Source organism: Oncorhynchus nerka, linkage group LG9b (genome assembly GCF_034236695.1).
Source record: "Oncorhynchus nerka isolate Pitt River linkage group LG9b, Oner_Uvic_2.0, whole genome shotgun sequence".
Lineage (NCBI taxonomy): Eukaryota > Metazoa > Chordata > Actinopteri > Salmoniformes > Salmonidae > Oncorhynchus > Oncorhynchus nerka.
This window is the reverse complement of record NC_088424.1, coordinates 34,550,238-34,622,326: the sequence shown is the minus strand read 5'-3', so window position 1 is coordinate 34,622,326 and position 72,089 is coordinate 34,550,238. Positions and strand designations below refer to the sequence as shown.

Below are 72,089 nucleotides of genomic sequence, written 5' to 3'. Positions count from 1 at the left end.
TGTAGCGAAATGCTAATGCTTCTAGATCCGACTGTGCACCAGTATCTAACAGGTAATATCTAACAATTCCAGAACAAAATCTAATATCTAACAAATTCCACAACAAAACCTAATACATACGATCTAATAAAAGGATAAAAGGAGGGATAAAAAGGGATGAAAATACATAAATATAAAATATATGGATGAGCAGTGACAGAGCGACTAAGATGCAATAGATACACCTTAGCCAAATACATTTAAACTCAGTTTTTCACAATTCCTGACATTTAATCCAAGTAAAAATGCCCTGTCTTATGTCAGTTAGGATCACCCCATTATTTTAAGAAAGTGAAATGTCAGAATAATAGTAGAGATAATTATTTCTTTCAGCTTTTATTTCTTTCATCACATTCCCAGAGGGTCAGAAGTTTACATACACTCAATTAGTATTTGGTAGCATTGCCTTTAAGTTGTTTTACATTTAAGTCATTTAGCAGACGCTCTTATCCAGAGCGACTTACAAATTGGTGCATTCACCTTATTTGTAACTTGGGTCAAATGTTTCGGGTAGCCTTCCACAAGCTTCCCACAATAAGTTTTGGCCCATTCATCCTGACAGAGCTGGTGTAACTGAGTCAGGTCTGTAGGCCACCTTGCTTGCACTCACTTTTTCAGTCCTGCCCACAAATTTTCTATAGAAACTATTACACTCAACTGAACGACTTGATTAGTGTAGTGTTAGCTAGCTACATAGTTGTCTTTGCTGTCTTCGTATCCAAGATAATTGTGTAGTTTAGAGTGTGTAGTTTTAGAGTGATTATCTTAATTTACCGAGGTTAGCTAGCCAGCTATTTGTCGTCCTTAACGTAGGAGACACTGCTAGCTAGCCAACAGCTAGCCAACGTCTACCGAATAGAACTTCCGCACTCAACAACCCGGTCGCATTCCGCTTCGCTCCACAGGTAGTATCACATTTTCATTTCATTTCATTACAGTACAACGGTTTGATTTGTTTGATCGTAGCTAGCTACATAGCTAGCTACATAGCCGTCTTTGTATCAAAGATAATTGTGTAGTCTAGAGCGATTTTCTAGGTTAGCTAGCCAGCTATTGTCGTTCTTTTAACGCAACGTAACGTAATCAACACTGCTAGCTAGCCAGCTAGCCCCCGAATAGCAGCACTGTAGAAACTATTACACTCAACGGAACGACTTGATTAGTGTAGTGTCAACAACGCAGCCACTGCCAGCTAGCCTACAAAGTCAACAACGCAGCCACTGCCAGCTAGCCTACTTCAGCAGTACTGTATCATTTTAATCATTCTAGTCAATAAGATTCTTGCTACGTAAGCTTAACTTTCTGAACATTCGAGACGTGTAGTCCACTTGTCATTCCAATCTCCTTTGCATTAGCGTAGCCTCTTCTATAGCCTGTCAACTATGTGTCTGTCTATCCCTGTTCTCTCCTCTCTGCACAGACCATACAAACGCTCCACACCGCGTGGCCGCGGCCACCCTAATCTGGTGGTCCCAGCGCGCACGACCCACGTGGAGTTCCAGGTCTCCGGTAGCCTCTGGAACTGCCGATCTGCGGCCAACAAGGCAGAGTTCATCTCAACCTATGCCTCCCTCCAGTCCCTCGACTTCTTGGCACTGACGGAAACATGGATCACCACAGATAACACTGCTACTCCTACTGCTCTCTCTTCGTCCGCCCACGTGTTCTCGCACACCCCGAGAGCTTCTGGTCAGCGGGGTGGTGGCACCGGGATCCTCATCTCTCCCAAGTGGTCATTCTCTCTTTCTCCCCTTACCCATCTGTCTATCGCCTCCTTTGAATTCCATGCTGTCACAGTTACCAGCCCTTTCAAGCTTAACATCCTTATCATTTATCGCCCTCCAGGTTCCCTCGGAGAGTTCATCAATGAGCTTGATGCCTTGATAAGCTCCTTTCCTGAGGACGGCTCACCTCTCACAGTTCTGGGCGACTTTAACCTCCCCATGTCTACCTTTGACTCATTCCTCTCTGCCTCCTTCTTTCCACTCCTCTCCTCTTTTGACCTCACCCTCTCACCTTCCCCCTACTCACAAGGCAGGAAATACGCTCGACCTCATCTTTACTAGATGCTGTTCTTCCACTAACCTCATTGCAACTCCCCTCCAAGTCTCCGACCACTACCTTGTATCCTTTTCCCTCTCGCTCTCATCCAACACTTCCCACACTGCCCCTAATCGGATGGTATCGCGCCGTCCCAACCTTCGCTCTCTCTCCCCCGCTACTCTCTCCTCTTCCATCCTATCATCTCTTCCCTCTGCTCAAACCTTCTCCAACCTATCTCCTGATTCTGCCTCCTCAACCCTCCTCTCCTCCCTTTCTGCATCCTTTGACTCTCTATGTCCCTTATCCTCCAGGCCGGCTCGGTCCTCCCCTCCCGCTCCGTGGCTCGACGACTCATTGCGAGCTCACAGAACAGGGCTCCGGGCAGCCGAGCGGAAATGGAGGAAAACTCGCCTCCCTGCGGACCTGGCATCCTTTCACTCCCTCCTCTCTACATTTTCCTCTTCTGTCTCTGCTGCTAAAGCCACTTTCTACCACTCTAAATTCCAAGCATCTGCCTCTAACCCTAGGAAGCTCTTTGCCACCTTCTCCTCCCTCCTGAATCCTCCTCCCCCCCTCCTCCCTCTCTGCAGATGACTTCGTCAACCATTTTGAAAAGAAGGTCGACGACATCCGATCCTCGTTTGCTAAGTCAAACGACACCACTGGTTCTGCTCACACTGCCCTTCCCTGTGCTCTGACCTCTTTCTCCCCTCTCTCTCCAGATGAAATCTCGCGTCTTGTGACGGCCGGCCGCCCAACAACCTGCCCGCTTGACCCTATCCCCTCCTCTCTTCTCGGAGACCTTCTCCCTTACCTCACCTCGCTCATCAACTCATCCCTGACCGCTGGCTACGTCCCTTCCGTCTTCAAGAGAGCGAGAGTTGCACCCCTTCTGAAAAAACCTACACTCGATCCCTCCGATGTCAACAACTACAGACCAGTATCCCTTCTTTCTTTTCTCTCCAAAACTCTTGAACGTGCCGTCCTTGGCCAGCTCTCCCGCTATCTCTCTCAGAATGACCTTCTTGATCCAAATCAGCCAGGTTTCAAGACTAGTCATTCAACTGAGCCTGCTCTTCTCTGTATCACGGAGGCGCTCCGCACTGCTAAAGCTAACTCTCTCTCCTCTGCTCTCATCCTTCTAGACCTATCGGCTGCCTTCGATACTGTGAACCATCAGATCCTCCTCTCCACCCTCTCCGAGTTGGGCATCTCCGGCGCGGCCCACGCTTGGATTGCGTCCTACCTGACAGGTCGCTCCTACCAGGTGGCGTGGCGAGAATCTGTCTCCTCACCACGTGCTCTCACCACTGGTGTCCCCCAGGGCTCTGTTCTAGGCCCTCTCCTATTCTCGCTATACACCAAGTCACTTGGCTCTGTCATAACCTCACATGGTCTCTCCTATCATTGCTATGCAGACGACACACAATTAATCTTCTCCTTTCCCCCTTCTGATGACCAGGTGGCGAATCGCATCTCTGCATGTCTGGCAGACATATCAGTGTGGATGACGGATCACCACCTCAAGCTGAACCTCGGCAAGACGGAGCTGCTCTTCCTCCCGGGGAAGGACTGCCCGTTCCATGATCTCGCCATCACGGTTGACAACTCCATTGTGTCCTCCTCCCAGAGCGCTAAGAACCTTGGCGTGATCCTGGACAACACCCTGTCGTTCTCAACTAACATCAAGGCGGTGGCCCGTTCCTGTAGGTTCATGCTCTACAACATCCGCAGAGTACGACCCTGCCTCACACAGGAAGCGGCGCAGGTCCTAATCCAGGCACTTGTCATCTCCCGTCTGGATTACTGCAACTCGCTGTTGGCTGGGCTCCCTGCCTGTGCCATTAAACCCCTACAACTCATCCAGAACGCCGCAGCCCGTCTGGTGTTCAACCTTCCCAAGTTCTCTCACGTCACCCCGCTCCTCCGCTCTCTCCACTGGCTTCCAGTTGAAGCTCGCATCCGCTACAAGACCATGGTGCTTGCCTACGGAGCTGTGAGGGGAACGGCACCTCAGTACCTCCAGGCTCTGATCAGGCCCTACACCCAAACAAGGGCACTGCGTTCATCCACCTCTGGCCTGCTCGCCTCCCTACCACTGAGGAAGTACAGTTCCCGCTCAGCCCAGTCAAAACTGTTCGCTGCTCTGGCCCCCCAATGGTGGAACAAACTCCCTCACGACGCCAGAACAGCGGAGTCAATCACCACCTTCCGGAGACACCTGAAACCCCACCTCTTTAAGGAATACCTAGGATAGGATAAAGTAATCCTTCTCACCCCCCTTAAAAGATTTAGATGCACTATTGTAAAGTGGCTGTTCCACTGGATGTCATAAGGTGAATGCACCAATTTGTAAGTCGCTCTGGATAAGAGCGTCTGCTAAATGACCTAAATGTAAATGTTAAATGGTTGAAGTCAGGGCTTTGTGATGGCCACTCCAATACCTTGACTTTGTTGTCCTTAATGACCTTTCTGGCGCAGACGTTCCGCTAGCGACCCACCTCGCCAACATTCGGTGAAACTGCAGAGCATGAAATTCAAATTACAGAAATAGAAATATTTAACATTCATGAAAATACAAGTGTCTTACATCAAAATAAAGCTTAACTTCTTGTTAATGAAAAACCTTTTTCAACCAGGCAGGTGCGCCACGAAAGTCAGAAATAGCGATATAATTAATGCCTTACCTTTGAAGATCTTCTTTTGTTGACACAAAAGGTCCCAGCGACATCACAAATGGTCCTTTTGTTCGATAAAGTCCTTCCTTATATCCCCAAAAAGAGCAATTTGCAACCAAGCTTTAATAGGGATGATGTGTGCTACATTCAGACATTTGAATTGGAGTTAAATTAAGCACTAAGGACGGTTATTGTGAATTTGGACTGGATCATTTATAAATGTTTTAGTTATGAGTTGGATAAAGCAAGAGAGAGATGCTTTTGAACAGGTGAGGGTTAGGGGCACTATTTAAATGTATTAGGCCTAGGGAAGCTCTGGAAACGTTATCTCTAAATTGTTAGAACTTACTGGATGATAGCTTGGGTTAACAAAAGGTTTTTGTTTCTTTTGTTTTATTATGTCATTATAATTTTAACGTTACATTATATTGATAAATAGAGATGTCTGGGTGATAGAATACAAGTAATTACATGTAAGGTTTATAGTCTGTGTTTTGTAATAACACCCAATGATGGAGATGAAGGAGACGGCATGAAGACCTGCATAACATGGGCATAGAACGTTATGGATGAACGTTTCTTCCCCCAGTTTTAGTTGCATTAAGAGTAGTGGGAAGTTATTAAACAAATATTTGTTTATTTTTCTGTTTTCTTGTTAAGTCAATGTGTTTTAAGGTTTTGTAGAACATGAGAGTGATCATTGTTCCAGAGGAGGGATTGATGTATATTGACGTAATGATTTTAGTATGTTTATAACTGTAGAAGTGCATTAGAGTTGTGACTAGTGTGTTATGGATTAGATGGAATGATATGTAGGTTGAATATTCTTCCAATTCAATAATCTCTTTCCCAATTTCTAACAGCCGGTGAACACTTGATATATTACAGGCAGTAGTTATTCTCACGGCAGTTGCCGAAGGGATCACAATTGAAAGAGATTATAGGCATGGGCCATGTTATTAGTAGCAGGGGTCACTTTAGTAGCATTGTTGGGATATCAGTTTATGAAGACTCATGCCACATACATTGATAACTGGTAACTGGGAGACTGATGGGAGGACACGGGATGCGGTTATTCAAATGTCACAAATGATGTTGTCAGGAAATAACCCATGTGTTGCTGTGCGTATATCCTCAGGTGAAAACAGAGATAACCAAGGGCATGGGCTGAATTCCGGAGATTGAGTGAACATCCAGATACACCAGGAGGGGGTGTTGGGATAGATTTGGTCTGGTCCACACATACGGTACTCCTTACAGCACCTGCAGTGATAAAGATCGTCATGTCTCTCTTTGGTGGGTGTATAATTCTCACAAGAAGTAAGGTCCAGCTGCATAATGGGTGAGCTTGAAAACACCATGTAATGGGTGAGCTTGAAAACACCATGACAGAGGAAGCAGAGCTAAAGAGAGAGACTAGAATCCACTGTAGACATACATGCAGATGGTTTAAGTCTAGGAGCTACTTGTTCTATTGGTTAATTGATGCATCACATGAGGAGGATAGATGTTGGGGTAATTGTGCTCTAAACAACATGTTGAAGGCATTCATGTGAAAGCATATAGAGTGCTGAGTTACCTCAAGAGGATGTAACGTTTGATTAGGGATACGCAGTTGCCTATCAGGGGATGTGCCCATTAAGTGGCAATAAAATCACATGGCTTGGGAACACCTCTCATAACCTGGGGCCGAATGGGGAAGACTGGGCGAAAGCACGAGGAAGCTTCTTTAGGGATTTTGTTTTTGTGGAGTCCAGCAGAAACGTATCCTGGAGGCATAGAGTCAGGTGAAGAGAGAGTGGGAATTGTCATGGTCTCATATTTTGGTTTTCATGAATATATTTATGCATAACTTACCACATTGTTAACAACCTTTTTTGGGATAGGGGGCAGCATTTTCACTTTTGGATGAATAGCGTGCCCAGAGTGAACTGCCTCCTACTCTGTCCCAGATGCTAATATATGCATAGTATTATTAGTATTGGATACAAAACACTCTGAAGTTTCTAAAACTGTTTGAATGATGTCTGTGAGTATAACAGAACTCATATGGCAGGCAAAAACCTGAGAAAAATCCAACCAGGAAGTGGGACATCTGAGGTTTGTTGTTTTTCAAAGCTTTGCCTACCGGAGTACATATTGAGAAATGGATGAGGTTGCACTTCCTAGGGCATCCACTAGATGTCAACTGTCTTTTGAAACTCAAATGAGGTTTCTACTATAAAGGAGGGGCTCATGAGACCTGTTTGAGTCAGTGGTTGTCACGAACCTCACCGAAGATGCTGCCTCTTCCTGTTTGGGTGGTGCTCGTCGGTCGTCGTCGCCCTCCTATTAGCTGCCATCGATTCCCTTTCCGTTTGTTTTGGGTTATTGGTTAATTGGGTACACCTGTTTTGTATTAGGGTTTGTTTGTAGGGTATTTAAGGCCACTAGGCCCGCTGGGTATTTGTGCGGGCTTGTTTTTGTTACTCTGTGTTTGATGGTGTGAGTTATTCGTGTATTTATTCTCCGGACTATTTTGTCCTGTTGTTTGGACTGGCAACTTATATACGCCCTGTGTGTTGGCGTGACTGTTTTGTTGCGCTGGGGAATAAATTTGAAAAAAAGACTGAACCCTGCTCTCTGCGCCTGATTCCACCCACCACTCCTAGTTGATCGTAACAGTGGTCTGGCATAGTGCCTCGGTCTCATGACGCGCACTCCCGACAGAGTTACCTCGCGTTCCAGTGCTTTTTCTGAAGACAAAGGAATTCTCCGGTTGGAACATTATTGATGTTTTATGTTAAAAACATCCTAACGATTGATTCCATATATCGTTTGACATGATTCTAAAGGACTGCAATGGAACTTTGAGTTTTTGTCTGGATGAAATGCTCGCGCCTCATGAAGATGGATTACTGGGCTGAACACGCTAACAACAAGAAGCTATTTGGACATAAATGATGGAATTTTATGGAACAAATAACTATTTTATTGTCGAACTGCAATTCCTGGGAGTGTCTTCTGATGAAGATCATCAAAGGTAAGTGAATATTTATGTTGTTGTTTCTAACTTTGTTGATTCCAAAATGGCGGCTATTCCTCTTGCTGTTTTGGGTTCTGAGCGCCGTTCTCAGATTATGCTTTTTCCGTAAAGTTTTTTTGAAATCTGACACAGCAGTTGCATTAAGGAGAAGTCTATCTTTAATTCTATGAATAACAGTAGTATATTTTATCAATGTTTATTATGAGTATTTCTGCTAAAATCACTGGATGTTTTGGAATCAAAACATTACTGCACGTAAGGCGCCAATGTAAACTAGGATTTTTGGATATAAATATGCACATTATCGAACAAAACATACATGTATTGTGTAACATGATGTCCTATGAGTGTCATCTGATGAAGATCATCAAAGGTTTGTGATTAATTTTATCTATATTTCTGCTTTTTGTGACTCCTATCTTTGGCTGGAAAAATGGCTGTGTGTTTTTTCGACTTGGCGGTGATCTGACATAATCATCTTTAGCTGTAAAGCATTTTTGAAATTGGACATGATGGGTAGAGATGTTTATCTTTCTTTTGCTGCATTGGACTTGTTAATGTGTGAAAGTTACATATTTGTAAAAAGTATTTTTGAATTTCGCTCGCTACCTTTTCAGAGGAATGTTGTCGAGGTGTTCCCCTGTGCTAGAAAGGTTAAATAAAAATGTTACTTATTCAAATAACTAGTCAGCTTAGATTACAACTCTTTATAATTTCCTAACAAAATCATAGAATTTCAAAGTAGTGATACGATTTGAATAGAGATTGGTATTTTTCATTTATTTTATAATTTAATCCCACCTGTTTCGATCATTTCTAATGAGATTGATCAGGTCTCATAGGAAAGAAATCGACACCATTAAAATATTTCCTCTCTCTCTTTTCTTTCCCTGACCTTCCGAAACCATTTAAATACCTTTCAAAAACATTTCCATCCTTCTGCATAACCAATTTAAAACTGAATTGAAAAGACCCCATCCATAATAAATCGCTCAGTGTCAACAACACTATATTCATAACCAGTAAATGGTGTGTGCGTGCTGGTGTATGTGTGTGTTAAACCATATGTAAAAAAATAAAGAGAAATGGCCCAGCCTTCCCATGCTTTATTCAGCATGCACTACCCTTAGTCACTATACACCCATATGATATTATATGATTGGTCTCTCACTGTCATAATCATGTACAAATATTCTGGTATTGTTAATAGACCAATTTCCAATCAACACATTTAATATATGTTTCACCTTCGATTGTTCCTGTTAACCATGCTAAATGTAATACTTTTTAATTTGCAAATGTAGTCAATGTCTCAGCTGAAGAAATCAGTGATATTTGATCCCAGGCATCAAATAAAAAATTGTTTTAGACATGGTCACCTATGTGTCCCTTAATTAACATACACACTGTATTGAACCTGCATTTTTCCTGGAAGCAAGAATTCTTATTCAAGACCCATCAGATAATATAGTGTTCCATTAAGTGGAATTGACCCCATTTTAAAATAAACAATCCCAGAGCCCCTTTCCAGTAATCCTATCAATTTAACCTGTTGCATAAATTTAGTAAAATACAAAACTGTTGTTTAACAAATGTAGAACCTTCAAAAACTTGGTGATGTCTTATCAGCTTGGCAGTCAAGACGTATTTCATTCTACTTGCATTACTGGATACTGCTCCACATAATGGAGACAGATTATCATTTTTTTATACATTATCTTCCTGCTCAAATTCACTGGAGTTGCCTAACTATAAAAACAAGCAACAATAATCAAAAACGGTCAAGTAACGTTTCTCATACCTCTACTTCAAATGTCCCACTACCTGCTTGCTTTCAACCGCAGCTAATATTTTTTACAATCTCATGGTTCAATCCCTCTACTCATCCTTTAACCTTGTATTGAAACCTCAGCCTATCAAATGACTAAAATATTGTTAGAGTGCTATAAAAAGATACTAATAACATATTACCATTCACATACTGGCAACACTCATCACATCTACATCAATCCTCCTTATCAATGACTATTTCTATCACTAACCACTGCTTTACACTCATTAAACATCTATTATTTTAAGATGAACCTGTAATGTGCCTAATGTAGAAAATATATCAGCCAATTCTTAATCAATTCAAATTCCAAATTCTTATTTTCCAAATGACTGTCTTTTGTTACCTTCACTAGTCTACATCTCTTCACTTAAATTAATCAGAGTTTGTTCTGACACTAGAATAGGGAGTAATGCTGATCTGCCATCAGCTGTTAAACGAACTGGGCTGTCACTGGAATTAGCTGCGTTTGTCCCGAGCATCCTATAGTTTTGGTATATTTGTCAGACATGGGGAGATGAGAGGCATAATTTGGATTTACAGATGTGTGGATGGCTCCAGAATCTATCATTGTGGGTGTGCCTCTGTTCTCTATTTGAACTTGCAGCATAAATTCTTGATCAGCTGTCGTGGATATTGAAAACTGACCCTCGTCTGTAGGATTCTCTGGGCATCCCTAGTATCCCTGATTAGGCCCCGCCCATGTGTTCACAGGGCCCTGTGGTTGTCTCTGATTGTTTTGCCAACCATCACAATGTTCATAAACTAACTAAAACATTTTAGAGTTCATTTTAGGCTTAGTAACCTCTTTGCTAATTATTTTACCCCTCCCTTCTATAATCCACTTCCCAGACAATAATTAATTAGTCACGGCACTTAATTAATCCCTTGTATTAGAACCTATACTATAATGTCTGCAAATGTATTACTGAATAATACAGATTACTTAATGTCTTATTCCGGTATAGCGCCTCAAATATCACTATTATAGATAACCCATGTTACCAAAACCATTCACACTTGTCTTCCTATTTCCACATCATCTTTCATAACAGTTCAACTTTTCTGGGTTCCTTCCTGCACCTTGCTCAGTCCCCTGTCCTTTCCAGGTCCTTTTCTTTTACCTAAGAGGGCACAGAGAGAGTCTCCTTATCATCTTTCACCTCTATTTCTCTCTGTATTTCCACAACTCCAAACACCAGGGGGTATTCACCTATTTAAAACCAATCCTCCTCTGTTGCTTTAATATTTATCCCTGTCATTCCTGGATTATATCTTCCTAGTTGTCACGTCCTGACCTTAGTTCCTTTTTTATGTCTCTATTTTAGTTTGGTCAGGGCGTGAGTTGGGCTGGGCATTCTATGTGTTGTCCTATGTTTTTGTATTTCTGTGTTTGGCCTGGTATGGTTCCCAATCAGAGGCAGCTGTTTATCGTTGTCTCTGATTGAGAACCATACTTAGGCAGCCTGTTTTCCCACTATGGGTTGTGGGTAGTTGTTTTCGGTTTTGTGTTGCTGCACCTTACAGGACTGTTTCGTTTTCATTTCGCTCTCATTGTTATTTTGTTTAGTGTTTCTGTTCCAATTAAATAACATAAACACTTACCACACTGCGCATTGGTCCGATCCTTCATACTCCTCGTCAGAAGAGGGGGAAAATTGTTACACTAGTGGTCTGTTAAGTCATGGTTTGCTCGTCCACACTCTGTTTCCTCCTACTGTTTATCCACATTACTAAATGCCTCTTGGAGGTGCTACTATAAACCATACTACCGTACTGTCCTTTATGTGTCTATTACCGTTATTTATTCCAATAACATACATTTATTTCAACCGTATAATATAGCTATATTTCTCTGTAATTTATACTCCTCTACCCCAGTATATACTTTATACTCCTTGTTTAACACTTGTTTAATAATTCCTCTGTATGCAAGGATAGTTATTCAACGTACTATTTTGTCAATCTCCTATATTTACACAGTTCCATTAAAAACTTCTTAGGGATAGGAGGCAGTATTCGGAAGTTTGGATGAATGAGGTGCCCAAAGTAAACTGCCTGTTACTCAGGCCCAGAAGCTAGGATATGCATATAATTGGTAGTATTGGGTAGAAAACACTCAAAAGTTTCCAAAACTGATAAAATAATGCCTGTGCAGAACTGATAAAGCAGGTGAAAACCCGAGGAGAATCCATCCAGAAAAAAACATTTTTTGGAGGTGACACCACTTAAAATGCATGTCTATGGGAATATCAATGGAATACCTCCCAGATTGCAGTTCCTAGGGCTTCCAGTAGATGTCAACAGTCTTTAGAAAGAGTTTCAGGCTTGTTTTTTAAACTTTTTTTCACTTCATTATTTATCTCCGGTAATGAACATACATTTCTCTGTCTTAAATTTGATCATTTATTTACATATTAGGGTACCTGAGGATTGATTAGAAATGTTGTTTGAATTGTTTGAACAAAGTTTATTGGTAACTTTCGGGATTCATTTGTAAGCATTTTAAACGAGGGAAAACGGTGGATTACTGAGTCAAGCGCGCCAACTAAACTGACTTTTTTGGGATATAAAGAGGGACTTTATCGAACAAAATGACCATGTGTTATGTAGCTGGGACCCTTGTGATTGCAAACAGAGGAAGATCTTCAAAGGTAAGTGATTTATTTCATCGCTATTGCTGACTTTCGTGATGCCTCTGCTTGTTTGGAAAATGTTTGTAATGCTTTTGTATGAGGGGCGTTGTCCTCAGATAATCGCATGGTATGCTTTCGCTGTAAAGCCTTTTTGAAATCTGACAAGGAGGCTGGATTAAGAAGAAGTTAAGCTTTTAACTGATGTATAACACTTGTATTTTCATGAATGATTATTATTACTATTTATGTCATTTGAATTTGGCGCTCTGCAATTTCAGGGTTGATTAGTGATTCACGTAAAAAGGAGGAGAGTCTGAAGGAAATGATAACAGTACCTCACTAATGCTGTTTTCGTAACCAAGTGAGGAAAACCAACTTGAATGGCCCTGCAACTAGCGGGAATGTCATCATCCCTGAGATCCAAATTCTACCACTTGCTGACCTCTGATGTCACCTACGAAGGAAATTACTTCTATAACAGCATTTTCGGCAGCTAAATTATTTTTTATGTATTTATTTAACCTTTATTTAACTAGGCAGGTCAGTTAAGAACAAATTCTTATTTACAATGACGGCCTACCAAAAGGCTAAAGGCCTCCTGCGGGGACGGGTGCTGGTATTAAAAATATAAATATATTAAATAAAAATATAGGACAAAACACACATCACAACACAACAGCACAAAGGGCAAGACGGTAGAGACAACAATACATTGCACAAAGCAGACACAACTGTCAGTAAGAGTGTACATTTTTTTACCAGGCAAGTCAGATAAGAACAAATTCTTATTTTCAATGACGGCCTAGGAACAGTGGGCTAACTGCCTTGTTCAGGGGCAGGACGACAGATTTGCACCTTGTCAGCTCAAAGATTTGATCTCGCAACCTTCCTGTTACTAGCCCAACGATCTAACCACTAGGCTACCTGTCGCCCCATGATAATTAGCAACACAACACAACAACAATATTGATATTGTCCATGATTATCGTCCATGATTGAGTCTTTGAATGAAGAGATTGAGATAAAAACTGTCCAGTTTGAGTGTTTGTTGCAGCTCGTTCCAGTCGCTATCTGCAGCGAACTGAAAAGGAGAGCGACCCAGGGATGTGAGAGCTTTGGGGACCTGGCAGAATGGGTGTTGTATGTGGAGGATAGATATCTCAGATAGGGGTGAGTGCGGCCTACGAGGGTTTTTATAAATAAGCATCAACCAGTGAGGGTTGCCGACTGGTATACAGAAAGACCAGTTTACAGAAGGGTATAGAGTGTTGTGATGTGTCCTATAAGGAGCATTGGTAGCAAATCTGATGGCCGAATGGTAAAGAACATCTAGTCACTCTAGAGCACCCTTACCTACCGATCTATAAAGTATGTCTCCGTAATCTAGCATGGGTAGGATGGTCATCTGAATCAGGGTTAGTTTGGCAGCTGGGGTGAACGAGGAATGATTACGATAGAGGAAACCAAGTCTAGTTTTAACTTTAGCCTGCAGATTTGATATGTACTGAGAGAAGGACAGTGTACCGTCAAGCCATACCCCCAAGTACTTGTATGAGGTGACTACCTCAAGCTCTAAACCCTCAGAGGTAGTAATCAAACCTGTGGGGAGAGGGGTATGGCTGCCTTTCAAGCAATGGGAACTTCCCCAGAGAGGAGAGACAGGTTTCAAAGGTCAGAGATAGGCTTGCCGATTATAGGGGCAGCAACCTTAAGAAAAAAGGGTCTAAACCATCTGACCCAGATGTTTTTTAGGGTCAAGTGTAAGGAGCTCCTTTAGCACCTCGGACTCAGTGACCTCCTGCAGGGAGAGACTTTGTAGCGGGGCAGGGGGAAAAGGGAGGAGTATCGGGGCTGGTCACATTAGAAGGGGAAGGAGATGACAAATTGTTGGACGGGCACGGAAGCATGGCTGAGTCAAATAGTAGACCTGACTTAATGAAGTGGTGAATAAAAAGCTCAGCCATGTGCTTCTTGTCAGTAACAACCACATCATCAACTTTAAGTGACATGGGCAGCTGTGTGTGAGAGTTTATTCTTCAGGTCTTTAACCATTTTCCAGAACTTCTTGGGGTTAGACCCACAGAGAGTGAACTGCTCTTTAAAGTAACTAACTTTCAATTGATCAATTGTAGGTAATAAGCAGACAAACAGTCTGTCCCACCTTTGGGTAAACAAGAAAGTTCATATTCAACAAAGCATGAAGGAGTCATGTAAAATATAACAACAAAAAGCAATCTATTAATGTTTCTTTTTTTACTCTATAATTTGTTTACAAACATGATAGCTGGACATTTAAATGTTGGTTGACGCAGATGGTTGGCCATTAGCCAATCGGGATTTTTCAACGAGTTCAAAGGACATGAATTCATCTAAATGGTATTTACTACTTCACAACTGGTAAATTCCCACCTCCCACCTGGTTACAAATTCAGCATGACTAAATATACAGAATTCATTGAGGCAATAGTGTACATGTGGAAAAGTAATGTAGGCACACTGAGACGTGCATTCAGGTCTACCACCTAAGTCTACCACCGCCCTCAGTCTTCTATACTGCTGTTGACATACAATGACCTTTCACGACAACTGGTAAAACTGCATTGACTAAAGGAATGGCCGTTTGTCAATGTTCATCAATTGTCTTGTCATTCTAAGGCAGACACCATGTCAACATCCCTTTAATCCTCAGTAACTGTTTTGACCCCAGCCCAAAACACACAATTCCGCCTATTGTAATTTGATAAATAGGAATCGTTTTTTTATCAAGGTTTGTCTGTAGACATACTTTAATTACAAGTTATTCATACCACCAGAGGGCGGAGGGGGACCTGTATCAATTATTTTGACCAGTAAAACAGATCATCTGCCTAGATATAGCTATCCACGTACTCACCTAAGATTATACTTTTCTATACCACGTATCATAAGACTGTGTACAAAACCAAAATGACCTTATTTTGTGCATATAAAAGTCTTCCAATGCATATAAAAATCTTCCAATAACGTCATCCAAAAAGTTGGCTCTCAGGATCACCTTTTGAAGTGAACTGATGTACTGTCTCTTTAAATGGAAGTGGCTTTAACTACATAAATATGACAGCATTAATATTTACTTCAAAGTTCAGAAAACTAAATGATACTTTAATCAAATTATGGTCAATAAGCTTCTTAGTATTGTGGGTTGAATTTTGGAAAAGAAATGCACATTACATATTTTTTCATTATACGGTACATTAAAATGTACTGTAATTTTGTTGAAATAAGTCTGTTTCGGTCATTTTTATTTTTCAGATTAATTACATGTCTAATGATGTTTGGATAATAAATAAGTTGATATTTTGCTATAATTGTTGCTTTAACAAATAGTTTCTCCTTGGATCAAAGTGAACCCTATTGGTAATCGATGTATGTATGGTAGTGCACTTCAGGTGAGGCGTTACTAGCCGTCACTAAACCCTCAGCAGCATCCAGGCCAGGGCCATTAGGCCCAGAGAGGAGTGCATTGTGGAGGCTCCCGACGCTGGATGGTCCTGGGTCGTCACCACCCAGTCGTTGACAGGCTGGATGTTCCTGAAGACGTTGGTCATCAAGTCAGATGTGGAGTTGTGGTCAATGTGCACTGTTGTGCTGAAGAGATCAATCTGAGTAGAGAAGGTTAATGAATTACTGGGATCATAGACATAAGTGTGACATCAGGCTGGCCCAATGGCTTTATCCACTGGGCACAAACGTCAGCTCAACATCTACTTTCAGTTGAGCTGCCAAGTAACGTGAAATCAACTAAACTTTGAGATAACTGCTCTCCAAGTAAATATATAAATATATCACAAAAACAACTTTGAGGCATGTCACTGCATTCTGGTTAAAAGTTGAATAAAAATGACAAATTACTGAAATATATGTACAGATTGTGATATCTTAATTTGATCATCCTGTTGTTGCTTCTACTGTATTCAAGGTTTAAAAAGCTTTTCTAAAGTTTGTGATTTTCATTTCAGACTTGACATTCCCTAATGAAAAATGTAGCAACCCCTGTAAAAAAATGTCCAAAAACTATAATCCACATAATTCATATTTCCTGTTGCTGCAGGATTATTAACCTGCTGTTTGAAACTGGCTCAAAATTAAGACACAGGATATGTACAGTTGAAGTGGGAAGTTTACATACACTTAGGTTGGAGTCATTAAAACTTGTTTACAAACACTTAGGTTGGAGTCATTAAAACTAGTTTACCTACACTTAGGTTGGAGTCATTAAAACTAGTTTACATACACTTAGGTTGGAGTCATTAAAACTAGTTTACATACACTTAGGTTGGAGTCATTAAAACTAGTTTACATACACTTAGGTTGGAGTCATTAAAACTAGTTTACCTACACTTAGGTTGGAGTCATTAAAACTACTTTACATACACTTAGGTTGGAGTCATTAAAACTACTTTACATACACTTAGGTTGCAGTCATTAAAACTAGTTTACATACACTTAGGTTGGAGTCATTAAAACTAGTTTACATACACTTAGATTGGAGTCATTAAAACTAGTTTACATACACTTAGGTTGGAGTCATTAAAACTAGTTTACATACACTTAGGTTGGAGTCATTAAAACTAGTTTACATACACTTAGGTTGGAGTCATTAAAACTAGTTTACCTACACTTAGGTTGGAGTCATGAAAACTAGTTTACATACACTTAGGTTGGAGTCATTAAAACTAGTTTACATACACTTAGGTTGCAGTCATTAAAACTAGTTTACATACATTTAGGTTGGAGTCATTAAAACAAGTTTACATACACTTAGTTTGGAGTCATTAAAACTAGTTTACCTACACTTAGGTTGGAGTCATTAAAACTAGTTTACATACACTTAGGTTGGAGTCATTAAAACTAGTTTACATACACTTAGGTTGGAGTCATTAAAACTAGTTTACATACACTTAGGTTGGAGTCATTAAAACTAGTTTACATACACTTAGGTTGGAGTCATTAAAACTAGTTTACATACACTTAGGTTGGAGTCATTAAAACTAGTTTACATACACTTAGGTTGGAGTCATTAAAACTAGTTTACATACACTTAGGTTGGAGTCATTAAAACTAGTTTACATACACTTAGGTTGGAGTCATTAAAACTAGTTTACATACACTTAGGTTGGAGTCATTAAAACTAGTTTACATACACTTAGGTTGGAGTCATTAAAACTAGTTTACATACACTTAGGTTAGAGTCATTAAAACTAGTTTACATACACTTAGGTTGGAGTCATTAAAACTAGTTTACATACACTTAGGTTGGAGTCATTAAAACTAGTTTACATACACTTAGCTTGGAGTCATTAAAACTAGTTTACATACACTTAGGTTGGAGTCATTAAAACTAGTTTACCTACACTTAGGTTGGAGTCATTAAAACTAGTTTACATACACTTAGGTTGGAGTCATTAAAACTAGTTTACATACACTTAGGTTGGAGTCATTAAAACTAGTTTACATACACTTAGGTTGGAGTCATTAAAACTAGTTTACATACACTTAGGTTGGAGTCATTAAAACTAGTTTACCTACACTTAGGTTGGAGTCATTAAAACTAGTTTACATACACTTAGGTTGGAGTCATTAAAACTAGTTTACATACACTTAGGTTGCAGTCATTAAAACTAGTTTACATACATTTAGGTTGGAGTCATTAAAACAAGTTTACATACACTTAGTTTGGAGTCATTAAAACTAGTTTACCTACACTTAGGTTGGAGTCATTAAAACTAGTTTACATACACTTAGGTTGGAGTCATTAAAACTAGTTTACATACACTTAGGTTGGAGTCATTAAAACTAGTTTACATACACTTAGGTTGGAGTCATTAAAACTAGTTTACATACACTTAGGTTGGAGTCATTAAAACTAGTTTACATACACTTAGGTTGGAGTCATTAAAACTAGTTTACATACACTTAGGTTGGAGTCATTAAAACTAGTTTACATACACTTAGGTTGGAGTCATTAAAACTAGTTTACATACACTTAGGTTGGAGTCATTAAAACTAGTTTACATACACTTAGGTTGGAGTCATTAAAACTAGTTTACATACACTTAGGTTGGAGTCATTAAAACAAGTTTACATACACTTAGGTTGGAGTCATTAAAACAAGTTTACATACACTTAGGTTGGAGTCATTAAAACTAGTTTACATACACTTAGGTTGGAGTCATTAAAACTAGTTTACATACACTTAGGTTGGAGTCATTAAAACTAGTTTACATACACTTAGGTTGGAGTCATTAAAACTAGTTTACATACACTTAGGTTGGAGTCATTAAAACTAGTTTACATACACTTAGGTTGGAGTCATTAAAACTAGTTTACATACACTTAGGTTGGAGTCATTAAAACTAGTTTACATACACTTAGGTTGGAGTCATTAAAACTAGTTTACATACACTTAGGTTGGAGTCATTAAAACTAGTTTACCTACACTTAGGTTGGAGTCATTAAAACTAGTTTATACACTTAGGTTGGAGTCATTAAAACTAGTTTACATACACTTAGGTTGCAGTCATTAAAACTAGTTTACATACATTTAGGTTGGAGTCATTAAAACAAGTTTACATACACTTAGGTTGGAGTCATTAAAACTAGTTTACATACACTTAGGTTGGAGTCATTAAAACTAGTTTACATACACTTAGGTTGGAGTCATTAAAACTAGTTTACATACACTTAGGTTGGAGTCATTAAAACTAGTTTACATACACTTAGGTTGGAGTCATTAAAACTAGTTTACATACACTTAGGTTGGAGTCATTAAAACTAGTTTACATACACTTAGGTTGGAGTCATTAAAACTAGTTTACATACACTTAGGTTGGAGTCATTAAAACTAGTTTACATACACTTAGGTTGGAGTCATTAAAACTAGTTTACATACACTTAGGTTGGAGTCATTAAAACTAGTTTACATACACTTAGGTTGGAGTCATTAAAACTAGTTTACATACACTTAGGTTGGAGTCATTAAAACTAGTTTACCTACACTTAGGTTGGAGTCATTAAAACTAGTTTACATACACTTAGATTGGAGTCATTAAAACTAGTTTACATACACTTAGATTGGAGTCATTAAAACTAGTTTACATACACTTAGGTTGGAGTCATTAAAACTAGTTTACATACACTTAGGTTGGAGTCATTAAAACTAGTTTACATACACTTAGATTGGAGTCATTAAAACTAGTTTACATACACTTAGGTTGGAGTCATTAAAACTAGTTTACCTACACTTAGGTTGGAGTCATTAAAACTAGTTTACATACACTTAGGTTGGAGTCATTAAAACTAGTTTACATACACTTAGGTTGGAGTCATTAAAACTAGTTTACATACACTTAGGTTGGAGTCATTAAAACTACTTTACATACACTTAGGTTGGAGTCATTAAAACTACTTTACATACACTTAGGTTGGAGTCATTAAAACTAGTTTACATACACTTAGGTTGGAGTCATTAAAACTAGTTTACATACACTTAGGTTGGAGTCATTAAAACTAGTTTACATACACTTAGGTTGGAGTCATTAAAACTAGTTTACATACACTTAGGTTGGAGTCATTAAAACTAGTTTACATACACTTAGGTTGGAGTCATTAAAACTAGTTTACATACACTTAGGTTGGAGTCATTAAAACTAGTTTACCTACACTTAGGTTGGAGTCATTAAAACTAGTTTACATACACTTAGATTGGAGTCATTAAAACTAGTTTACATACACTTAGGTTGGAGTCATTAAAACTAGTTTACATACACTTAGGTTGGAGTCATTAAAACTAGTTTACATACACTTAGATTGGAGTCATTAAAACTAGTTTACATACACTTAGGTTGGAGTCATTAAAACTAGTTTACATACACTTAGGTTGGAGTCATTAAAACTACTTTACATACACTTAGGTTGGAGTCATTAAAACTAGTTTACATACACTTAGGTTGGAGTCATTAAAACTAGTTTACATACACTTAGGTTGGAGTCATTAAAACTAGTTTACCTACACTTAGGTTGGAGTCATTAAAACTAGTTTACATACACTTAGGTTGGAGTCATTAAAACTAGTTTACATACACTTAGGTTGGAGTCATTAAAACTAGTTTACATACACTTAGGTTGGAGTCATTAAAACTAGTTTACATACACTTAGGTTGCAGTCATTAAAACTAGTTTACATACACTTAGGTTGGAGTCATTAAAACTAGTTTACATACACTTAGGTTGGAGTCATTAAAACTAGTTTACATACACTTAGGTTGGAGTCATTAAAACTAGTTTACATACACTTAGGTTGGAGTCATTAAAACTAGTTTACATACACTTAGGTTGGAGTCATTAAAACTAGTTTACATACACTTAGGTTGGAGTCATTAAAACTAGTTTACATACACTTAGGTTGGAGTCATTAAAACTAGTTTACATACACTTAGGTTGGAGTCATTAAAACTAGTTTACATACACTTAGGTTGGAGTCATTAAAACTAGTTTACATACATTTAGGTTGGAGTCATTAAAACAAGTTTACATACACTTAGTTTGGAGTCATTAAAACTAGTTTACCTACACTTAGGTTGGAGTCATTAAAACTAGTTTACATACACTTAGGTTGAGTCATTAAAACTAGTTTACATACACTTAGGTTGGAGTCATTAAAACTAGTTTACATACACTTAGGTTGGAGTCATTAAAACTAGTTTACATACACTTAGGTTGGAGTCATTAAAACTAGTTTACATACACTTAGGTTGGAGTCATTAAAACTAGTTTACATACACTTAGGTTGGAGTCATTAAAACTAGTTTACATACACTTAGGTTGAGTCATTAAAACTAGTTTACATACACTTAGGTTGGAGTCATTAAAACTAGTTTACATACACTTAGGTTGGAGTCATTAAAACTAGTTTACATACACTTAGGTTGGAGTCATTAAAACTAGTTTACATACACTTAGGTTGGAGTCATTAAAACTAGTTTACATACACTTAGGTTGGAGTCATTAAAACTAGTTTACATACACTTAGGTTGGAGTCATTAAAACTAGTTTACATACACTTAGGTTGAGTCATTAAAACTAGTTTACATACACTTAGGTTGGAGTCATTAAAACTAGTTTACATACACTTAGGTTGGAGTCATTCAAACTAGTTTACATACACTTAGGTTGGAGTCATTCAAACTAGTTTACATACACTTAGGTTGGAGTCATTAAAACTAGTTTACATACACTTAGGTTGGAGTCATTAAAACTAGTTTACCTACACTTAGGTTGGAGTCATTAAAACTAGTTTACATACACTTAGGTTGGAGTCATTAAAACTAGTTTACATACACTTAGGTTGGAGTCATTAAAACTAGTTTACATACACTTAGGTTGGAGTCATTAAAACTAGTTTACATACACTTAGGTTGGAGTCATTAAAACTAGTTTACATACACTTAGGTTGGAGTCATTAAAACTAGTTTACATACACTTAGGTTGGAGTCATTAAAACTAGTTTACATACACTTAGGTTGGAGTCATTAAAACTAGTTTACATACACTTAGGTTGGAGTCATTAAAACTAGTTTACATACACTTAGGTTGGAGTCATTAAAACAAGTTTACATACACTTAGGTTGGAGTCATTAAAACTAGTTTACATACACTTAGGTTGGAGTCATTAAAACTAGTTTACATACACTTAGGTTGAGTCATTAAAACTAGTTTACATACACTTAGGTTGGAGTCATTAAAACTAGTTTACATACACTTAGGTTGGAGTCATTAAAACTAGTTTACATACACTTAGGTTGGAGTCATTAAAACTAGTTTACATACACTTAGGTTGGAGTCATTAAAACTAGTTTACATACACTTAGGTTGGAGTCATTAAAACTAGTTTACATACACTTAGGTTGGAGTCATTAAAACTAGTTTACATACACTTAGGTTGGAGTCATTAAAACTAGTTTACATACACTTAGGTTGGAGTCATTAAAACTAGTTTACCTACACTTAGGTTGGAGTCATTAAAACTAGTTTATACACTTAGGTTGGAGTCATTAAAACTAGTTTACATACACTTAGGTTGCAGTCATTAAAACTAGTTTACATACATTTAGGTTGGAGTCATTAAAACAAGTTTACATACACTTAGGTTGGAGTCATTAAAACTAGTTTACATACACTTAGGTTGGAGTCATTAAAACTAGTTTACATACACTTAGGTTGGAGTCATTAAAACTAGTTTACATACACTTAGGTTGGAGTCATTAAAACTAGTTTACATACACTTAGGTTGGAGTCATTAAAACTAGTTTACATACACTTAGGTTGGAGTCATTAAAACTAGTTTACATACACTTAGGTTGGAGTCATTAAAACTAGTTTACATACACTTAGGTTGGAGTCATTAAAACTAGTTTACATACACTTAGGTTGGAGTCATTAAAACTAGTTTACATACACTTAGGTTGGAGTCATTAAAACTAGTTTACATACACTTAGGTTGGAGTCATTAAAACTAGTTTACCTACACTTAGGTTGGAGTCATTAAAACTAGTTTACATACACTTAGATTGGAGTCATTAAAACTAGTTTACCTACACTTAGGTTGGAGTCATTAAAACTAGTTTACATACACTTAGGTTGGAGTCATTAAAACTAGTTTACATACACTTAGATTGGAGTCATTAAAACTAGTTTACATACACTTAGGTTGAGTCATTAAAACTAGTTTACCTACACTTAGGTTGGAGTCATTAAAACTAGTTTACATACACTTAGGTTGGAGTCATTAAAACTAGTTTACATACACTTAGGTTGGAGTCATTAAAACTAGTTTACATACACTTAGGTTGGAGTCATTAAAACTACTTTACATACACTTAGGTTGGAGTCATTAAAACTACTTTACATACACTTAGGTTGGAGTCATTAAAACTACTTTACATACACTTAGGTTGGAGTCATTAAAACTAGTTTACATACACTTAGGTTGGAGTCATTAAAACTAGTTTACATACACTTAGGTTGGAGTCATTAAAACTAGTTTACATACACTTAGGTTGGAGTCATTAAAACTAGTTTACATACACTTAGGTTGGAGTCATTAAAACTAGTTTACATACACTTAGGTTGGAGTCATTAAAACTAGTTTACATACACTTAGGTTGGAGTCATTAAAACTAGTTTACCTACACTTAGGTTGGAGTCATTAAAACTAGTTTACATACACTTAGATTGGAGTCATTAAAACTAGTTTACATACACTTAGGTTGGAGTCATTAAAACTAGTTTACATACACTTAGGTTGGAGTCATTAAAACTAGTTTACATACACTTAGATTGGAGTCATTAAAACTAGTTTACATACACTTAGGTTGGAGTCATTAAAACTAGTTTACATACACTTAGGTTGGAGTCATTAAAACTACTTTACATACACTTAGGTTGGAGTCATTAAAACTAGTTTACATACACTTAGGTTGGAGTCATTAAAACTAGTTTACATACACTTAGGTTGGAGTCATTAAAACTAGTTTACCTACACTTAGGTTGGAGTCATTAAAACTAGTTTACATACACTTAGGTTGGAGTCATTAAAACTAGTTTACATACACTTAGGTTGGAGTCATTAAAACTAGTTTACATACACTTAGGTTGGAGTCATTAAAACTAGTTTACATACACTTAGGTTGCAGTCATTAAAACTAGTTTACATACACTTAGGTTGGAGTCATTAAAACTAGTTTACATACACTTAGGTTGGAGTCATTAAAACTAGTTTACATACACTTAGGTTGGAGTCATTAAAACTAGTTTACATACACTTAGGTTGGAGTCATTAAAACTAGTTTACATACACTTAGGTTGGAGTCATTAAAACTAGTTTACATACACTTAGGTTGGAGTCATTAAAACTAGTTTACATACACTTAGGTTGGAGTCATTAAAACTAGTTTACATACACTTAGGTTGGAGTCATTAAAACTAGTTTACATACACTTAGGTTGGAGTCATTAAAACTAGTTTACATACACTTAGGTTGGAGTCATTAAAACTAGTTTACATACATTTAGGTTGGAGTCGTTAAAACAAGTTTACATACACTTAGTTTGGAGTCATTAAAACTAGTTTACCTACACTTAGGTTGGAGTCATTAAAACTAGTTTACATACACTTAGGTTGGAGTCATTAAAACTAGTTTACATACACTTAGGTTGGAGTCATTAAAACTAGTTTACATACACTTAGGTTGGAGTCATTAAAACTAGTTTACATACACTTAGGTTGGAGTCATTAAAACTAGTTTACATACACTTAGGTTGGAGTCATTAAAACTAGTTTACATACACTTAGGTTGGAGTCATTAAAACTAGTTTACATACACTTAGGTTGGAGTCATTAAAACTAGTTTACATACACTTAGGTTGGAGTCATTAAAACTAGTTTACATACACTTAGGTTGGAGTCATTAAAACTAGTTTACATACACTTAGGTTGGAGTCATTAAAACTAGTTTACATACACTTAGGTTGGAGTCATTAAAACTAGTTTACATACACTTAGGTTGGAGTCATTAAAACTAGTTTACATACACTTAGGTTGGAGTCATTAAAACTAGTTTACATACACTTAGGTTGGAGTCATTAAAACTAGTTTACATACACTTAGGTTGGAGTCATTAAAACTAGTTTACATACACTTAGGTTGGAGTCATTAAAACTAGTTTACATACACTTAGGTTGGAGTCATTAAAACTAGTTTACATACACTTAGGTTGGAGTCATTCAAACTAGTTTACATACACTTAGGTTGGAGTCATTAAAACTAGTTTACATACACTTAGGTTGGAGTCATTAAAACTAGTTTACCTACACTTAGGTTGGAGTCATTAAAACTAGTTTACATACACTTAGGTTGGAATCATTAAAACTAGTTTACATACACTTAGGTTGGAGTCATTAAAACTAGTTTACATACACTTAGGTTGGAGTCATTAAAACTAGTTTACCTACACTTAGGTTGGAGTCATTAAAACTAGTTTACATACACTTAGATTGGAGTCATTAAAACTAGTTTACATACACTTAGGTTGGAGTCATTAAAACTAGTTTACATACACTTAGGTTGGAGTCATTAAAACTAGTTTACATACACTTAGGTTGGAGTCATTAAAACTAGTTTACATACACTTAGGTTGAGTCATTAAAACTAGTTTACATACACTTAGGTTGGAGTCATTAAAACTAGTTTACATACACTTAGGTTGGAGTCATTAAAACTAGTTTACATACACTTAGGTTGGAGTCATTAAAACTAGTTTACATACACTTAGGTTGGAGTCATTAAAACTAGTTTACATACACTTAGGTTGGAGTCATTAAAACTAGTTTACATACACTTAGGTTGGAGTCATTAAAACTAGTTTACATACACTTAGGTTGGAGTCATTAAAACTAGTTTACATACACTTAGGTTGGAGTCATTAAAACTAGTTTACATACACTTAGGTTGGAGTCATTAAAACTAGTTTACATACACTTAGGTTGGAGTCATTAAAACTAGTTTACATACACTTAGGTTGGAGTCATTAAAACTAGTTTACATACACTTAGGTTGGAGTCATTAAAACTAGTTTACATACACTTAGGTTGGAGTCATTAAAACTAGTTTACATACACTTAGGTTGGAGTCATTAAAACTAGTTTACATACACTTAGGTTGGAGTCATTAAAACTAGTTTACATACACTTAGGTTGGAGTCATTAAAACTAGTTTACATACACTTAGGTTGGAGTCATTAAAACTAGTTTACATACACTTAGGTTGGAGTCATTCAAACTAGTTTACATACACTTAGGTTGGAGTCATTAAAACTAGTTTACATACACTTAGGTTGGAGTCATTAAAACTAGTTTACATACACTTAGGTTGGAGTCATTAAAACTAGTTTACATACACTTAGGTTGGAGTCATTCAAACTAGTTTACATACACTTAGGTTGGAGTCATTAAAACTAGTTTACATACACTTAGGTTGGAGTCATTAAAACTAGTTTACATACACTTAGGTTGGAGTCATTAAAACTAGTTTACATACACTTAGGTTGGAGTCATTAAAACTAGTTTACATACACTTAGGTTGGAGTCATTAAAACTAGTTTACATACACTTAGGTTGGAGTCATTAAAACTAGTTTACATACACTTAGGTTGGAGTCATTAAAACTAGTTTACATACACTTAGGTTGGAGTCATTAAAACTAGTTTACATACACTTAGGTTGGAGTCATTAAAACTAGTTTACATACACTTAGGTTGGAGTCATTAAAACTAGTTTACATACACTTAGGTTGGAGTCATTAAAACTAGTTTACATACACTTAGGTTGGAGTCATTAAAACTAGTTTACATACATTTAGGTTGGAGTCATTAAAACAAGTTTACATACACTTAGTTTGGAGTCATTAAAACTAGTTTACCTACACTTAGGTTGGAGTCATTAAAACTAGTTTACATACACTTAGGTTGGAGTCATTAAAACTAGTTTACATACACTTAGGTTGGAGTCATTAAAACTAGTTTACATACACTTAGGTTGGAGTCATTAAAACTAGTTTACATACACTTAGGTTGGAGTCATTAAAACTAGTTTACATACACTTAGGTTGGAGTCATTAAAACTAGTTTACATACACTTAGGTTGGAGTCATTAAAACTAGTTTACATACACTTAGGTTGGAGTCATTAAAACTAGTTTACATACACTTAGCTTGGAGTCATTAAAACTAGTTTACATACACTTAGGTTGGAGTCATTAAAACTAGTTTACATACACTTAGGTTGGAGTCATTAAAACTAGTTTACATACACTTAGTTTGGAGTCATTCAAACTAGTTTACATACACTTAGGTTGGAGTCATTCAAACTAGTTTACATACACTTAGGTTGGAGTCATTAAAACTAGTTTACATACACTTAGGTTGGAGTCATTAAAACTAGTTTACATACACTTAGGTTGGAGTCATTAAAACTAGTTTACATACACTTAGATTGGAGTCATTAAAACTAGTTTACATACACTTAGGTTGGAGTCATTAAAACTAGTTTACATACACTTAGGTTGGAGTCATTAAAACTAGTTTAAATACACTTAGGTTGGAGTCATTAAAACTAGTTTACCTACACTTAGGTTGGAGTCATTAAAACTAGTTTACATACACTTAGGTTGGAGTCATTAAAACTAGTTTACATACACTTAGGTTGGAGTCATTAAAACTAGTTTACATACACTTAGGTTGAGTCATTAAAACTACTTTACATACACTTAGGTTGGAGTCATTAAAACTAGTTTACATACACTTAGGTTGGAGTCATTAAAACTACTTTACATACACTTAGGTTGGAGTCATTAAAACTAGTTTACATACACTTAGGTTGGAGTCATTAAAACTAGTTTACCTACACTTAGGTTGGAGTCATTAAAACTAGTTTACATACACTTAGGTTGGAGTCATTAAAACTAGTTTACCTACACTTAGGTTGGAGTCATTAAAACTAGTTTACATACACTTAGGTTGGAGTCATTAAAACTACTTTACATACACTTAGGTTGGAGTCATTAAAACTAGTTTACATACACTTAGGTTGGAGTCATTAAAACTAGTTTACATACACTTAGGTTGGAGTCATTAAAACTAGTTTACATACACTTAGGTTGAGTCATTAAAACTAGTTTACATACACTTAGGTTGGAGTCATTAAAACTAGTTTACATACACTTAGGTTGGAGTCATTAAAACTAGTTTACATACACTTAGGTTGGAGTCATTAAAACTAGTTTACATACACTTAGGTTGGAGTCATTAAAACTAGTTTACATACACTTAGGTTGGAGTCATTAAAACTAGTTTACATACACTTAGGTTGAGTCATTAAAACTAGTTTACATACACTTAGGTTGGAGTCATTAAAACTAGTTTACATACACTTAGGTTGGAGTCATTAAAACTAGTTTACATACATTTAGGTTGGAGTCATTAAAACAAGTTTACATACACTTAGTTTGGAGTCATTAAAACTAGTTTACCTACACTTAGGTTGGAGTCATTAAAACTAGTTTACATACACTTAGGTTGGAGTCATTAAAACTAGTTTACATACACTTAGGTTGAGTCATTAAAACTAGTTTACATACACTTAGGTTGGAGTCATTAAAACTACTTTACATACACTTAGGTTGGAGTCATTAAAACTAGTTTACATACACTTAGGTTGGAGTCATTAAAACTAGTTTACATACACTTAGGTTGGAGTCATTAAAACTAGTTTACATACACTTAGGTTGGAGTCATTAAAACTAGTTTACATACACTTAGGTTGGAGTCATTAAAACTAGTTTACATACACTTAGGTTGGAGTCATTAAAACTAGTTTACATACACTTAGGTTGGAGTCATTAAAACTAGTTTACATACACTTAGGTTGAGTCATTAAAACTAGTTTACATACATTTAGGTTGGAGTCATTAAAACAAGTTTACATACACTTAGTTTGGAGTCATTAAAACTAGTTTACCTACACTTAGGTTGAGTCATTAAAACTAGTTTACATACACTTAGGTTGGAGTCATTAAAACTAGTTTACATACACTTAGGTTGGAGTCATTAAAACTAGTTTACATACACTTAGGTTGGAGTCATTAAAACTAGTTTACATACACTTAGGTTGGAGTCATTAAAACTAGTTTACATACACTTAGGTTGGAGTCATTAAAACTAGTTTACATACACTTAGGTTGGAGTCATTAAAACTAGTTTACATACACTTAGGTTGGAGTCATTAAAACTAGTTTACATACACTTAGCTTGGAGTCATTAAAACTAGTTTACATACACTTAGGTTGGAGTCATTAAAACTAGTTTACATACACTTAGGTTGGAGTCATTAAAACTAGTTTACATACACTTAGTTTGGAGTCATTCAAACTAGTTTACATACACTTAGGTTGGAGTCATTCAAACTAGTTTACATACACTTAGGTTGGAGTCATTAAAACTAGTTTACATACACTTAGGTTGGAGTCATTAAAACTAGTTTACATACACTTAGGTTGGAGTCATTAAAACTAGTTTACATACACTTAGATTGGAGTCATTAAAACTAGTTTACATACACTTAGGTTGGAGTCATTAAAACTAGTTTACATACACTTAGGTTGGAGTCATTAAAACTAGTTTAAATACACTTAGGTTGGAGTCATTAAAACTAGTTTACCTACACTTAGGTTGGAGTCATTAAAACTAGTTTACATACACTTAGGTTGGAGTCATTAAAACTAGTTTACATACACTTAGGTTGGAGTCATTAAAACTAGTTTACATACACTTAGGTTGGAGTCATTAAAACTACTTTACATACACTTAGGTTGGAGTCATTAAAACTAGTTTACATACACTTAGGTTGAGTCATTAAAACTAGTTTACATACACTTAGGTTGGAGTCATTAAAACTAGTTTACATACACTTAGGTTGGAGTCATTAAAACTAGTTTACCTACACTTAGGTTGGAGTCATTAAAACTAGTTTACATACACTTAGGTTGGAGTCATTAAAACTAGTTTACATACACTTAGGTTGGAGTCATTAAAACTAGTTTACCTACACTTAGGTTGGAGTCATTAAAACTAGTTTACATACACTTAGGTTGGAGTCATTAAAACTACTTTACATACACTTAGGTTGGAGTCATTAAAACTAGTTTACATACACTTAGGTTGGAGTCATTAAAACTACTTTACATACACTTAGGTTGGAGTCATTAAAACTAGTTTACATACACTTAGGTTGGAGTCATTAAAACTAGTTTACATACACTTAGGTTGGAGTCATTAAAACTAGTTTACATACACTTAGGTTGGAGTCATTAAAACTAGTTTACCTACACTTAGGTTGGAGTCATTAAAACTAGTTTACATACACTTAGGTTGGAGTCATTAAAACTAGTTTACATACACTTAGGTTGGAGTCATTAAAACTAGTTTACCTACACTTAGGTTGGAGTCATTAAAACTAGTTTACATACACTTAGGTTGGAGTCATTAAAACTACTTTACATACACTTAGGTTGGAGTCATTAAAACTAGTTTACATACACTTAGGTTGGAGTCATTAAAACTAGTTTACATACACTTAGGTTGGAGTAATTAAAACTAGTTTACATACACTTAGGTTGGAGTCATTAAAACTAGTTTACATACACTTAGGTTGGAGTCATTAAAACTAGTTTACATACACTTAGGTTGGAGTCATTAAAACTAGTTTACATACACTTAGGTTGGAGTCATTAAAACTAGTTTACATACACTTAGGTTGGAGTCATTAAAACTAGTTTACATACACTTAGGTTGGAGTCATTAAAACTAGTTTACATACACTTAGGTTGGAGTCATTAAAACTAGTTTACATACACTTAGGTTGGAGTCATTAAAACTAGTTTACATACACTTAGGTTGGAGTCATTAAAACTAGTTTACATACACTTAGGTTGGAGTCATTAAAACTAGTTTACATACATTTAGGTTGGAGTCATTAAAACAAGTTTACATACACTTAGTTTGGAGTCATTAAAACTAGTTTACCTACACTTAGGTTGGAGTCATTAAAACTAGTTTACATACACTTAGGTTGGAGTCATTAAAACTAGTTTACATACACTTAGGTTGGAGTCATTAAAACTAGTTTACATACACTTAGGTTGGAGTCATTAAAACTACTTTACATACACTTAGGTTGGAGTCATTAAAACTAGTTTACATACACTTAGGTTGGAGTCATTAAAACAAGTTTACATACACTTAGTTTGGAGTCATTAAAACTAGTTTACCTACACTTAGGTTGGAGTCATTAAAACTAGTTTACATACACTTAGGTTGGAGTCATTAAAACTAGTTTACATACACTTAGGTTGGAGTCATTAAAACTAGTTTACATACACTTAGGTTGGAGTCATTAAGACTAGTTTACATACACTTAGGTTGGAGTCATTAAGACTAGTTTACATACACTTAGGTTGGAGTCATTAAAACTAGTTTACATACACTTAGGTTGGAGTCATTAAAACTAGTTTACATACACTTAGGTTGGAGTCATTAAAACTAGTTTACATACACTTAGGTTGGAGTCATTAAAACTAGTTTACATACACTTAGGTTGGAGTCATTAAAACTAGTTTACATACACTTAGGTTGGAGTCATTAAAACTAGTTTACCTACACTTAGGTTGGAGTCATTAAAACTAGTTTACATACACTTAGGTTGAGTCATTAAAACTAGTTTACATACACTTAGGTTGGAGTCATTAAAACTAGTTTACATACACTTAGGTTGGAGTCATTAAAACTAGTTTACATACACTTAGGTTGGAGTCATTAAAACAAGTTTACATACACTTAGGTTGGAGTCATTAAAACTAGTTTACATACACTTAGGTTGGAGTCATTAAAACTAGTTTACATACACTTAGGTTGGAGTCATTAAAACTAGTTTACATACACTTAGGTTGGAGTCATTAAAACTAGTTTACCTACACTTAGGTTGGAGTCATTAAAACTAGTTTACATACACTTAGGTTGGAGTCATTAAAACTAGTTTACCTACACTTAGGTTGGAGTCATTAAAACTAGTTTACCTACACTTAGGTTGGAGTCATTAAAACTAGTTTACATACACTTAGGTTGGAGTCATTAAAACTAGTTTACATACACTTAGGTTGGAGTCATTAAAACTAGTTTACATACACTTAGGTTGGAGTCATTAAAACAAGTTTACATACACTTAGTTTGGAGTCATTAAAACTAGTTTACCTACACTTAGGTTGGAGTCATTAAAACTAGTTTACATACACTTAGGTTGGAGTCATTAAAACTAGTTTACATACACTTAGGTTGGAGTCATTAAAACTAGTTTACATACACTTAGGTTGGAGTCATTAAAACTAGTTTACATACACTTAGGTTGGAGTCATTAAAACTCGTTGTTCAACCACTCCACACATTTCTTGTTAACAAACAATAGTTTTAGCAAGTCGGTGAGGACGTCTACTTTGTGCATGGCACAAGTCATTTTCCCAACAATTATTTACAGACAGATTATTTAATTTATAATTCAAAGCATCACAATTCCAGTGGGACAGAAATTTACAAAGACTAAGTTGATTGTGCCTTTGGGGCTGCAGGGGAGCCTAGTGGTTAGCGCATTGGACTAGTAACTGAAAGGTTGCAAGTTTGAATCCCGAGCTGACCAAATACAAATCTGTCATTCTGCTCCTGAACAATGTAGTTAACCCACTGTTCCCAGGCTGTCTTTGAACATAAGAAGTTGTTCTTTACTTACTTGCCTAGTAAAATAAAAATGAAACAGCTTGGAAAATTCCAGAAGATTATGTCATGGCTTTAGAAGCTTCTGATAGGCTAATTGACATAATTTGAGTCAATTGGAGGCGTACCTATGGATGTATTTCAAGACCTACCTTCAAACTCAGTGTCTCTGCTTAACATCATGGTAGAAAACACCCAATACCTAAAAAAGTGTAGACCTCCACAATTCTGGTTCATCCTTGGAGCAACGCCTGATGGTGCCATGTTCATCTGTACAAACAATAGTACGCAAGTGTAAACACCATGGGACCACGCAGCCGTCACACCGCTCAGGAAGGAGACGCCTTCTGTCTCCTAAAGATGAACGTACTTTGGAGCAAAAAGTGCAAATCAATCCCAGAACAACAGCAGAGAAGCTTGTGAAGATGCCGGAGGAAACCGGGACAAAAGTATCTATATCCACAGTAAAACGAGTCCTATATCGATATAAACTGAAAGGCCGCTCAGCAAGGAAGAAGCCACTGCTCCAAAACCGCCATAAAAAAGCCAGACTACGGTTTGCAACTGCACATGAGGACAAAGATCGTACTTTTTGGAGAAATGTCCTCTGGTCTGATGGAACAAAAATAGAACTGTTTGGCCATGATGACCATCGTTATGTTTGGAGGAAAAAGGGGGATGCTTGCAAGCTAAAGAACACCATCCCAGCCATGAAGCACGGGGGTGGCAGCAGCATGTTGTGGGGGTGCTTTGCTGCAGGAGGGACTGATGCACTTCACAAAATAAATGGCATCATGGGGAAGGGAAATTATGCTGATATATATTGAAGCCACATCTCAAGACCTCAGTCAGGAAGTTAAAGCTTGGTCGCAAATGGGTCTTCCAAATGGACAATGACCCCAAGCATACTTCCAAAGTTGTGGCGAAATGGCTTAAGGACAACAAAGTCAAGGTATTGGAGAGGCCATCACAAAGCCCTGACCTCAATACCATAGAACGTTTTGGGGCAGAACTGAAAAAGTGTGTGCGAGCAAGGAGGCCCACAAACCTGAATCAGTTACACCAGCTCTGCCGGGAGGAATGGGCCAAAATTCACACAACATATTGTGGAAAGCTTGTGGAAGGCTACCTGAAACATTTGACCCTGTCACTACTTCGGCCGAAGTTGGTCCCTCCCCTTGTTCGGGCGGCGTTTGGCGGTCGACGTCACTGGTTTTCTAGTCACCACCGATCCACGTTTCATTTTCCATTTGTTTTGTCTTCATTGTACACACCTGGTTTCCATTCCATAATCATTGTTCCACTCTTTAACCCTCTGGTTTCCCCCTTGATTTTGTGCCTGTTTGTTATTGTCAAGTTGTCTCGTTTTGTGAACTGGATTATTTTGTCTCCTTCATGGAATATTGTTTTTAAGTAAAGTTCCGGTATTACTCATCTCTGTGTCCTGAGCCTGACTCCGCCTTACCAGCATCACCTAGACATTTGACAGAAACACGCACCCGACCTAATGGAGTCAGCAGGTGCACACAGCCCTCCTATACCTGTGGAGGACAGCGTCCAGCAGCACGTCACTATGTTGCGAAGTCTCGGCACAGCCATGGATCACGTGCTGCAAACCATGGAGCGATGGGAGAGAGGGGGTTTTCCAGCAACCCCATCATCATCACCCCAGCTCCCACAACAAGCCACACCGCTGTCCACCCCTCCTTCACCTAAACCCAGTGGGATTCGGCTCGAGCTCCCGAGGGAATATGATGGGATGGCTGCTGGGTGCCAGAGGTTCCTAGTCCAGCTGGAGCTATACCTGGCAACCGTACACCCGGCTCCTTCGGGACGCGAGGGTGTGAACGCCCTCATCTCCTGTGTATCTGGGAAAGCGCTTGAATTGGGCCAACGCCGTCTGGGGAAAGGAAGGAGCGACGTTGGACAACTATGAGGATTTCACCCGCCGCTTCCGGGCGGTTTTCGATCTGAAGGAAGAGCGGCGGGGGAACGCTTGTTTCATCTTAGACAGAGGATGAGGAGCACACAAGACTTTGCCCTGATCGACCACTACAGGTGTAGTCTACGCAAGGACGTTCATTGGGAGCTAGCCTGCAGAGACACCACCCTTACATTTGACCAGCTGGTGGACCTATCCATCCGGCTGGATAACCTGTTGGCCTCCCGTGGACGTCCGGATCGGGGTCCGTCAGTTCCATCCCCCAGCACCTCCGATCCGATACCTATGGAGCTAGGAGGTGCTGCTCTGAGGGGGACCGGAGGGGGGGCATTCCCTGCACCACCTGTGGCCGCAGAGTACACACTGCTGGTCATTGCTGGGGAGGTTCTGCAGGGAGTCGAGGTAGCAGCCAGGGCACTGTTGGATCATCCCAGGTGAGTAGGCACCCAACTCATCCAGAGCTCCCTGTTACTCACATGCTTGTGTTCATATAATTTCCTGAGTTTTCCCTGCATTCCCAGTATAAGGCGCTAGTAGATTCAGGCGCAGCTGGGAACTTTATTGATCGTTCATTTGCACATAGTTTAGGGATCCCTACTGTTCCTGTTGATATGCCCTTCCCTGTGCACGCCTTACATAGTCGGACATTAGGGTCAGGGCTGATTAGGGAGACCACCGCTCCCTTATGCATGATAACGCAGGAGGGTCATAAGGAGAGAATTAGTCTCTTCCTTATTGATTCTCCTGCAGTTCCCGTGGTGCTGGGCCTACCCTCGTTGGCCTATCATGGCCCCACTACTTCGTGGCAACAGAGGGCTCTCAAGGGATGGTCACGTAAGTGCTCGGGGAGGTGTGTAGGTGTTTCCATAGGTGCAACTACGGTGGAAAGTCCAAACCAGGTCTCCACCCTGCACATCCCCTCTGAATATGCCGATTTGGCTCTCGCCTTCTGTAAGACAAAGGCGACTCAACTACCAGCCCATCAACGGGGGGATTGTGCGATACATCTCCTGGTAGACGCAGCACTTCCCAGGAGTCACTTGTATCCTCTGTTACAGGAGGAGACGGCGGCTATGGAAACATATGTCTCCGAATTTCTGGGGCAGGGATACATTCGGCCTTCTACTTCACCTGTCTCCTCGAGTTTCTTTTTTGTGAAGAAGAAGGATGGAGGCTTACGCCGGTGTATTGACTATCGAGGTCAATTGACTATGACTATGTCATGCCGTACGGGTTGATGAATGCTCCCGCAGTCTTCATTGACATTCTGATATACTCCGCTACACGCGCCGAGCATCTGTCCCTGGTCTGCAGGGTGCTTGGTCGACTGTTGGAGTATGACTTGTACGTCAAGGCTGAGAAATTTCTGTTCTTCCAACAGACCGTCTCTTTCCTAGGGTACCGCCTTTCCGCATCAGGGGTGGAGATGGAAAATGACCGCAACTCAGTCGTGCGTAATTGGCCGACTCCAACCATGGTAAAGGAGGTGCATAGGTTGTTAGGGTTTGAACCCTCGCCAGGCAGGGTGGGCTATGTTTTTCACCCTTTTTGTTTTCACCCTATCCTCTACATACCAGGTTCCCAGAACGCTAAGGCAGACGCACTTTGCCGGATGTATGACACAGAGGAGCAGTCCACGGATCCCACTACCATACTTCCGGCTTCTTGCCTGGTGGCACCGGTGGTGTGGGAGGTGGATGCGGACATCGAGCGGGCATTACGTACAGAGCCCGTCCAGTTGGATGTCTGTACGTTCCATCTGCTGTCCGCGACCGTTTGATCTATTGGGCCCACACGTCACCCTCCTCTGGTCATCCTGCCATTGGTCGGACAGTGCGCTGTGTTGGTGGGAAGTACTGGTGGTCTACCCTGGCTAAGGACGTGAGGGTTTATGTTTCCTCCTGCTCTGTGTGCGCCCAGTGCAAGGCACCTAGATACCTGCCCCGAGGGAAATTACAACCCCTACCTGTTCCACAACGGCCATGGTCACACCTATCAGTGAATATCTTGACGGATCTTCCTCCGTCACAAGGAAACACCACGATCCTGGTCGTTGTGGATCGGTTTTCTAAGTCCTTCCGTCTCCTTCCTTTGCCCGGACTCCCTACGGTCCTACAGACTGTGGAGGCCCTGTTCACCCACGTCTTCCGGCACTATGGGGTGCCTGAGGATATAGTTTCTGATCGGGGTCCCCAGTTCACGTTCAGGGTTTGAAGGGCATTTATGGAATGTCTGGGGGTTTCGGTCAGCCTCACCTCAGGTTTTCATTCCGAGAGTAACGGGCAGGTGGAGAGAATTTAAAAAAACATTTTTACCCCGTTTTCTCCCCAATTTCATGGTATCCAATTGTTTTAGTAGCTACTATCTTGTCTCATCGCTACAACTCCCGTACGGGCTCGGGAGAGACGAAGGTTGAAAGTCATGCGTCCTCCGATACACAACCCAACCAAGCCGCAATGCTTCTTAACACAGCGTGCATCCAACCCAGAAGCCAGCCACACCAATGTGTCGGAGGAAACACCATGCACCTGGCAACCTTGGTTAGCGCGCACTGCGCCCGGCCCGCCACAGGAGTCGCTGGTGCGCGATGAGACAAGGACATCCCTACCGGCCAACCCCTCCCTAACCTGGGCGACGCTAGGCCAATTGTGCGTTGCCCCACGGACCTCCAGGTCGCGACCGGTTAAGACAGAGCCTGGGCGCGAACGCAGAGTGTCTGATGGCACAGCTGGCGCTGCAGTACAGCACCCTTAAACCAGTTAAGGCTAGGCAGAATACTGCCCCCTTTGGAGGAATTGCGTGCCCATAGTAAACTGAAAGAAAATCTGTCCAAAATTGCTAATATATGCATATAATAATTATTATGGGATAGAAAACACTCTAAAGCTTCTACAACTGTTTGAATTATGTCTGTAAGTATAGCAGAACTCACAGGGCAGGCAATCTCCCAAACTATTTTTGGGAGCCTCAAACTTGGGGCAACTTTGACGTCATCGCCCCCACCCTTCCCAACCAGCTATGGATCTGGAGACACTTTCTATGTCTTCCACTAGATGTCCTCATTCAGTACAGCGTTTAATTGTGCAAATCCCGCGTGTTTTGAGCCTTTGGTAGGCAAAAGACTGAGTGTCGCGAGAAAATTCAATGTTACGAGAGCGCGCTTTATGGAGACACGTTCCTTTGTTCCAGATCGCCTGCCAAGAAGCACGTTCGTCCGAGAGATTAGATAATAGTTTTGTACGTTTAGAACATCCTAAAGTTTGATTCTGCACTTAGTTTGACCAGTTTAGTCGACATATAATATGTAATTTTGAAGTTTTGATGCGCAACTGTTCGTGACCAGAAGTCATTTTTGGTAGTATTTCAGCTGGAACTTGCACCATTTGCTAATACAAAGACACACAAATTGAAACCAAACGATGTTTTGGGTAAGTATGACTTCTTCCACTACATTATGATCGAAGACTATCAAAGGTAAGGGAATATTTATGTTGTAATTTTGTGTTTCTGTTGACTCCAACATAGCGGAGAAATATTGCTTATGTCTGAGCGTCTGACCTTAGTGCCCTAGGGGAACGTGGTAGCGTGAACAAGTTTTAACCACTGCACCACCCGGGAGGCCCAGGCGGGGAGAATTAACCAGGATGTGGGAAGGTATCTGCGGTCCTATTGCCAAGACTGGCCGATGGAGTGGGCGGCTTTCATCCCCTGGGTAAGGATGGCCCAGAACTCACTCCGCTACTCCTCCACTAACCTATCTCCTTTCCAATGCGTACTAGGTTATCAGCCGGTTCTGGCACCGTGGCATCAGAGCCAGATCGAAGCACCTGCAGGGGATGAGTGGTTTCGGTGCTCGGAGGAGACAAGGGACGCTGCCCATGTGCACCTGCAACGGGCCATCTGGTGGCAGAAGGAGAGCGCCGACCGCCACCGCAGTGAGGCCCCGGTGTTCGCGCCGGGGGACCGGGTCTGGCTCTCGACCCTCCACCTGCCCCTCCACCTGCCCTGCCAGAAGCTGGGTCCGCGGTTTGTGGGGCCATTCAACGTCCTGAGGAGACTGAACAAGGTTTGTTATAGATTACAGCTCCCCCTGATTACCGTATTAACCCCTTGTTCCATGTGTCTTTCCTCAGGCCGGTATTATTTCGGAATCATTACTGTGATAATATTTCAAAAGCAGAATGGATAAGGAATGGATCCTGCACTTGAAGATATTTGAATACAGTCCATGTTTCTTGTCGGAGCCATGTTTATTTCCTGGTAAGTAGAAATTGTATTCAGTTTATTGTGAAATTGTTGCACAAACTCACCAAATCCTGACTGACTTTGATAGGGTCCTTGAACACGGTCCACACCACAGCCTCGTTGCAGTTTGGAGTGGTCAGGGATCCAAGGTAACGGTAGTATTTAGTGCGGTCCACCCCTTCCAGGAGCTCATCCAATGAAAAAGCATCATGAGTAATGTTTATATACTCATCTGGAGGAAGAGAGAAATAAAACATATACCAAAATAATATGGTACTGAAATGGAACAAGAAAAATACAAATGTTGAATTCAAAGAGAAAAATTAAACCCAAATCCTCTTCCAAACTTTATTTCGAGGAAGTAGTTCTTGATCAAATCAGAACCAGTTAAATCTCTCCTCTCACCTTTTAGTGTGATGTTGGCCAAGTATGATGTCAGAGTATTCCAGGCTGCTGGTGAACCAGTCACATTACTCGGCATGGCCTTTATGGAACAAGATTGACTTTATAAACAAAAACAGCAATAAAACACTGAAATGCCCAATCTACAGTGGAAAAATGGATGCCATTTCTAGGAAGGTTAAACCATCCACTCGCCTTTATGAAGAAGCCAAGAACAGCGAGTCCCGTGTCGTCTGCAACGGCCGCGGTCGTATTGCCATTGAGCGACGACTTGGCATTTACTATGTGCATCTGAAAGGTGAAGCATAACAGATGATCTATAAAAGTTATCTGAATCGATTGGAAAATTAAAATATTGGAATGATACATTTAAAAAGGTAGACTACAATCTGCCATACTTACAGCTGTTCAAAAGAAATGTCATTTAATGATATATATATGCTCCGATTCTTGAGGAAAGGAATGTATAAATGCCTCATGAGCTCAGTACAACAGTGGACTTTTGCACCATTTATTAATTTGAGAGAGGTTACATTTCCCCACCTGTCAGATTTATAGTAAACCAAGTGGCAGGGATGCAGTTTGGCTGGAGGGGAATAATTCAGACTGGACTAAGGCTAAATGAAGACCTTGACATTGGTCCATTGCAGTGTGGTATATGTGCATCGGTATGAGAAGTGTCACCCCATGTGACATGGGCTACATTCAGAATCTCAACCCTTCTCCCGAAGTGCACGCATACACTCTTCCCTGCATGATTTTAAAAGGAATGGATTAGTGTTTGGAATATGGTGGAAATTCCTTCCAGCCATGCTTTCACAAATCCAAGAAGTGGGAGTGTGGAAGGGAGGGGGCATATTTCTGGAGAAGGTTAGAGAATCAGAACGCAGCAATGTTGTGTTGAACCTTTCCATACCTCCATGGGGTAGCGGGTTCCATCCACTGTGTGCTCCGACCCAGGTACTGAGGTACCATTCCCCCAGTGGAGGTGAAACTGCAGGCTGTCATAGGCCTCAGACAGTGCCCCACCTGTAACCTGGACACCACTCGTGAGCGTCACTTTGACTGGAAGAAAGAGAGGAGGAACAATAGGAGAGGAATTGGTTACATTTCGAAAATGAAGGTTCCTGGTTTAGTACATACATTTTCCTCAAGTGGGACTTTGTGTGCATGGATTGAGAAAGCAAGGCATCCATCCATTCTCCTCACCAGTTTTGCCAGTGTTCTTGATCTTGTTCATTGTGGAGTTGTCTCCGTATTTAGTGAAAGTGAAGGCAGTCAGGGTTTCATCGCCCACTGCTGATGCAGAGACGATGTTGATGGGAGACTGACGGGATCCATTGCAATGTTCAGTGACAATGGCAGACCAAGTGGTGTCATCTTAACGTGGAATCAATCATACCATGGTGTCAATGTACCATCGTTTTATAAGGGTCATATAATATGCTAATACATCAATTCTCTAGTCTATTATCCACTGCTATCGCAATCACTTCAATTTGTGAGTAGAAATTACACTGTAATCAGTGGGTAAAATCAATACTTACCACAACTAGGATCATGGTAACACCACACTGTTACAATTGAAGAAGGGAAAAAGTTATGCAGAGTCACAACATTGATAGAAGAGTCACAGTCCAACAAAATAATAGAATAATCACTTACAACCGCCTGCAGCACCGTATGTAGTGGGGACAAAGAGTGTCGCAACGATAACCACAAGTCGATTCATCTGAAAGCGAGGTATAGGAAATTATGAATAGAGAGACCACTATGCACCGACCGACTTTGGAAGAGCCATGGATGTTGAAATGTGGTTAAAATTTGGTCAGTCCGCCCTGGCCTTGATTTCAACATCCCACAAACTTAGATTTTTAGTTGACGATTTTATCTAGAGCAACTTAGTCAGGTAATTCAACTAAGGTAGATAAACAACCACATTTCATAGTCATAGCGAGTAGGGGTGTTAACCCGATGTCCTGGCTACAGATGTAGGATCTTAATTTGACCCAGTTTGCGACAGCAGGAAAATAATCCTGCAGCAACAGGAAATGTGAATTATAATGTGGATTATTGCGTTATTTAATATTTTTTTATCATCATCATCATAATCCATAAATGATCAACTTGGCCCCATTTCCATCATTGCTATGTAATTATCCCTCTCATTCCTAATTGGCATATATCACTCCTCACTTATCCACCTGATAGCTGATATGTGTTGAGCGTTCTGGCACAAGTGGTTGCCTGCATCATCCATGTGGGTACTACAAATTGGTGGTGGATGAGGTGAGCGCTTTAAGCATCCAGAAAGGAGCTATATAAATGCAATTCATTAAAATGATTTTGTTATTATAGCAAGTAAAACGTTTCTATAATCTTTTACTGAGAATGTTTTTGTAGTTGAAATGTTCGGTTGGTTCTGATGCTTTTGAAAAAAGCTAACATAAGTGCAAGTGACAGATGGGAGCAATTATAAATATTTCATAGTGCAATCGTATTTTTAAATATTTTTTTACATGACTGGAGACCCCAACCCCACACTCTATACAATTCATACCTTGGTTAATTACTAGGCAGCCTGAAAACAAACAAATAATGTATTAGCCAGGCCAAATAAATGAGATGGGCACCACTTAAAACATGTTGGGCTCTATTTTCGTCTCACGGTAAAGAGGCGCAAGTGTCAAACGGACATTATAGTTTGCAATTTCGTTAAGTAAAGACTTGCACACTGGCATTTTCCATTCTGAACGCCAGGTACGGAAATTTAGCTGTCTAACATCAGCTCACTTGTGCTGAGGGAGAGGGGTGGCAATATTTGAGGTGTGTCCTTTTAAACTGACACAAAGGTGCCATTTTCATACAGCACTAATGGGAAGTTAAGACCCACAAAAAGCCGGTATTAACCGTACCGCAGTTCATAATACCGAGGTAAAGACAGATTCAAGTTGGATATTCAACTCATATTCACCTGTAGTTTTCCTTACATCCACAAACAGCACTGAGGGACCGTCAAAATAGTGACAAATCAAAATGTTCACATTTCGATAGCTCTTAAAAACCTCTTAGGGATAAGTGAGACGTCTGCGTCCCCCCTAGCCAACAGGAAATGGAAATGCGCAACGCCAAATGCTAATAGTACTCGCTAAAACTCAAACTTTCATTAAAACACACATGCAAGGTACTGAATTAAAGCTACACTCGTTATGAATCTAGCCAACAAGTCAGATTTTTAAAATGCTTTTCGGCGAAAGCATGAGAAGCTATTATCTGATAGCATGCAACACCCCGAAATACCTGAAGGGGACGTAAACAAAAGAATTAGCATAGCCAGCGCTACACAAAACACAGAAATAAAATATAAAACATTCATTACCTTTGACGAGCTTCTTTGTTGGCACTCCTATATGTCCCATAAACATCACTATTGGGTCTTTTTTTTCTCGATTAAATCGGTCCATATATACCCAAAATATCCATCTATGAAAACTGTGTGATCCAGAAAAAAACACAGTTTCAAAACGCAACGTCATTTTTTTAAATTAAAAAAGTTGCCTATAAACTTTCACAAAACACTTCAAAATGCTTTTGTAATCCAACTTTAGGTATTAGTAAACGTTAATAATCTATCAAATTGATCACGGGGCGATGTGTATTCAATAGCTCAACGTCTTCAAATCATGGTCGGAAATCTCTCTTCCAAAACATCCTGTCGTACACCGGATGGTATGGGGTCTTTCTTCTTCGTTTGACCAAGGAACAACCCCCAGGCAATTGCCAAGACTGGCGACATCGTGTGGAAGCTGTAGGACTTGTAATCTCGGAGCCATGTATTTTGCTGTGCCATAGACAATACATGCAAGTGGCGCATTGATATTTTTTCCACTTTTTGGTGATCAGTTTTCCTTGGGCTTTTCGACTAAACACACGTTCTGTTATAGTCACAGCCGTGATTTAACCAGTTTTAGAAACGTCAGCGTGTTTTCTATCCACACATACTAATCATATGCATATACTATATTCCTGGCATGAGTAGCAGGACGCTGAAATGTTGCGCGATTTTTAACAGAATGTTTGAAAAAGTAAGCCATAGCCCTAAGAGGTAAACCATTACTCCTAAAACGTTTAAAACGGGTTCCAGCTAACCCGATGGCATAGACACACATTGCACACACTTTTTTTCGGTTTACATCTCAAACTATTTTAAATTATTTATTTACATTTTTTCAAACAGAAATTTGCATCCTGTAGCTCTAACTCCAAAAAGTTTTGGGACACTGTAAAGTCCATGGAGAATAAGAGCACCTCCTCCCACCTGCCCACTGCACTGAGGCTAGGTAACACTGTCACCACCGATAAATCCACGATAATCGAGAATTTCAATAAGCATTTCTCTACGGCTGGCCATGCTTTCCTCCTGGCTACCCCAACCCCGAAAAACAGCTTGGCACCCCCCGCAGCTACTTGCCCAAGCCTCCCCAGCTCCTCCTTCACCCAAATCCATATAGCAGATGTTCTGAAAGAGCTGCAAAACCTGGACCCGTACAAATCAGCTGGGCTAGACAATCTGGACCCTCTCTTTCTAAAACTATCTTTGTTGCAATATTTGTTGTTTGTTGCAACCCCTATTACCAGTCTGTTCAACCTCTCTTTCGTATCGCCTGAGATCCCTAAAGATTGAATAGCTGCCGCGGTCATCCCCCTCTTCAAAGTGGGTGACACTCTAGACCCAAACGGTTATAGAGCTTTATCCATCCTGCTCTGCCTTTCTAAAGTCTTTGAAAACCAAGTTAATAAACAGATCACTGACCATTTAGAATCCCACCGTACCTTCTCCGCTGTGCAGTCCGGTTTCCGAGCTGGTCACGGATGCACCTCAGCCACGCTCAAGCTACTAAACGATATCATAACCACAATCAATAAAAGACAGTACTGTGCAGCCGTCTTCATCGACCTTGCCAAGGCTTTCGACTCTGTCAATCACCATATTCTTATCGGCAGACTCAGTAGCATCGTTTTTTCGGATGACTGCCTTGCCTGGTTCACCAATTACTTTGCAGACAGAGTTCAGTGTGTCAAATCGGAGGGCATGCTGTCCGGTCCTCTGGCAGTCTCTATGGGGGTGCCACAGCGTTCAATCCTCGGGCCGACTCTTTTCTCTGTATATATCAATGATGTTGCTCTTGCTGCGGGCGATTCCCTGATCCACCTCTACGCAGACGACACCATTCTATATACTTCCGGCCCGTCCTTGGACACTGTGCTATCTAACCTCCAAACGAGCTTCAATGCCATTACAACACTCCTTCCGTGTCCTCAAACTGCTCTTAAAAGCTAGTAAAACCAAATGCATGCTTTTAAACCGTTCGCTGCCCGCACCCGCCCGCCTGACTAGCATCACTACTCTGGACGATTCTGACTTAGAATATGTGGACAACTACAAATGCCTAGGTGTCTGGCTAGACTGTAATCTCTCCTTCCAGACTCATATTAAACATCTCCAATCCAAATGTAAATCTAGAATTGGCTTCCTATTTCGCAACAAAGCCTCCTTCACTCACACCGCCAAACATACCCTCGTAAAACTGACTATCCTACCGATCCTCTACTTCGGCGATGTCATTTACAAAATAGCTTCCAATACTCTACTCAGCAAACTGGATGCAGTCTATCACAGTGCCATCCGTTTTGTCACCAAAGCCCCTTATTCCACCCACCACTGCGACCTGTATGCTCTAGTTGGCTGGCCCTCGCTACATACTCGTGGCCAGACCGACTGGCTCCAGGTCATCTATAAGTCTACGCTAAGTAAAGCTCCGCCTTATCTCAGCTCACTGGTCACGATAACAATACCCACCCAGGTACATCTCACTGCTCATCCCCAAAGACAACACCTCCTTTGGCCACCTTTCCTTCCAGTTCTCTTCTGACAATGACTGGAACGAATTGGAAAAATTGCTGAAGCTGGAGACTTATATTTCCCTAACTACCTTTAAACATCAGCTATCTGAGCAGCTAACCGATCGCTGCAGCTGTACATAGCCCATCTGTAAATAGCCCACCCAATCTACCTACCTCATCCTCATTTTATTTACTTTTCTGCTCTTTTGCACACCAGCATTTCTACTTGTACATCATCATCTGCTATTTATCACTCCAGTGCTAAACTGTAGTTACTTCGCTATTTATTGGCCTATTTATTGCCTTACCTCCTCACGCCATTTGCACACACTGTATATAGACTTTATTTTTTGTATTTTTTATTTTGTGTTATTGACTGTATGCCTGTTTATTCCATGTGTAATTCTGTTTTGTTGTTGTATCGCACTGCTTTGCTTTATCTTGGCCAGGTCGCAGTTGTAAATGAGAACTTATTCTCAACTAGCTTACCTAATTAAATTAAATTAAAATAAACACCTCAAACAAGGTTCATAATGTACACTCAGTGGGCCTACACATTGGACATCCTTTTTTTGTCCATTTGCATCTCATGAGATTTTGCTTTTTTTTTTTAAGATTACAATTTCAATAGCTCCTTAGTCTTATTACCTACAACCCTCAAGCTACGTTCAGAATATCCACTGAGTAGCCGTATATGTAGCACAACCTTTTGTTTGTCCATTTCCATCTCAAACGATTTACATTGATTTTCAATGTTTTTCAATATTTCTAATTTCAAAAGGTCCTTGGTCATGTGACCTACTGACCTCAAACAAGTTTCAGAATGTACACTCGGTGGGACTACACATTGCACACCCTTTAGTTTGTCCATTTTCATCTCACATGTTTTAGATTAATTTTGCAAACATTTGAATTTCAATAGCTCCTCGGTCATGTGACCTACTGACCTTAAACAAGGTTCAGAATGTCCACTGACTACCCTTCTATATTGCACACTTTTTAGTTTGTCCATTTTCATCTCACAAGATTTTACATTAATTTTTCAAACATTCTCATTTCAAAAGCTTCTTGGTCATGTGACCTACATGTGACCTACTGGACTCAACCAAGGTTCTATATTGTACACCCTTTAGTTTGTCAAATTTAATCTCACTCATACATTCATTTTTTAAACCTTTTACATTTCAATAGTTCCCTGGTCATGTGACCTACAACCCTCAAACTACTTTCAGAATATCAACTGACAAGCCTTTTAGATGCTAGTCCATTTTGGTTAGTCCATTTTAATCTCACACGATTTTACATTAATTGCCTGCTCTGTTCCCCTGAAGGACAGTGTCACTCACACACCTATTAATTTGGGCCTCTAGCCAGGCCCCCATTGACCTGGTGACCTCTGACTCCAGAACTCTAGGCCTACACTCCCTGCCTGCCTGCTCTCTCCCTGGGCCTGAGAACATATAGCTTACTCCCTGGAACTACAGACCTCCAGGCCTACACACCTACTCTCCCTAACCGGTTGACAACCCGGTCGACACCGGTCAACATCTCACTGGGCATCACCCATCCTCACATCCCGACCGGGCCTCAGCCATCTCCATAACCTTGCCCACCAGGCGAAACGGGGCAACCAAACTTAAGCACCCCTCCCCAGACACTAAGACGTCTATATTTCCGCTGTCAGGAACCACATGCACCTGGTAACCTGAAACATGCTCGGTGCACCTGGTAACCCGAAACAGTCTCTGTGCACCTGGTGACCCACCACACGGGAGCCTAGAGTGAGGCTGTCACTGCAGTACCTGGTTTGAAACCAGGCTGCATCACATCCGTCCATGAATGTGAGTCCCACAGGGCTGCGCACAATTGGCCCAGCATCATACGGGTTTGGCCAGGGTAGGCTGTCATTGTAAATAAGAATTTGTTCTTAACTGACTTACCAAGTTAAATAAAGGTCAAATTAAATTTTTAAAATGAAATCCCCACTCCAACCTCCATGGCGCCTGTGTTCGGCCACCCCTGCTCAGACTCTGAGTGCCCCCCATATTGAAGCAATGCAGTTAGAACAATGTGGACTACAAACATGTTCAACATATTTTTCAAATATGAGGAAGGCAATTTAAGAACTAGGCTATAACGGACTAACATTCAAATTGAAGTCGATGACAATGCAATACAAACAATACAATAAGTAATTGGAAGAAACCACATATTTAGCCATGGAGCATGTAATGATTGGCCAGCCAGTGACGGACCAAGCCTCGACACACACACAACTTGTTTATTCATAAAAACCCAGACCTTTCACGCCACTGCCAGCATCTGCGTCCATAAAATAAAAATAGCACACATACAGTATACAGTGGGGCAAAAAGTATTTAGTCAGTCACCAATTGTGCAAGTTCTCCCACTTAAAAGATTAGAGGCTTGTAATTTTCATCATAGGTACACTTCAACTATGACAGACAAAATGAGGGAAAAAATCCAGAAAATCACATTGAGGATTTTTAAAGAATTTATTTGCAAATTATGGTGGAAAATAAGTATTTGGTCACCTACAAACAAGCAAGATTTCTGGCTCTCACAGACCTGTAACTTTTTCTTTAAGAGGCTCCTCTGTCCTCCACTCGTTACCTGTATTAATAGCACCCATTTGTACTTGTTATCAGTATAAAAGACACCTGTCCACAACCTCAAACAGTCACACTCCAAACTCCACTATGGCCAAGACCAAAGAGCTGTCAAAGAACACCAGAAACAAAAAATTGTAGACCTGCACCAGGCTGGGAAGACTGAATCTGCAATAGGTAAGCAGCTTGGTTTGAACAAAATCAACTGTGGGAGCAATTATCCCTCGATCTGGGGCTCCACGCAAGATCTCGCCCCGTGGGGTCAAAATGATCACAAGGACGGTGAGCAAAAATCCCAGAACCACACGGGGGGACCTAGTGAATGACCTGCAGAGAGCTGGGACCAAAGTAACAAAGCCTACCATCAGTAACACACTACGCCGCCAGGGACTCAAATCCTGAAGTGCCAGACGTGTCCCCCTGCTTAAGCCAGTACATGTCCAGGCCCGTCTGAAGTTTGCTAGAGAGCATTTGGTTGATCCAGAAGAAGATTTGGAGAATGTCATATGGTCAGATGAAACTCAAATCGTCATGTTTGGAGGACAAAGAATGCTGAGTTGCATCCAAAGAAAACCATACCTACTGTGAAGCATGGTGGTGGAAACATCATGCTTTGGGGCTGTTTTTCTGCAAAGGGACCAGGACGACTGATCCGTGTAAAGGCAAGAATGAATGGGGCCATGTATCGTGAGATTTTGAGTGAAAACCTCCTTCCATCAGCAAGGGCATTGAAGATGAAACGTGGCTGGGTCTTTCAGCATGACAATGATCCCAAACACACCGCCCGGGCAACGAAGGAGTGGCTTCGTAAGAAGCATTTCAAGATCCTGGAGTGGCCTAGCCAGTCTCCAGATCTCAACCCCATAGAAAATCTTTGGAGGGAGTTGAAAGTCTGTGTTGCCCAGCAACAGCCCCAAAACATCACTGCTCTAGAGGAGATCTGCATGGAGGAATGGGCCAAAATACCAGCAACAGTGTGTGAAAAGCCTTGTGAAGACTTACAGAAAACGTTTGACCTCTGTCATTGCCAACAACGGGTATATAACAAAGTATTGAGATAAACTTTTGTTATTGACCAAATACTTATTTTCCACCATCATTTGCAAATAAATTCATTAAAAATCCTACAATGTGATTTTCCAGATTTTTTTTTCTCATTTTGTCTGTCATAGTTGAAGTGTACCTATGATGAAAATTGCAGGCCTCTCTCATCTTTTTAAGTGGGAGAACTTGCACAATTGGTGGCTGACTAAATACTTTTTTGCCCCACTGTATCTGACACACCCCCAAACCTACTGTATAGCCCTACCGCCAGCGCTTAGATTTACCATTGCGTTAGTTTTGTTAAAATAGAACCCATCATATCTTAAAAGCAGGGCATATTGTGGCATCAATGTCTGTTTGCATCAATGCCAGAATGATCTTACCTTGAAGCCACACCTGTCTTCACCTGTCCGTCCTGTGCGCTCAGCCTCCCATCCTTCCTCTTTTTATTCAGTCGCACACCTCAACTAGCTAAACTAAACACGCCTCCTTTGATCACCTTGGGGGGGGGGTGTATGTTGAGGCTTCTTTCACCTGGGCTAACTTTAGAGCAGTAGGCCTACAGTAAAAAAAAAGAAAGACAGAAAGACTAACTGGAACCTTAATTGTAAATAGTCCTCATGGCAGCACAACCAGTCAACCTAAACAAAGTGGCATGATTCAACAGTAGGCTATTTGGTCTAGTTCATCATAGTGTTTTAAACAATACAACAAAATACATCCACAATGCACTTTATTTGCAACCTGACATAGAAACAAATTCCATAGATTAATATAGATGAAGGGAATATCTTCATACCCCTTGACTCCCTACTGGATAAAAGCATGTTTGCTCTCTTCAGAAGAAAAACTGTCCAGCTTCAAAGGAAGCAATCTTTCCTCCGTTCCTCTCTTTTTCTATTGAGAAGAAAATAACATGTTGTTAATTCTTCTTTCTCATTATGCTGAGAATGTTCCACAGCCAAGATACTATCCTACTATGCAAAATAACCACCGGACAACCACACTCTTCAAGCTGTAAGAAACATGGTTCTCAGAACATTAGGTGCTAGCTGGGTTGTCTCTCCACCTTTTCCATTACAACCTACACCACTCACTGATATAAACTGTGGGGAGAATTGAAATAACACATTGAAATAGAAAAGAGGAAACCCAGGCAGACACCATTATGTGCCAAGTGAATCAATCATCCCTGAGATTTTTATGAGAAAAAATGGTTCTCGGCAGAGATTTGTAGATCCTATTGAAGATGCATGTCAATACATACTGGCAAGTCATCATATTATTTATGATCCATCGCAATAATCTGAGTCATTGTCAGGGCAGATAGTGTTAAACCCTCAGTACAGTGTCTCAGACTTCATTAAAAACAAGAGCATACTGTTAAGGTCAGGGCACAAGGCAGATGCATCAGACACACACTTTCCATATTCCATAACTTGAATGACATTTTGGTTGCGTTGTTAGTCATTATTTTCAGAATACTAACAAGGTGTCTGTAACTAAAACGTACTACAGTGTTTAATCCTTGGTTGGCAAATATAGCCCCAGGTTACGGAGTTTGCTACCAATGATGACTGTAAACTAAGCCAGAACATGACGTCAATAAAAAATGGCAATGTACTTGAGAGGTATGATTGATCAATTTATTGTAGCGTGGTCAATACATTGGCCTTAGTGACTGCTCATGTTCCTGTGTTGTAGCTTGGCTGACAAAAGTCACATAGTACACAGCAAGGGAGATCTGATGTGTTTTTCATTTTCAAAATGTACTACAGTATTTAATCCATGGTTGGCAAATGTCCCAGGTTACAGAGTTTGTTACCAATGATGACTGTAAACTAAGCCAGAGAGTGCCAAACATTAGTACAGTTTCCTCCTGACTACAAAGTCCCTCTAGCTATCACGACTAACGACTTGGGGCAATATAAATCCAGTAGATGGTGATGATTATTATTATACCATACAAAATCATTACATAATCCACCACTGTATGATTTGTTTCAGGTAAAATATACACAATTTTCATATTTTGATAATACATTTTGGGGATGACCAAAAAAAAGTACAAATTAGATCTGATTGTTAAAATGAAATATATTAATTTAGGTGGAGATTGGATCATCAAACAGCAACACAAATAAATTATGCTAAAAATGCATTTCATAAATATCCAATCTTCATAACCCCTCTGTCACACCCTGACCATAGTTTGCTTTGTATGTTTATATGTTTTGTTTGGTCAGGGTGTGATCTGAGTGGGCATTCTATGTTGTATGTCTAGTTTGTCTTTTTCTGTGGTTGCCAATCAGAGGCAGGTGTTAGTCATTGTCTCTGATTGGGAACCATATTTAGGTAGCCTGTTTTGTCATTGTGGGTTGTGGGTGATTGTCTATGTTAGTTGCTTGTGTCAGCACAGTTCTTATAGCTTCATGGTCGGTTTTTTGTTTATTGTTTTGTGTTCAGTGCTTTCTTTAATTAAAATATCATCATGAACACATACCACGCTACATTTTGGTCCACTTCTTACGAGATCGTGACACTCTCCATCTTCCAAAATAACCTCCACTTGCAGTTCTCTCGCTATTTCTGTGTTCAGCCATCCATTTCTTCCCCTCGTGTTCTTCAATACCGTCATAGGCCATAGGGGTAGATACAGTACATTGTTAAAAATGATTCACATTACTTTATAAAATACACAATCTCATCGTCATACTCAATATTTAGTGATTAAGTCTTTAAATTAAGTCATTTCTTTGGAGAAAGTCAGTTCTACTAGCAGTTGCACTCATTTAAATCTGAGAATGTTGGCTCCTATTAGCCTTTCACGCGATCATGCCAACCCAAACTGCTCTGAACTGGCTCGGCTATTTCACATTCATTGCCCTTTCCAGCATGATTCCTGCAACTATGGTGTATGCATAACCAGGCCAGTGCAGCTTGGCTCAAGTCTACACAGCACGGTTCAGTAGTGAGAAATGGACAAATGTGAAATGAAAATGAGTCAGCCAAAATAAGTCAATGTGTTTCTTCAGAATTCCTGCTTTCATTTTTAAAGGGGTAATCTTAAATTCCATCAATAACACAGCGGCCACTCCACCACTGTTTTGGTAAATAGCTGAGGGATGGGGCTAAAGAAATGTAACCACTGAAATGTATAGGCAAATCTATTGATGCAAGGACTGACCATCCATAAGATCAAAATGTGATGCTATAAAAGCATTAGTGCTATTAGCCTTAGCCTATTAAGCTAGTTCAAATCTGCATCAAACCACAGAGGCCGCTATCAAGACCAACAGCGATGATTCTACCGAGCTCCAGCTAGCTCTGTGTGCAGAGCCTACCCACCCTAACCGCTCCATAGCTTCCTCCACCTCAACTGTTCCTGATGATCTTGGAACAGAGGAGCCAGGTTAGACTAGCATCCTACCCTAGCCACGGGTTTTCTGTCCAAAAATGTTAATTTAATAGGAACTGGTTCTTAGGAAGAGAGTGGCTGGAATACTCAGTTACTGCAGATGCTGAAAGTTCTGTGTTGTCTAATGCTAATGCAGAGAAGGCCTTCACCCAAGCTGGGTATTCTAACTGGAAGAATGCTATTGATAGTACCAAATGATTTGATGAACCACCACTAGCTCCAAGAAAACAACGACCTTATGTAAGTACAAATCTCCAGCAATACCTGGAGAAAAGTACAGCAGGCCAGCAGTACAGAGGAGAAGAGACTGAATGTATAAGACTGTTCTTCAGCACGTTGGATGCTGTCATTGGTGAAATGTCAGAATGATTCAGTGAACGCAACAGCCAACTTGGTTTAGGCCCTGTGTGCCCTTCACTCAGGCAGCCATGAATTTCTATATAGAAGTGTTTTCAGACTAAAAATGCCCACTCTGGCTCCAATGAGGACAAATGGACCCCACTTGATATCCTGCAAAGATTCCATTGGCCTCTCTCCGCTATGCCGATGCTGAAACATGGACTGACTGCACTGAAACATGGACTGACTTTTGCGGTGTTTACAACTACAACTAATTTTCCACTTCGACAAATGTGATCAGTTTTATCTTGCTTTAGTGTGTAGGGTGCTGCCCATGGTGCTGATTAAACCTGTCACTTGTTGGTCAAAATATTTTTTTTACTGGGGAAGGGTACCAAAAAATGTCTGCAACATTGAAGGTCCCCAAGAACACAGTGGTCATTGGAAATGTGGTTGAATCTGCTCTTGAAATTCACTGCTCGACAGAGACCTTACAGATAATTGTGTGTGTGGGGTACAGATATTGCGTAGTAATTTAAAAATCATGTTAAACACTACTATTGCACACAGAGTGAGTCCATGCAACGTACTATGTGGCTTGTTAAAGATGCACTATACAGAAATCGCTCCGAGATTTCCTGGTTGCCAAAATTTGAATAGTTTGCCTAATTTCAGTTTTTGGGACAAAACAAGCAAGTATAGTGTAGAGAATCATTGTAACATCTAAACTGCTGTGAAATATATTTTACATGACCAAACATATTGTATTTTCAGCTGTTTGAAGCTGGTGTACAAAACTGAAAGTTAAAGATGGAAAAAGAAAAGTTAAGAACGGGAAGCATTGAATAGCGGACATAGAACAGATCTACTGCTTCGTAGACTTGCTTTCAATGAGAATGACAGATCTATAACACACATTTCTATTTGAATTTCGTCAGATCGCCCCAAAAAGTTACATACTGCAGCTTCAAGAACATTTTTCCTGAACATATTTAGGCTAGCCATAACAAAATGTTTAATACTTATAGACTCAAGACATTTCAGCTTTTCATTTTTTATTAGTTTGTAAACATTTCGAAAAACATAATTCCACTTTGATATTATGGGGTATTATTGAGTGTAGATCAATGACACAAAATCTCAATTTAATCAATTTAATATTCAGACAAACACAACAAAATGTGTAAAAGTTCCAGGGTTATGAATACTTTCTGAAGGCACTGTAGAGTACAGTACAGATGAGGGAGAGACTCTTGACAACAAAGCCAGACAAGGAGCAGATAAAATACAGTGATTGGCATTTGATAAAGGCAGGAGATAGATGGGTCACCTCAGATGAATAGTCATAGCTTACTTGTGTTGAAAAACTAAGGTGTAAAGAATGTAAGTACAGTGACACGGCACTGTGAATTTAAAAGCACTTTTGAATGTCGCACCAGAAAATGTGCCAATTCGTCATCATCAAGATAATCTTTCCTCAGCTTTTAAAAATGTACAGTAAATTGTTTGAATGCATCCAGTGCTTTGCAAAAGTATTCAACCCCTAGGCATTTTTCCTATTTTGTTGCATTACAGCCTGTAATTTAAATTGATTTTTTGGGGGATTTCATGTAATGTATATACACGTAATAGTCCAAATTGGTGAAAAGAAATTAAAAGAATGACTTGTTTCAAATGATTTATTTTTGTTAATAACCTGAAAAGTGGTGCGTGCATATGTATTCAGCCCCTTTGCTAAGAAGTCCATGAATAATATTTGCTGCAACCAATTACCTTCAGAAGTCACATAATTACTTAAATAAATGCCACCTGTGTGCAATCTAAGTATCACATGATCTGTCACATGATCTCAGTATACAGTTGAATTCGAAATGTTTGCACACACTTAGGTTGGAGTCATTAAAACTCATTTTCAACCACTCCTCAAATGTCTTGTTAAAAACTTCTTAGGGCTGCAATCCTGTTAACTGAGATATTGAGATATGACAACAGCCAGTGAAAGTGCAGGGCGCCAAATTCAAAACAACAGAAATCTCATAATTAAAAGTCCTCAAACATACATGTATCTTATACCTTTTTAAAGGTAATCGTGTTGTTAATCCCACCACAGTGTCCGATTTCAAATAGGATTTATGGCGAAAGCACCACAAAAGATTATGTTAGGTCACCACCAAGCCACAGAAAAACACGGCCTTTTTCCAGCCAAAGAGAGGAGTCACAAAAGGCACAAATAGAGAGAAAATTAATCCCTAACCTTTGATGATCTTCATCAGATGACACTCATAGGACGTCATGTTACACAATACATGTCTGTTTTGTTTGATAAAGTTAATATTTATATCAAAAAATCTGAGTTTACATTGGCGCGTTCGTTCACTAGTTCCAAAAACATCCAGTGATTTTGCATAGCCACATCGATTCAACAGAAGTACTCATCATAAATGTAGATGATAATACATGTTATACACATGGAATTATAGATATACCTCTCCTTAATGCAACCGCTGTGTCAGATTTTTTTTTAAACTGCAATAATCTCAGAAAGATAATCAAATTAGCCGCCATGTTGGAGTCAACAGAAACCAGAAATGACATGATAAATATTCCTGTACCTTTGATGATCTTCATCAGAATGCACTCCCAGGAATCCAAGGTCCACAATAAATGCTTGATTTGTTCGATAATGTCTGTTATTTATTTCCAAGTAGCTGTTTTTGTTAGCGTGTTTGGTATACATACCCAAACGCACGTGCATTACTTCGGACAAAAACTTCAAAAAGTTATATTACAGGTCGCAGAAACATTTCAAACTAAGTATAGAATCAATCATTAGGATGTTTTTATCACAAATCTTCAAAAAGTTCCAACCGGAGAATTCCTTTGTGTCTACAGAAGCAATGGAACGCAAGTCGATATCAAGTGGAATGCGCGTGACCAGGAAATGGCCCTCTGCCAGTAACCTGACTCATTCAGCTCTTATTCAGTCCCACAACACAGTAGAGGCTTCATTCAAGTTTCTAAAGACGGTTGACATCTAGTGGAAGCCCTAGGAAGTGCAACTTCATTCATATCCCAATGTGAATTCAATAGGGCCTGGGTTGAAAATATACAAACCTCAGAATTCTCACTTACTGTTTGGATTTCATCTCAGGTTTTTGCCTGCCATATGAGTTCTGTTATACTCACAGACATCTTTCAAACAGTTCTAGAAACTTCAGAGTGTTTTCTATCCAATATTATTATACTAATAATATATTAGCAACTGAGACTGAGGAGCAGGCCGTTTACTCTGGGCACCTCTGGGCACCTTTCATCCAAGCTACTCAATACTGCCCCTGCAGCCATAAGTTTAACAAACTATATTTTTGGCATGACGGTTAGGACATCCACTTTGTGCATGACACAAGTAATTTTTCCAAAAATTCCTTACAAACAGATTATTTCACTGTATCACAATTTCAGTTGGTCAGAAGTTTACATACACTAAGTTGACTGTGCCTTTAAACAGCATGGAATATTCCAGAAAATTATGTCATGGCTTTAGATGCTTCTGATAGGCTAATTGACATCATTTGAGTCAATTGGAGGTGTACCTGTGGATGTATTTCAAGGCCTACCGTCAAACTCAGTGCCTCTTTGCTTGACATCATGGGATAATCTAAAGAAATCAGCCAAGATCTCAGAAAAAAAATTGAGACCTCCACAAGTCTGGTTCATCCTTGAGAGCAATTTCCAAACGCCTGAAGGTGCCACGTTCATCTGTACAAACAATAGTATGCAAGTATAACCACCATGGGAACACGCAGCCATTCTACCGCTCAGGAAGGAGATACGTTCTGTCTCCTAAAGATGAATGTACTTTGGTGCGAAAAGTGCAAATCAATCCCAGAACAGCAGCAAAGGACCTTGTGAAGATGCTGGAGGAAACGGGTACAAAAGTATCTATATTCACAGTAAAACGAGTTCAATATCGATATAACCTGAAAGGCCACTTAGCAAGGACAAAGCCACTGCTACAAAACTGCCATAAAAGAGCCAGACTATGGTTTGCAACTGCTCATGGGGACAAAGATCGTACTTTTTGGAGAAATGTCCTCTGGTCTGATGAAACAAAAATAGAACTGTTTGGCCATAACGGCCATCGTTATGTTTGTAGGAAAAAGGGGGATGCTTGCAAGCCGAAGAACACCCATCCCAACCGTGAAGCACGGGGGTGGCGGCATCATGTTGTGGGGGTCCTTTGCTGCAGGGGGGACTGGTGCACTTCACAAAATAGATGGCATCATGAGGCAGGTAAATTAGGTTGATGTATTGAAGAAACATCTCAAGAGATTGTCATGAAGTTAAAGATTGGTCGCAAATGGGTCTTCCAAGTGGACAATGACCCCAAGCATACTTCCAAAGTTGTGGCAAAATGGATTAAGGACAACAAAGTCAAGGTATTGGAGTGGCCATCACAAAGCCCTGACCTCAATCCCATAGAAAAGTTGTGGGCAGATGTGAAAAAGCACGTGCGAGCAAGGAGGCCTACAAACCTGACTCGGTTACTCCAGCTCTGTCAGGAGGAATGGGCCAAAATTCACCCAACTTATTGTGGGAAGCTTGTAGAAGACGACACGAAACGTTTAACCCAAGTTATTAAACAATTTAAAAACAGTGTTACCAAATACTAATTGAGTGTATGTAAACTTCTGACCCACTGGGAATGTGATAAAAGAAATAAAAGCTGAAATAAATAATTATCTCTGCTATTATTCTGACATTTCACGTTCTTCAAATAAAGTGGTGATCCTAACTGACCTAAAACAGGGAATCTTTACTAGGATTAAATGTCAGGAATTGTGAAATACTGAGATTAAATGTATTTGGCTAAGGTGTATGTAAACTTCCGGCTTCAACTGTATTTTCACCTGTCCTGAAAGGTCCCAGATTCTGCAACTAAGCAAGGGGCACCACCAAGCAAGCGGCACTATGATGACCAAGGAGCTCTCCAAACAAAATGGAAAGAATATAGCAGGACCGCTACCTCCGCCTTTGTGCAAGGAGGAGCAGGAGGAGCACTGCCAGAGCCCTGCAAAATGACCTCCAGCAGGCCACAAATGTGCATGTGTCTGTTCAAACGGTCAGACACAGACTCCATGAGGGTGGTATGAGGGGCCGATGTCCACAGGTGGGGGTTGTGCTTACAGCCTAACACCGTGCAGGACGTTTGGCATTTGCCAGAGAACACCAAGATTGGAAAATTCGCCATTGGCGCCCTGTGCTCTTCACAGATGAAAGCAGGTTCACACTGAGCACATGTTACTTTAATTTAATTATGCCCATGTTTTAATTAACCTGTTGCCTCTACTTGGGACGCTTGCGTCCCAACTAGAGCTCTGGAAATGCAAATGCGCTACGCTAAATGCTAATAGTATTAGTTAAAACTCAAAAGTTCATTAAAATACACATGCAGGGTATCAAATTAAAGCTACACTCGTTGTGAATCCAGGCAACAAGTCCGATTTTTAAAATGCTTTTCGGCGACAGCATGAGAAGCTATTATCTGATAGCATGTACCAATACACTACAACAGAAAAGCACAGCAGGGGACGTAAACAAAATAATTAGCATTTTGGCGTTACACAAACCGCACAATAAAATAGAAAACAGTCATTACCTTTCACCATCTTCTTTGTTGGCACTCCTAGATGTCCCATAAACACTATTGGGTCTTTATTTCGATTAAATCGGGCCATATAAAGCCAAGATATCGTTATATGTAGACTGTGTGATAAAACGAAAAAAACAGCGATTTCACAACGTAACGTCATTTTTAAAATTCAAAAAGTAGACGATAAACTTTCACAAAACACTTCGAAATACGTTTGTAATGCTACTTTAGGTATTAGTAAACGTTAATAAGCGATAAAAATCATCCGTAGGCGATGTAAATATCATTAGCTGTCGTCTTGGAAAAAAATTCAGGAGAGAGCTCTTCCGAAATGATCTGGGCGGAGACCGGAGGTAAGCGGTGCCCCTCTTTCGGTTCAACCAAGAATCAAAGATGATTAAATTCACAAGACTCTCGACAACATGGGGATGCTGTGGGAGTTGAATGCTCGGTCTTATCTACTTCGGCTCACTGTTAACAATTGCTGGAAGTGGCGCAAGGATATTTATTTCCATTTTCTGTGATCAGGTTTTCCTGCGCTTTCCGATGTAACGCACGTTATGTAATAGCCACAGTCGTGATTTAACCAGTTTTAAAAACGTCCGAGGGTTTCCTATCCACACATTCTAACCATATGAACGTACTATATTCCTGGCATGAGTAGCAGGGCGCTGAAATGTTGCGCGATTTTTAACAAAATGTTCAAAAAAGTAGAGGGTCGACTGAAGAGGTTAATTGAAAACCCATAATCTATTTTATGAGAATTTGTAAGATTCTTGTTTGCATAAAATAGACGGAGACCAGCCATTTCAATAATAGGTAACAGAATTTATTCTCGGAGCGCGCTACTACGTTACCACGAGCAACAGTTTATATACAATAACATGACGTCATTTCATTGCTTAAAAAATTATTAGAGATAGGGGGCAGCATTTCTACATTTTGATAAAAAGCGTGCATAATTTCAACTTCCTGCTACTCGTGCCAGGAATATATTATATGCATGTGATTAGTAGGTGTGGATAGAAAACACTCTGAAGTTTCTAAAACTGGTTCAATCATGTCTGTGACTATAACAGAACTTATGTAGCAGGCAAAACCCCAAGGACAAACTGTTCAGAAAAAGAAAAAAAATCCCTCTGACAGTTCCCTGAATTGTCTTTGTCAAGGGAAATTAGATAGCGCCCATTTTACAGTTCCTACAACTTCCACAGGATGTCACCAGTCTTTGAAATTGGGTTGAAGTTAATCATTGGTGAAACGAAGAAGAGGCACTTCCTGGCAGAGGTTACACTGTTGATAGTTATGTAAGAGGGAAAATCGTATTGTTGACTTGCTGTTATTGAATACAGATCGCCCGTCAACAATTTGATCAATTATTAACGTTTAAAAATACCTAAAGTTAGATTACAAAAGTAGTTTGAAATATTTTGGAAAGTTTATTGGCAACTTTTGAAATGTTTTGTAATGACGTTGCGTTTTGCAAAGCTGTTTTTTTCCGGATCAAACCTGCTTTATAAATGGACATTTTGGGTATACATGGACGGAATTAATCGAAAAAAAGGACCAATTGTGATGTTTATGGGACATATTGGAGTGCCAACAAAGAAGCTCGTCAAAGGTAATGCATGTTTTATATTTTATTTCAGCGTTTTGTGTAGCGCCTGCTAACGCTAGTTCTATTGTTTACAACTGGATCAGCTGGTTCAGGGGGGTGCATGCTATCAGATAATAGCTTCTCATGCTTTCGCCGAAAAGCATTTTTAAAATCTGACATGTTGGCTGGATTCACAACCAGTGTAGCTTTAATTGAGTACCCTGCATGTGTGATTTAATGAAAGTTTGAGTTTTATCGCATATTATTTGAATTTGGCGCTATGCATTTCCCGAGGCTATTGGCCACTTGAGACGCTAGCGTCTCACTATCCCTAAGAGGTTTTAACAGAATCCCCTCCTCTCGACCGGGACAAAGTGAGGTTAACAGTTCATTCTAACTTACTAACACACACACAGGTCACACAACATAACTGAATTAACTTTTGACCCATCAACATTATCGATCACCACTTATCTGACAGTTCTAATTAACAGAGAACCTAGGAATGCACTCACAGCCTTATCTAAAACACCCCAGAGCTCAGTTCCGTCGGTTCAACCATAGGTTAACTACCTTATTTTCTTACTTAATCCACAACACATTCGTTTCTGCCTAGTTGGAATGGTGTTCATTAACTTTAATTACTCCTCGTCCGTGTCACACAATCCCTTCTTATGAACTCATATTGTTAATCAGATATAATAAAACAGAGTATATGTTTACTTAGTTACAGTTCCATTTAACATGATTTGTTCAGTCATTTAATCATAATTTTCCCAACAGCACGTGACAGACGTGACAGAGTCGGGAGACGCCGTGGAGAACGTTCTGCTGCCTGCAACATCCTCCAGCATGACCGGTTTGGCTGTGGGTCAGTCATGGTGTGGGGTGGCATTTCTTTGGGGGGGCGGCGCACAGCTCTCCATGTGCTCGCCAGAGATAGCCTGACTGCCACTAGGTACCGAGATGAGATCCTCAGACCCCTTGTGAGACCATATGCTGGTGCGGTTGGCCCTGGGTTCTTCCTAATGCAAGACAATGCTAGACCTCATGTGGCTGGAGTGTGTCAGCAGTTCCTTCAAGAGGAAGGCATTGATGCTATGGACTGGCCCGCCCGTTCCCCAGACCTGAATCCAATTGAACACACCTGGGACATCATGTCTCGCTCCATGCACCAACGCCACGTTGCACCACAGACGGTCCAGGAGTTGGCGGATGCTTTAGTCCAGGTCTGGGAGGAGATCGCTCAAGAGACTATCCGTCACCTCATCAGGAGCATGCCCAGGCGTTGTAGGGAGGTCATACAGGCACGTGGAGGCCACACACTACTGAGCCTCATTTTGACTTGTTTTAAGGACATTACATCAAAGTTGGATCATCCTGTAGTGTGGTTTTCCACTTTAATTTTGAGTGTGACTCCAAATCCAGACCTCCATGGGTTGATAAATTTGATTTCCATTGATAATTTTTGTGTGATTTTGTTGTCAGCACATTCAACTATGTAAAGAAAAAAGTATTTAATAAGAATATTTCATTCAGATCTAGGATGTGTTATTTTAGTGTTCCATTAATTTTTTTGAGCAGTGTAGTTTAATCTTTACTCATATTCATTTTATACAACCATTAGATGGGAGCCTCATAACATGGTTATGGTAATGTGGCTGTATTGTCTCTCATGAGTTTCACAAAATTGTACCAAACGGACCAGTTCGTATCTGGATTCTTCACCGATCTTTTATACATTCTCCAGAACATAAATATTGTTTGGACCTCCAGTTCTGTGAGGTGGAAGGAATTCCTTTGTTCTCTCTATGAAAACTCTCTCTCTCTCTCTATACTCTGGCCATGAGGAGAGGATCTCTTCTAGGAATTTACGACCTCTCTGACCACAGCAGCCTGGGTGTATGCGACAGAGAGAGGGAGATTGTTCAGAGGTAGGGGAATGGTGCTCGCTGTGTCCAAAGAGGGCAACGTCATGACAATATGGAAGAAGGTACTCTGGTCAGATGAGACTAAAATTGAGCTTTTTGGCTATCAAGGAAAACGCTATGTCTGGCTCAAACCCAAGACCTCCCATCACCCCGAGAACACCATCCCCACAGTGAAGCATGGTGGTGGCAGCATCATGCTGTGGGGATGTCTTTCATCGGCAGGGACTGGGAAACTGGTCAGAATTGAAGGAATGATGGATGGTGCTAAATACAGGGAAATTCTTGCAGGAAACCTGTTTCAGTCTTCCAGAGATTTGAGACTGGGACGGAGATTCACCTTCCAGCAGGACAATGATACAAAGCATACTACTAAAGCAACACTTGAATGGTTTATTATGGGGAAACATTTTAAATGTCTTGGAATGGCCTAGTCAAAGCCCATACCTAAATCCAATTGAGAATCTGTGGTATGACTTAAAGATTGCTGTACACCAGTGGAACCCATCCAACTTGTAGAGCTGGAGCAGTTTTGCCTTGAAGAATGGGCAAAAATCCCAGTGGTTAGATGTGCCAGGCTTATAGAGACATACGCGACTTGCAGCTGTATTTGCTGCAAAGGTGGCTCTACAAAGTATTGACTTTGGGGGGGGGGTGAATAGTTATGCACGCTCAAGTTCTTTTTTTTGGTCTTATTTCTTGTTTGTTTCACAAGAAACATATGTTGCATCTTGAACGTGGTAGGCATGTTGTGTAAATCAAATGATACAAACCCCCCCAAAATCCATTTAATTCCAGGTTGTAAGGCAACAAAATAGGAAAAATGCCAAGGGAGGTGAATACTTTCGCAAGCAACTGTATAATCAGTAAAAAAAAAACTGTTGCACAAATGCTAAATCAAAACCCCAAGTCATATTAATAATACTAATTTCTTCATGCTATAAAGCATAGCAACTCGCTGCTGATTTTATTTGGCTCCTGAAACATGGTCCAGACAACGGCCTAGTTACTGGTGGGGGTGTACAGGAACCCATATAGCGGTAGAAATTTGTGACGTCCACCCCTCACAGCAGGTCATTGATGGCAATAGAATTGTTCATTCGGATGGTACTGTCTGATAGAGAAAGACAATTGACCAAAAAGACAATAAGAAATGAGTGATAAACGATTGATGTTGTCTAAAGCAAGAATATGACTTAAAATATGTCTCTAGGGTATGTGGGACGCTAGCGTCCCATCTGGCCAACATCCAGTGAGGTTGCAGTGCGCCAAATTCAATTACAGAAATGCTCATTATAAAAATTAACTTCTTGCCCAGAACATACCTAGCCCAGAACATAGCCCAGTTGACAAATTATTACAAACAGTAACCAGCCAAGCAGACGCATTACAAAACTCAGAAATAGAGAGAAAATGTATCCTTTAGCTTTGATGATCTTCATAAGGTGTCAATCAGAAGACATTCATTTACTCAATAAATGTTCCTTTTGTTCGATGAAGTCTCTTTATATCCAAAATCCTCCGTTTTGTTAGCGCGTTTTCTTCAGTAATCCACAGGCGCAAACTCAGCCAAGACAATCAGACAAAAAATCCAAATTGTATCCGTAAAGTTCATAGAAACATGTCAAACAATGTTTATATTCAATCCTCAGGTTGTTTTTGAGCCTAAATGATCTATAATATTTCAATGGGACAATAACGTCGTCAATATAAAAGGTAAACAAGCAATGCACATGCACCTGAACAAACTCTGCGTCACGTTAGGGTCCACTCGTTCAGACTGGTCTTACTCCCTCATTTATAAGAATTACAAGCCTGAAATTATTTCTAAAGACTGTTGACATCTAGTGGAAGGCATAGGAACTGCAAATGGAGTCCTAAGTCAATGGATACTGTAATGGCATTTAATATAAAACTACTTCCTGAATGGATTTTTCGCCTGCTAAATCAGTTCTGTTATACCCCCCCCCCCCCCCCCCCACACACACACACACACACACACACACACCAAGCAAAAATGCATTGAATCATTAGGCTAACAATATTTCCATCCAACCATTTTTATGCGAGTAAAGTACATGTTGGATTAAAAAACTCACGACAGGTCTGATGGAAAAAGCAATTGTCGGTAAACGTTCCTAAATGTTGACAAAACAAAAATGACCTACGTTCGAAACAAATGAAGTGACAAATGGCAGTGGAAACTATTTTTTTTCGTAACTGTTGATAAAATAACCATCATGTTGCGTTAAAATGACCGTCACATGATGATATGTTGTGTCAGCACATTACATTTGAAGTTATGCAGGAGAAGACCTAGGGATCATGTACACCGTAAGTAGTTGTGTAAGATACCACCACCCTGTTGTGTTTTTCAGAGTACCTGATGCACACATACGTAACAGCCCACATGCACAGACACCTGCTTTGCATATTCCACTGAAGAGTATGCAGGTAGTGTAGAATAATACCCATTTGTTAAGAACAAAGGTCAATTGCTGACACACACACCAAAAAAATGTTCTTGGAAGGGCTGGCCCCTTAGTTTCAGTGAAGGGAAGTCTTAACGCAACATTACACAATGCCATTCTAGACAATTCTGTGATTGCAACTTTGTGGCAACAGTTTGGGGAAGACATTTCCAGTTTCAGCATGACATTGTACCTTTTTTTTTTTTTACCTTTATTTAACCAGGCAAGTCAGTTAAGAACAAATTCTTATTTTCAATGACGGCCTAGGAACAGTGGGTTAACTGCCTGTTCAGGGGCAGAATGACAGATTAGTACCTTGTCAGCTCGGGGTTTGAACTTGCAACCTTGCAACCTTCCGGTTCTTAGGCCAACTCTCTAACCACTAGGCTACCCTGCCGCCCTACCTGTGCAAATAGCGAGGTCCATTACAGAAATGGTTTGTCGAGATTGGTGTGGCAGAACTAGACTGGCCTGCACAGTCCTAGATCAGTCCCACTTCCCAGAAGTGAAGGCTTTTAAAGAAGCGAAGTGGGGACCAACTCCATATTAATGCCGATGATTTTGGAATGAGATGTTCGACAAGCAGGTGTCCACACACTAGATGACCAAAAGTATATCTCATAAGGCCTTACTTTGAGGCCTAGTTTTACCCTAACACAGTGGCCTGAAACGTATTGTTTACAGGCCACATCAAGTCACATTATGCTGGCTTGTAAAGTGTTGTGTAATTCCTATTGGAATCCAGCCAGAGTTAGGATATTTCAGTTGGAATTTTCATTCACCTGCAACCTGCATGCAGAATGACCGTCAGGGTTATTAACATTGATAATGGAGACCATTTAAACCGTTGCTGCAGTGAGCAAATTCAGGGCCACACCGAGTGATCTTGGTAGTCTTTTAAACAAATCTATATTGAAACAAAAGTATACACCTCACACAAATGGTTATGGGCTTAAAAGAAATAAGACACCTGTAACATGTCAGATATAGAGTTGAAATGTTTTCCATGTTGAGTTTGCATCCCAAAATTACACTTTATATCAGTGTTTCCCAAGCCTGGTCCTCGAGCACCCTCAACAGTACACATTCTCATTGTAGCCCTGAAGAAACACACCTGATTCAACTAGTCATCAAGCCCTCAATAAGTTGAGTCATGCGAGTTTGTCCAGGGCTACATTGAGAATGTGTACTGGAGGACCAGGGTTGGGAAACACTGCTTTATACGGTATACTTCACAGAAGACTGAAATATAACAAAACTGTTTAATCAACATTGTTTTTAAACAATCTTTATTTATTATTAAATTATGAAAAATATGAATAATGTTCCACCCATGAGGCTAAAGAGGGGGGTTTTGGTTATTGACTGCAGGAAAGGGCTATGCTGGAACATCCATTTCAGTAACGTGTGCAACAAATCTAACTAACTGATTGGATAAGCTTAGAAAATGTTACTTATCTTTGTGTAGCATAAGATTAATCAATCAATGTACAATTAAAAAACACATAATAAAAACAATCCTAATAATTCGACATGCAGTGGAGCATGCTGGGAAATATAATTATGGGCTTGGTTTTGATGGGATAGTTTTACTCTCCACAGAGTAAAACTGACAATCACACTGGTTATTGACACCAACACTGAGGTTATTTTACACCAATGAGTGTTATTTTAACACTGACAGATTTAATTTAAAATCTGAATCAACACTAGAAATGTTACACTGAAAATCAACACTAGGTAACATTGACAAATGTGCTGTGGATATCACATTTGATGTATGTTTTAGCATTCACTGTACGTACAAGATGTTCAAATAAACCTAAACTTAAATTAAACCTAGCATGGCGTTCCCAGATAAGAGAGAGCTCGAGCTCTAACAAGTTAACAAGTTGGCAATAACCAAACTCACTTCTGTCGTTACTCTCTCTTTTCTTTCTAATTCATGAAACGTAAGAGTTTTGCAATAGCTTAAATTACATCTTCATTCAGCTAAACGGATCTAAATGACCAAACTGCTCCTAAAATCACTAGCCATTACTTCTGCTTTTCATTTTTCGAGGAATCACAATGACTAATACAGAACTAAGTATAGAGCTGCCCAAATCCCAGAGAATTAGTGCGTTTTCAAACATGAATTCATGACATTGGTAATTCGTTCTTCACCATTTCACCTGAATGATTCTGTTATTCAACAACCACAACAAACACTAAAATGCTGTCTGAAGACAGGCCGTACCTTGAAAGCCATGACTACCTAGGGGGTGTGACTCAGTACCTACACCCTCAACCTGTTTCCTGTCATGCCAAGTGCATGTGTCACACAAACAGACACAATGCCGTATCTAAGGAAATCACTGCGACGGGTGCATCTCAATAGTGTGAGGCAAGAAGTTTCAGAATTTACTATGACTTGCAAATTTTCACCTTTTTATCTACAAAGCCATCTTTTCGCTCAATTCCTATCTTTACCAAATCTTCCTGGATGTAGCCTACAAGTGCAATCAAATCGAAGTTTAGTGGGCACATACACAGCTTAGCAGATGCAGCAAAATGCTAACGTTACTGGCTCCTAACAATGCAGTAAAATGTAAATCGAGTACACAAAGAAATTCTATAATAATCATTATAATCTGAAGTACAGAAGAATGCAGTCTGCACACTGTAAAAATACATCCTCCATATTCACTGTTCAGGTTAGCCTTTTGCCCTATAAGATGTTAGTGTCAGCTTCCCCTAGGCCAACCATACCCATATTTGGGTAGGAACTTCCCTGAAGGTTTGGGAGGGGGGAGAGGAAGGAGGGTTGAGCAAATTTGTGTAGTCACCAGCACATGATCTCATGACCTCACAGCATGCACAGACATATCTGCTGACATCATTACCAGTAGATCACATCACCCCACCATGACACATATACACACACTCACACACATGTACAAACAGACCCCAAGTACTAACCGCTCCATATTGGACAACACAGTCTGGTCATGGTAGGAAAAACAGAAGTATGGCACTTTCTATCCACAAATGTGAGTTTCACCACTGAATTTGACCTGAAACCCTAGCCCTGGGTTCAGTTTCATTCAATGGACTGGGCCCGTGCACATTTAGGTGCCTCTATGACTTATGGAAGAACCATCCCCCTAACCTAAATCGAACATTACTACTAAATATTCCAACACTAGAGAAATTCATAGGCCTAAATTCAACTAGCTGATTGTCACGCCCTGACCATAGAGAGCCCTCGGGGTTCTCCATAGTGTTTTAGGTCAAGGCGTGACTAGGGGGTGTTCTAGTCTTTAATTTCTATGTTGGTGTGAGTATGGTTCCCAATTGGAGGCAGATGATGATCGTTGCCTCTAATTGGGGATCATACTTAGTGTGGTCCTTTTCCCACCTGCGTTGTGGGATATTGTTTGTTTTGTGCCTATGTGTGCTATGTACTGCACATTCGTTAATTCTTTGTTGTTTTGAAGTTTCACTGTAATAAATATGTGGAACTCTACTCACCCTGCGCCTTGGTCCACTCATTCTTACGACGAACGTGACAAAATATCCCACCACTACAGGACCAAGCAGCGTGCCCAGGAGCTAAAGGAGAGTTGGACATGGGAGGAAATACTGGGTGGATGCGAGACCCTTCCTTGGCGGGAGTCGCCAAGGAGTATAGGAGGACAGCAACGACGCCGGGGTCCACGGCCACAAACAGCCAAAGTACAATCCCAAGGTTTTTTGGGGGGGGAGGCACAAGGGGAGGTCGGCCGAGTCGAGAGCCAGAGACCATCTGGGAGTTGATGGAGCAGTTGGAGGAGGGAGATCGGAGAGAGAGATGTTGGTTAGGTGTATTCTGCACCGCACGCGCCCTGAAGAGCGTGTCACCAGTCCGGCGCCACCTGTGCCGGCTCCATGCACCAGGCCTCCAGTGCGCCCCCCCAGCCCAGTACATCCTGTGCCGGCTCCCCGCACTCGCCCTGAAGAGCGTGTCATCAGTCCGGTGCCACCTGTGCCAGCTCCACGCACCAGGCCTCCAGTGCACCTCCCCAGCCCGGTACGTCCTGTGCCGGCTCCCCGCACCTGCCCTGAAGAGCGTGTCATCAGTCCGGTGAAACCTGTGCCGGCTCCACGCACCAGGCCTCCAGTGCGCCTTCCCAGCCCGGTATATCCTGTGCCGGCTCCCCGTACTCGCCCCGAAGAGCGTGTCATCAGTCCGGTGAAACCTGTGCCGGCTCCACGCACCAGGCCTCCAGTGCGCTTCCCCAGCCCGGTACGTCCTGTGCCGACTCCCTGCACTTGCCCTGAAGAGTGTGTCACCAGCCCTGAGTCCTCTGCGCCGGTGCCCAGTCCAGGCACGGCGTCCAGTCCAGGCACAGCGTTCAGCCCAGCTTCATGGCCAGATCCGCGGTCTGAGTGGATGCTACGTTCCGCAACAGAGCTGCCACTGACGCTAGTTGCCCACCCTAACCCTCCCCATCCAGGTTCAGGTTTTGCGGTCGGAGTCCGCACCTTTGGGGGGTTACTGTCACGCCCTGACCATAGAAAGCCCTCGGAGTTCTCTATGATGTTTTACGTCAGGGTATGACTAGGGGGTGTTCTAGTCTTTAATTTCTATGTTGGTGTGAGTATGGTTGCCAATTGGAGGCAGCTGATGATCGTTGCCTCTAATTGGGGATCATACTTAGTGGTCCTTTTCCCACCTGCGTTGTGGGATATTGTTTTGTTTTGTTCCTATGTGCGCTACTTACTGCATGTTCGTTAATTCTTTGTTGTTTTGAAGTTTCACTGTGATAAATATGTGGAACTCTACTCATGCTGTGCCTTGGTCCACTCATTCTTACGACAAACGTGACACTGGTGGCATGACCATTCTATGATAGAGAGCTTCATTCAATAAGCACACCATTGAAACGACACATCCTGAATTTTGCGGACGACTCAGTAAGTCAGTCTCCTTCATGCTGATGAAATTAGCCATGGTCCTGCTATTTTATTAATTTTATTTTTTATTTTTTATTTAACCTTTGTTTAACCAGGTAGGCTAGTTGAGAACAAGTTCTCATTTGCAACTGCGACCTGGCCAAGATAAAGCATAGCAGTGTGAACAGACAACACAGAGTTACACATGGAGTAAACAATTAACAAGTCAATAACACAGCAGAAAAAAGGGGAGTCTATATACATTGTGTGCAAAAGGCATGAGGAGGTAGGCGAATAATTACAATTTTGCAGATTAACACTGGAGTGATAAATGATCAGATGGTCATGTACAGGTAGAGATATTGTTGAGCAGAAAAGTAAATAAATAAAAACAGTATGGGGATGAGGTAGGTAAAAATGGGTGGGCTATTTACCGATAGACTATGTACAGCTGCAAGCGATCGGTTAGCTGCTCAGATAGCAGATGTTTGAAGTTGGTGAGGGAGATAAAAGTCTCCAACTTCAGTGATTTTTGCAATTCGTTCCAGTCACAGGCAGCAGAGAACTGGAACGAGAGGCGGCCAAATGAGGTGTTGGCTTTAGGGATGATCAGTGAGATACACCTGCTGGAGCGCGTGCTACGGATGGGTGTTGCCATCGTGACCAGTGAACTGAGATAAGGCGGAGCTTTACCTAGCATGGACTTGTAGATGACCTGGAGCCAGTGGGTCTGGCGACGAATATGTAGCGAGGGCCAGCCGACTAGAGCATACAAGTCGCAGTGGTGGGTGGTATAAGGTGCTTTAGTGACAAAACGGATGGCACTGTGATAAACTGCATCCAGTTTGCTGAGTAGAGTGTTGGAAGCAATTTTGTACATGACATCGCCGAAGTCAAGGATCGGTAGGATAGTCAGTTTTACTAGGGTAAGTTTGGCGGCGTGAGTGAAGGAGGCTTTGTTGCGGAATAGAAAGCCAACTCTTGATTTGATTTTCGATTGGAGATGTTTGATATGAGTCTGGAAGGAGAGTTTACAGTCTAGCCAGACACCTAGGTACTTATAGATGTCCACATATTCAAGGTCGGAACCATCCAGGGTGGTGATGCTGGTCAGGCGTGCGGGTGCAGGCAGTGAACGGTTGAAAAGCATGCATTTGGTTTTACTAGCGTTTAAGAGCAGTTGGAGGCCACGGAAGGAGTGTTGTATGGCATTGAAGCTCGTTTGGAGGTTAGATAGCACAGTGTCCAAGGACGGGCCGGAAGTATATAGAATGGTGTCGTCTGCGTAGAGGTGGATCAGGGAATCGCCCGCAGCAAGAGCAACATCATTGATATATACAGAGAAAAGAGTCGGCCCGAGGATTGAACCCTGTGGCACCCCCATAGAGACTACCAGAGGACCGGACAGCATGCCCTCCGATTTGACACACTGAACTCTGTCTGCAAAGTAATTGGTGAACCAGGCAAGGCAGTCATCCGAAAAACCGATGCTACTGAGTCTGCCGATAAGAATATGGTGATTGACAGAGTCGAAAGCCTTGGCAAGGTCGATGAAGACGGCTGCACAGTACTCTCTTTTATCGATGGCGGTTGTGATATCGTTTAGTACCTTGAGCGTGGCTGAGGTGCACCCGTGACCAGCTCGGAAACCAGATTGCACAGCGGAGAAGGTACGGTGGGATTCGAGATGGTCAGTGACCTGTTTGTTGACTTGGCTTTCGAAGACCTTAGATAGGCAGGGAAGGATGGATATAGGTCTGTAACAGTTTGGGTCAGGTCTGGAGTGAACCAAGGGCTATATCTGTTCTTAGTTCTGCATTTTTTGAACGGAGCATGCTTATCTAAAATGGTGAGGAAGTTACTTTTAAAGAATGACCAGGCATCCTCAACTGACGGGATGAGGTCAATGTCCTTCCAGGATACCCGGGCCAGGTCGATTAGAAAGGCCTGCTCACAGAAGTGTTTTAGGGAGCGTTTGACAGTGATGAGGGGTGGTCGTTTGACTGCGGCTCCGTAGCGGATACAGGCAATGAGGCAGTGATCGCTGAGATCCTGGTTGAAGACAGCGGAGGTGTATTTGGAGGGCCAGTTGGTCAGGATGACGTCTATGAGGGTGCCCTTGTTTACAGATTTAGGGTTGTACCTGGTGGGTTCCTTGATGATTTGTGTGAGATTGAGGGCATCTAGCTTAGATTGTAGGACTGCCGGGGTGTTAAGCATATCCCAGTTTAGGTCACCTAACAGAACAAACTCTGAAGCTAGATGGGGGGCGATCAATTCACAAATGGTGTCCAGGGCACAGCTGGGAGCTGAGGGGGGTCGGTAGCAGGCGGCAACAGTGAGAGACTTATTTCTGGAGAGAGTAATTTTCAAAATTAGTAGTTCGAACTGTTTGGGTATGGACCTGGAAAGTATGACATTACTTTGCAGGCTCTCTCTGCAGTAGACTGCAACTCCTCCCCCTTTGGCAGTTCTATCTTGACGAAAAATGTTATAGTTGGGTATGGAAATCTCAATTTTTAGTGGCCTTCCTGAGCCAGGATTCATACACGGCAAGGACATCAGGGTTAGCAGAGTGTGCTAAAGCAGTGAGTAAAACAAACTTAGGGAGGAGGCTTTTTCGATCACAGAAGTCAACAAATGAGGGTGCCTGGGGACATGCAGGGCCTGGGTTTACCTCCACATCACCCGCGGAACAGAGGAGGAGTAGAATGAGGGTGCGGCTAAAGGCTATCAAAACTGGTCGCCTAGAGCGTTGGGGACAGAGAATAACAGGAGCAGATTTCTGGGCATGGTAGAATATATTCAGGGCATAATGCGCAGACAGGGGTATGGTGGGGTGCGGGTACAGCGGAGGTAAGCCCAGGCACTGGGTGATGATGAGAGAGATTGTATCTCTGGACATGCTGGTTGTAATGGGTGAGGTCACCGCATGTGT

The 72,089-nt window shown here is 40.3% G+C and overlaps 1 protein-coding gene across 2 annotated transcripts; it reads right to left on the bottom strand.

Moving 5' to 3' along the window:
• Positions 1-14,465: 14,465 nt before the first annotated feature.
• On the bottom strand, positions 14,466-49,307 carry LOC115127641 (carbonic anhydrase 4-like). Of its 2 annotated transcripts, none has more exons than XM_065013592.1 (9): positions 49,212-49,307; positions 40,916-40,982; positions 40,798-40,824; positions 40,460-40,630; positions 40,167-40,315; positions 39,446-39,541; positions 39,254-39,332; positions 38,914-39,080; positions 14,466-15,893 (listed from the first exon to the last, which is right to left on the bottom strand). In XM_065013592.1, exons 2-9 carry the CDS (start codon positions 40,980-40,982, stop codon positions 15,702-15,704), a joined length of 948 nt encoding a protein of 315 aa, XP_064869664.1. In that variant the 5' UTR covers positions 49,212-49,307; the 3' UTR covers positions 14,466-15,701. The 2 variants fall into 2 exon arrangements, with proteins under 2 accessions (XP_064869664.1, XP_064869665.1); XM_065013593.1 differs by lacking the exon at positions 49,212-49,307 and adding an exon at positions 42,630-42,654.
• Positions 49,308-72,089: the final 22,782 nt, after the last annotated feature.

Coding starts and splice junctions, on each gene's coding strand:
- LOC115127641 (XM_065013592.1), bottom strand. CDS start 40,982: ATGAATCGACTTGTGGTTATCGTTGCGACACTCTTTGTCCCCACTACA. Junction 40,631..40,797: donor TTACCATGATCCTAGTTGTG/GTAAGTATTGAT, acceptor TTCCACGTTAAG/ATGACACCACTTGGTCTGCC. Junction 39,542..40,166: donor GAACCCGCTACCCCATGGAG/GTATGGAAAGGT, acceptor TTCACCTTTCAG/ATGCACATAGTAAATGCCAA.